Source organism: Salmo salar, chromosome 17 (assembly GCF_965601325.2).
Source record: "Salmo salar chromosome 17, fSalSal1, whole genome shotgun sequence".
Lineage (NCBI taxonomy): Eukaryota > Metazoa > Chordata > Actinopteri > Salmoniformes > Salmonidae > Salmo > Salmo salar.
Window position 1 is genome coordinate 26,719,855 of NC_138307.1, and position 60,948 is coordinate 26,780,802.

Genomic DNA, 60,948 nt, shown 5'->3' on the forward strand with positions numbered 1-60,948 from the left:
ACATCACGTTAGCTCCCTGATCTAATGTCAAGGCTCAGAGGGCTAACAGTCTTGTGAACCCTGTTAGAATGACGACGGGCCTTTATCTCATTGTCACCTTCATCATCTTCTTGTTCTCTCGGTTAAGCTCCATTTCCAGAGCAAAGACATCCCCAGCTGAGGGGCCTTCCTCGTCTCCTTTAGCTTCAACCTTCCTCTCCTCCTCTGAATCCTCCTCTTCCTCCTCCTCTTCTTCATAATCATCATCATCATCCTCCTCCTCAGTCTGTTCAGTCTCTGTTCCCTCCCCCATCATCGAGGCAAAGGCTTTCTGGACAGAGGGGCTGACGCCTTCCTCGGGATCCGCTGGCAAGGACAGAAGAGGTGGATAGTTGGCATACAACAATGACTTGACTGGAATTGCTTAAGAAAACATGAAGAGTGCCTAGGCTTTAGCTCAGCGGGCTAATACAAGATTGTGGGAAGCAGAAGATCCGTGTTCCGAAACCAAGCAGTCACACATGACTGAACAAGTGGAGACTCACACCTGCGGGCCGTTTTTTGGAACATTTTCTCGGGCTGCGGCCGTGGGAAGTGCTGGGGAGAGTGTCATCTGGTCCAATCTCTTCATCTTCCTCTGAACGTCCTTCGTTCGATACCTGAGAGAAGAGATCCGAGATGAGTTGCTTTCAACACAGGCCTTCGTGAAAGGCGTTCCAGTAGCATATATTATATCATTGCGAGCTCCAAAACTTGGACACAAGTTTGATCTTTTCAATGTTATTACAGCATGCAGAGTGGATGTCCCACTTACCTTCAATTTAGCTTTTCTTTCCTCTCTCCGTATTTCAAACTCCTCGAATGAAATCCTTCCCTCCAGGTAGTCAATGAGCTCTGAGCTGAACCCCGACATCTCACCGACTAACTAAAACGATTTATGGTGTTTAAATACACGTAAAACAACGATAATTCTCATTGTAAACATTTGATTTTGACAACACGAGTGGCACTGGCGACTGTTAATGACGTCTCTCAAAGCGACGGCAGGTCTTCTTCGACGCTTCAAAAGGTAGATTTGTAAATCGTTACACACCGCCACCTATCGATTAATGCATGAACCACAAAAATACAAAGAGAGACAAATACACACATAAAGTATCTGATAAAGATAATACATTGGTATATTATTCTTTGATGCTTTTGGTATGAGTCATTGTGAGTAAATTCGTTTTTGGTTGTTGTTGTGTTCAGACCGTTCATATTCCGGAACGGCAGGTGGCGCTGTTCTATACCATATCGTTAGAGAAATCCCAGCCCGTTCGCTTCTTCCATCGTCACCGATGTTATGGCGGACTACAACAAGCACAGCAGCAAGCGGCTCTCTGATGATGGAGGTGATACTAGTACATCTTTAGGGGCAATGTATCGCTGTCTTGTCGAAATAAGACTAGAAGTATAACGTTACATCGACCAGCTGTAACTAACAAAACATTCCCATGCTCATCGTGTCCGCTTGTGAACGGAGCTTCGGCCTGTCCCCATTCAGCTAGCTAGATAGCTAACTGGTTTTATTAGCTAGCTAGCTTTACACGAGATCGCTAGGTTAGCCACTGCAGCTACTTATGTATGATGGAGCAATGTTTACGATTGTTTTTCAAATACTTTTGTCTGTAAACACAACTGATATGGGCTTCACTTGGCATGCAGCCAGTTTCATAAGAAGACACATTTAGCTAGCTAAGACAGATAAATGCATAGGATGCAACATGCGTTGAACGTTACAAATCTGTAACATGATATGCAATAAACTATATGCTATGCATGCACATATGCTATGTGGTAAATTGCAATAGTGTTAAAATATCTAGCTAGGTTTATGACCAAAAGACCGACCATAACCGCAACAGTAGTGGGAGTGTTTGGTCCTTTCACACAGCGACTTCCAAACAGGTTCACCCATAGAATTAGGAATTCCTTTAATAGGATCTCTATGGGTTCACCCACCTACCGGTAACCCGGCAACCACTCCCAGGTAACAGTAGCTCATCCTTGGTTTCCCAGGCAACAGTTGCTCACCTTGGTAAGTTGTTTCGCCTCCAGCAGGACCGGAGGAGAAGGAAGGCAGTGTGAAAACTAAGACTGTCTCTTCCAGCACTGGAGGAGGGGGGAAACGCTCAGCCCAGGAGGTCAGCCCTGGCCCGGGGAAGGAGTCCACCTCGAGCCACCCGGTACCCCCAGCCCCCAAAGTCTCCAAGATAGGGTTTGGTCTGATCAGCCAGCCTATAAAGAAGCCTGCGCCCATCTCCATCAAGCTGGGTGCTAGTGTGAGTACCATTGGGGGGGGGGGGGGGGTTAGTGTGTGTGTGTGACATCTATCTCAGTGTGTGTGGTTGACAGACGTGTGTATCTCTCCATTTTAGAAACCCAAAGAGCCTGTACCTGTACCTGCCAAGAAACCAGCTCTGGCCTCGGTTTTCAATGTCGACTCTGATGATGTGAGTTAAGGCGTCAGCATGCTTCATTTCAGCTGGCGCCTAGCCAAACTCGGCTAGCCGAACCGAACGAGTGTGCTTGCATACTCTCTTAAAGTAACTTTGCTGGAAAAATGAGAAAAAAGCTGCAATAGTACTGTTTGTCCATTTTGAGACACCGTAGCCAGTATACGCTTCCTCAAAATAGTCAGAATAAATAAAAAAAGAACTCAAGAAATGTAATTAATTTAGAAGTTTTTGCTGAGGAGATTTTAGTCGCGTAAGTTTACATCTAACTAAGATGTTTCTTGCAATATCTTTCAAAGAAAAGTAATCTCTCATTGAATGACAGACTTTACTGAAGAATCCCTACTGTTGACCAATCAGAGACGAAGGGGCGTACACTTCCGCTCCGAATTTCAGCTTGCCTCTAGAATTTTTTTTTTGTGTTCCCGAAAAACCCTTCAACGAAATCCAAAACAAACAGAAATGTCTCAAAATGTTGTCACAATATATGCACAAACTGTTTTGGCTGGGAAGCATGCGGACGCCTTCACACACACACACACACACACACACACACACACACACACACACACACACACACACACACACACACACACAATATCCCAATAGATTAGTAGGTTGTGCAAAGAAACTGTCATATGCTGTGAAACATCAATGCTAATGCCTGTGCTGTAACCACAGAGCTGTAATAACAGCTGTTTTCTCCTCTGCTCTGACAGAGTGAGGAGGAGATGCCTGCAGAAGCCAAGATGAGGATGAAGAACATTGGCAGGTAAGAAGCACAACGTTTGAATTATTATCTCAAAATGTTTTTACAATATCTCGCAAATTTTATCTGAAATTCCAGGTTTTCTGACATAATACTCTGTTTATAAATCATTTAAATGTAATGTACCTATTCCTAGATCCTTGTCAAGTATTCTACCTAGTGTGCATCTCTGAAATGGCATCCTATTGCCTATTAGTTAACTAATATTGACCACTTTGGAGAGAGCACTGGCCAAAAGTAGGGCACTATATAGGGAATAGGTTAGTATTTTGGGTGGATTTGAACCAGGCGTGATGACCACACGTGTTTGCATGGGTCATTTGAGCGTGGACCTACTACTAATCAATGTGATGCTTTCATTTTGGTCAACGCACCAGTTCTGAGTGCAGTGGTTTCTAGAACCTTTAGGTCCACGACCACACATAACTCTCTATGTTCACCACAGGGAGACGCCCACGTCAGCAGGCCCCAACTCCTTCAACAAGGGGAAGCAGGGATTCTCCGACCACCAGAAGCTCTGGGAGAGGAAGCTCAAGTCTCAGACGGACACTGACCAATAGGGCTCCACCTCATTGGTTATTAGTCACAGTAGGACCAGTAGGGCTCGGCCTTACTGGGTTGCTAATGACAACAGTCAAACTGCACACCGTGTTTGCTTATGTGTGGAATGATGTCACCTTGATTGAGTGTGCTTTTTCTCTTCGTTTGTCTGTTGACGATGGTGTAAAAACAATGTACATACTGCTATGTAATGATGGTGACACATTTGTGCTATCAAGCATATTTTTTGTTTTAAACGTGCGTGAGTGTGTGTGTGTGTGTGTGTGCGTGTGTTTATATAGCGGACTGGAGTGGGTGTAGTTAAGAGCAATGAGGACACGTTTTGGGAAAGGGAACTTCAAGACAACTTAATAATAGTTTCTGACTCATCTAGGATATATCACTACTTTATAACTGTCCTAACTGGGTTTTCAACCCTGGCCTTTCCCTCTTTATGCACTGTCTGTCATGCCTTTACAGAGTGATCACAGACAGGAACTATTTATCCCGTGCCTGAGGTTGACATGTAGAAATATTCATATTAGGACAATAAACTTACATTCAATTCCAAAATGAAATGGATTTTTTTATGATATTTATGCAAAAAAAGCAATTGAACCACAATGCACAAACCAGTGTATCATATACATTCTTCATATGCATAAATAATGTAAAGCTTCATTGACAATCTTGATGATGTTACTGGGTATAAGAAGAGGAGCGGAGGACACTATTATCAAAGATTGTTATAACTTAACCAAGATAGACCACAGCCTGTCGTTTCAAAGGGGGAACGAATGAGTCGTAGTGGGCAGAACAAGCAGACGCTTCACGTTTATACATCTGGTGAAATATCGGTCTCATTGTTCTATCTGCAATTATACTCTTTCAAAATGGAAAGACGTGACGTAAGCATTTTTTCCTTCACATAAGGAAACTAATTCTTCGGCTATCAACAGCTGTCTTTAACTGTAGCTTATGCAAGTATGTTACATCCTTCGCTGTACTGTAGTTCGTTTGTAATATAAATAAGTAATATACCTCTTCTGGAGTGTATTAATGTTAAAGGAATTTCTGCTTGAGTGTAAATGATTAAATAATTCTACCCTGAATTTAGGGATAGGGTCTATATAGCCTGTAGAATAAGTAACTAAAGGGTTAAGCATAAATCTCAAGAGATTGACTAGGATAGGAGAGGAATGGAGGTCTGTGTGTTTATGTAAACATCAAGAACTGTTAAACTGTGGTTGACCTGACCTAGCTTGAACCCTCTAGGTTTCCCTAATCTCAGAGATATGAAACTGTCGGCTGGGTAAGAATTTACGATGTTGAGAGTTCTGGGGAAGAACAATTAACTCTCCTTAGTGTGTAATGGGTGTGCGTAGATGAGGAGCCTGGTATATAATAGATGTTTTGTGTATGAACTGCAGAGCGCCCTCCTGAATAAACTATTCTGATTCTTGTAAGCTGGTCCTCTGTCTGTGTTATTAAACCAGAATCTTACACATTCTGGATGGCAGACTGAGTATTTTAATTGAAGTTAACATTGAGAACATAATTCTCTTAACAAATTGGTCCTTTGAGCCGGATCCAAAAATCTGTCCCTGTCTTCCTAAGGTAACACGCCGAAAACCGTGCACGGGCGGGTCATAGACTCGTTAATTAAAGACCTGTCCCCTGAAATTGGAGTTCCATAACAGGCCGGTAAATATCTAAGGTCGACAGAGACGGTGACTGGATCCAACCTACATTGCTTTTCCCAGCCTACAAGACGAAGGTCAGTAAATCTTTATTCACGGATTTGGGGAATTGACGTCTAGGCTACATTCAGAGAAATATTTTAATGATTCTTGTGTGGTTTGGACATTGATCTCTAGATTTCATTGCGGATTCTAACCTGGTGACCTATCTTTAGAATGTTGTATAGAGAACCCTGATATAGGTAGTATTCTATGCAATTGGAAGATAGGAATTGGGAGTAGAAGCCACCTGGGAATAGTTAACCTGTCTGGGCTAGAGGGCAGTATTTTCACGGCCGGATGAAAAACGTACCCAATTTAAACAGATTTGGATAGAAAACACTCTGAAGTTTCTAAAACTGTTTGAATAGTGTCTGTGAGTATAACAGAACTCATATGGCAGGCAACAACCTGAGAAAAATCCAAGCAGGAAGTGAAAAGTCTGAGAATTGTAGTTCTTCTTTTGATTCTCTATCGAAGCTATAGTGTCTGTGGGGGACATTGCACTTCCTAAGGCTTCCATTGGCTGTCAACAGCCTTCAGAAAGTGGTTTGAGCATTTTCCTGTCACTGGGCAGATAATAGGAGCTCAGTTACTGAGTGGTCTGCCTGGCAACAAAGGGATTGGATATGCGCGGTCATGCGAGCACGCCGTTCCTTCTTTTTCTTGAATGAATATGCTATTGTCCGGTTGGAATATTATCGCAATTTTACGTAAAAAATACCATAAAGATTGATTTTAAACAGCGTTTGACATGCTTCTAAGTACGGTAATGGAACATTTTGACTTTTCGTCTCTCGTTCCGCGCTCGCGCATTATGCCTTTGGATAAGTGATCTGTACGCACGAACAAAACGGAGGTATTTGTACATAAATATGGATTATTTCGAACAAAAATAACATTTCTTGTGGAAGTAGCAGTCCTGGGAGTGCATTCGGATGAAGATCAGCAAAGGTAAGAGAATATTTCTAATACTAATTCTGAGTTTAGGTTGCCCCGAACTTGGCGGGTGTCTGAATAGCTCACCGTGATGGCTGAGCTATGTACTCAGAATATTGAAAAATGTGCTTTCTCCGTAAAGCTATTTTAAAATCTGACACAGTGGTTGCATCCAGGAGTAGTCTATCTATAATTTTTTTAATAATTGTTTTATATTTTGTCAACGTTTATGATGAGTATTTTTGTAAATTGATGTGCACATTCACTGGACGTTTTGGTGGGAATACATTTTCTGAACATCACGCGCCAATGTAAAATGCTGTTTTTGGATATAAATATGAACTTTATCGAACAAAACATGCATGTATTGTGTAACAATGTCCTAGGAGTGTCATCTGATGAAGATCGTCAAAGGTTAGTGCTTCATTTAGCTGTGTTTTGGGTTTTATTGACACGTCCTTGCTTGGAAAATGGCTGTGTGATTATTTTTGTCTTTGTACTCTCCTAACATAATCTAATGTTTTGCTTTCGCTGTAAAGCCTTTTTGAAATCGGACAATGTGGTTACATCAAGGAGAAGTGTATCTTTAAAATGGTGTAAAATAGTTGTATGTTTGAGAAAGTTGAATTATGACATTTTGTTGTTTTTGAATTTGCCGCCCTGATATTTCACTGGCTGTGTCCCGCTAGCGTCCCACCTTGTCCATAGAAGTCCTCAGTGACTTTGTCCGAAATGACATAGGGTATCTGCACTACCAGTGTAAACTAAAAGACCCTGGTGATCTGTCTTTAGAATGTTGTATAGAGAACCCTGATATAGGTAGTATTCTAGGCAATTGGAAGAGAGGAATTGGGCGTAGTAGAAGGAAGAGATACACACATAGAGAGTAGTAGCAACACATAGACACATTGGGAAATTTCCACCGGGGTAAGAAGATAATTACGTGTGAGATAGATATATGGATCAGTCAAAAGTCATAACAAACAACGGAAAAATGGGTTGTTAACCAGGGCCTTACAACCTCTGGGAAATAGCTTATTGTTGTATCCATGTGAGACGAGACCTAATAATCTATCAAAAGTCGCCAAAATAATTATTCTAAGATCCTAGAGGAAATTAATAATGTGACGACCCTCCCACTCTGTCTGCCGTATTTTCTCTCTTTGCTCTTGTTCCTTATTAGGATGCCGATGGGCGGAGTTGGAAGGGTCGTCAGCTAGATGGGAAACACCTGGGCTCGGGTGTGTCCCAGGATAAAGAGACCTCTTCCCCAGTCATTGGGGAGACTCTCTCCATGCAGACACCTTGTTGTTTTTGGTTGTGCTAGTTGTGGTAGCGAATAAATATATATTTTTGATATTCCTTGTCTCCACGTTGTCTCCCTTTTGTTGCGAACTCTGAGCCGGTTCGTAACAAGTGGGGGCTCATCCAGGATCTTGAACTTGTGTTTGAGAGAAACCTCCACGTTATGTTAAATTCTGTAGGTGCTTTGTTTGAGTTTGGTGCTCAGTACTGGTTGCCTTTGTTTGTTTGGTTTGTGTGCTGCGTTGGAGAGAGTACATTGGTTAGTTTCCAGGCCCTGCCCAGCCTGGAAAACTCTTGTTCTACTCGCTGTTGGGACATTGGTCTGAGGTGAGTGCAATCAGCTGTGTACCTCAGTGGGAGATTTGGATAGGGTAGTGAACCTTACCACCCGGAGCTATAGCCTTTTTCCCCTGATAGGCTTAGCAACGTGTTTCATTTTGGAATATGTTGGGTATTGTTATTTTTGTGTGGTGTCTGTGGACTGAGCAGTTGTCTCGGGGGCACATCTGTGGCTTGGTGGAATCTACCAGTGTGCTGGGGGGTTACTTCCTTGCCAGCGGGTTACAATGCATAATTACCCACCTCAAATCTGCATGAAGACTAGGGTTGAGTTTGATAGATAGATTGTGAGAAGCATAATAAAAACAATAGTAATTGAACGAACATGAGTGGTAAACTGGACTTGTAGGTTTTGGGGAAGCTCCATATCTCTTTTCTGTGGTGCCCGGTGTGATTGTATTTTCTCTTGTTGTGGTCTGGTGTGCTCAGCGGAATCGTTGGAGTGACTGAATCGTTGGAGTGACTGAATCGTTGGAGTGACTGAATCGTTGGAGTGACTGTGAATCGTTGGAGTGACTGTGAATCGTTGGAGTGACTGAACCGTTGGGAGATGTTGTTTGCGTTTGTAGCTGATACGGTCTCTTGTGTGCCCTATTCCTGAGTGTTATGTGACTGACCATTGTTTGGTTTTGTCATGTTCTAACTTTCCTGTCTGTTCCCTCCTGGTCTTGTGTTCTTTCCTCTTAAACGTTGCTTCCTGTGCGCAAAGGTTGCTGAGGTCTGGGGAGAAGGAGGTTGGCTGGGGCAAGTGGAAGGTGAACATATAACCCCTAGTCAATTTGGGACGCAGAGGGCGGTACGTTGTTCCGGGGCCCTTGTTGGTCCCCGGTTTTATGGGGGGGTGTGTGACGACTCTCCCACTCTGTCTGCCGTATTCTCTCTTTGTTCTTGTTTCCTTATTAGGATGCCGGTGAGTGGAGTTGGAAGGGTCGTCAGCTACATGGGAAACAACGGGGCCCGGCTGTGTCCCAGGATAAAGGCACCTCTTCCACATTCATTAATTGGAGACACTCTCTCCATGCAGACACCTTGTTGTTTTTGGTTGTGCTAGTTGTGGTATCTAATAAATATATATTTTTGATACTCCTTGTCTCCCTTTTGTTGCGAACTCTGAGCCGGTTCGTAACAAGTAGGTAAGGAATACACCTAGAACTAATTGAATCAGAGGTTTAAAAGAACACAGAGATAAATAGCAGTCCACAAAGATTGTGAGAAGCATAATAAAAACAATAGTAATTGAACGAACATGAGTGGTAAATCCTCTCAGACGGAGAGGACTCCCAAGTTCCCCAAAGAGACACAGAAAGGAGAACAGGATTTAGCAAACATATTGAGGAAAGTGGATAGAGACGCTTTAACTGTAACAAACCGGGTCATTTCGCTAGAGATTGAGGCACCGTGTAAACATTGTAACAAAACGGGACATGATAACCAAGATTGTAAAAAGGACAAAGAGAAAGTGGGGGTAACAGGGAGAGAAGAAAAATAATAGAACCAGATGATAGAAAGCCTTTTAATTGCGATAAGACAGGACATTTCGCCCGGGAGTGTAAGGCTCCCTGTAAACATTGTGACCGAGTATGACACAACCACCGAAATTGCAGCCCTAAGCAATAGCATTGGTGGTAGAATTCTCGCCTGCCATGCGGGAGGCCCAGGTTCGGATTCCAGCCCAGGCACCAGGGGACTAAAATTAAATTACGTTTTTGTTATGTTTTGACTGGAACGATACGGTTGTTAGTGTTTGTTTAAGATAGAAACAATGTTTTGATAGCTTGTTTAAATTGAAAGACTAATTCATTCAAAATAATAGCGAGGCGAATTCGATAAAGTACGTGGTTTGTGGTCTAAAAGGCCTGCTTAAAGGATATATAGAGAATGGAAGTTGTATTTGAATGACGGAATCAAGGAAAAGGCAGTTACCTAAATCTAATGAATTGTAAGGAGCGGATAGGTAATTGCGATAGAATTGTAACCACCGAAAGGTGTTTATTTTTATGCTAAAAGAGTTGAAAGAAGTATTTTATAAATTTGGCAAAATACATGGTATTTTTAAAGTCTTGGACATTTCATAAGAGTGAAGCTGAAAGAGAGGATAAATGTGTAACTTTGGTTTTAATCTTACGATAGAGGTAAGGCAGAAAGTTGTTTGAAAAGAGGTCATATTTTTCCCTACGGGTGAAAAGAGGAGAGTTGGTTGTGAGCGCTGGACTACATGTGGCTGGAAGCGATTCTGGTCTGAATAATGGAATTGTAAAAGTTGTGTGATAGATTCTGGTTATTGATTCGTGGTTTGATTGTTTAGTAACACCAGTGAATTGAACAGGAAGTGAATGGAAGCTAACATAATCTGTTTCCATTGCATGGAAAAAGGTCAAGTCAGTAAAGTGAATTGCAGGTTGAGTTAATTTTAATTTTACAGGGACGATGCACATTAAACACAGTTGTGTGTATAATGACAGGGTATTCCTAGCAAACAGAATGGGCCAGTTTGCAGACAAACTGAAGGAGTTTTAAGGTTGTAAAGCAAGCTTGGGTCCAATTAATCAAATGGTACATTAAATAGGGGAGTTTAATAGATTTGAAGTACAGGATTGTATCCAAGGGTAGTGTATGTTCAATTAAAGTACACATAACCATTGAGGAAGTTTAAAATGAATGATTTGAGGATGAACAGTGGAGTTATTATTAGGTTTTGTTTGTGGTCAACGTTTGGGTTTCTGAAGCGGTGTAGTATAAGGAATGATGACCAAATGTTCGTGGTTATTTTATGGAAAAAGGAGCGCTTAGTTGTCTCTCCTTGGAAAAATTCCTAGGGACAGGATATCTTAAAGGGGTATACACACATGGTATTTTGTACGTTTTATTTTCTGAGTTTTAATTAAACGCGTGAATTATTTTTATAAGGGAAGTTCCGGGAACCTGAGATACAATATGTAGATAAAGTTGGAAGATTTTTCGTTAATTTGTCTAATCTAGGAAGAAACCCTTCTGTGAAGGAGTGGTATGACTTTTGACCTCTATTATGGCTCTCCTGTGAGGTCTGATCAGCCGCATAGGAGGGCCATTTGGATAATGAAGAAAAAGGGTCACTTGTGATACTAACTTTAAGGAAATTTGTAGAATTGATAATTAGGATGGAATTTAAAGTTCTTAGACATATCTGTAATTTAAGCACATGAGACGGCAGTGTAAGATATTGAGGACAACAAGGCTGTGAAATTGATATAATAAGTATTATTATATTATGTTATTGAACAAGGTTATTGAGTTAGCAAGAATGAGTTTAATAATGGTAAACTTATTTTAAGTATTTAGGATATAATTTAAGTCTGAAGGACTAAGAACAAATGAGGAAAAGATTTTGGTTGTTCAACTTCTGGACATCAGACAGTGGAAAGACTGTCTGCTCAATTGGTTATGAAACAGGGGATGTCAGGAGAGTAGGCATGCATCCCAATCCTGAACTGCAGGTTATGTATAGATAACCTGTTGAATGATTCTGTTGAATGTGGTTGTCACCTCCACAGAAAGCCAAGGCCATAAAATGGATTACTCCCACCTTTGAAGACTTGGTAGAGGGGGATGTAATTAGAGAAAGTGATGCATAGTGCAATTCTCCAAGGTTTTGGCCAAGAGAGCAGCCCCAGTTGGGAATTCTGCCATAAGAGGAATGGTAACCACTTCTGGTAAACCTATTACACATGCTCAGTTGATTTTGAACTTATTAGATGATGTACTTTTACCAGAGAAGTTAGCTATTTGTAAGTGTGAGGTTCCTATTAAAGAGACGGATAAAATTAGCAATGGCAGATGAAGAAGCGAAAAAGGTAGGTCTTAGAACACAGACACCTACACAGCAATATTTGAAAGAGGAAGTAAATGTAGACAAAACCCTACTAAAAGATAGTCAGTCTAGAGCACCAGTAAAGGATATTTCTAAATGGGAAATGTTAGGAGTGGTCTATTAAGATGGGACTTGGTACAGGGATAAGTTTCCCATACTATCTAAGTCATTGTTCAGATATGCAGGAATATTGATGCATGGGCAAAGCCATGTATCAAAAGGGGGGATGGTAGAAATAATAAGAAAACACTTCGCAACATACAGAAGTACAAATTACTTTAAAAAAATTGTTTTGTTCCAAATGTGTAATTTGTGCACAGAATAATCATCAAGGTAGAGTAAGAGCACCACTGGGAGAATACCCCCCAGGTAGAATATCCATTCCAACTATTGGAAATGGACCTCATTGATATATTTTATAAACAATCCCGAAGTGAGGGAAAGTAGTAGTGTTTAGCAGTAATAGATAAGAATAGTAAATGGATAGAAGCGTTCCCAACTTACGTGGCAGACATGATTATGGTAGCTAAAATAATAGGTTAAGATATTATCCCTAGAGTTAGTTTACTAGGATCTATTTCTTTAAGTAATGGATTAGAATTTAGCTAATCAGGAAGAAAGAGCCTATAGAATGCCAGAGTTAGGGGGATTAGAACAGGTAGACATAGAAGTTGAAGATATACTAGCAGAACACACGAGAAGACTGTTTGTTAACCATACTCGTATGTCCAAGATTTTGTGTCCAACAGGTGAATTACAGGAGAAGGTGATTCACTCAATACAGCCTGGAGACTGGGTGTGGATCCAGTCCCTGAGGAGAAAAGACTGGAAACAGCCCCGTTGGGAAGGACCCTACCAGGTTCTGTTAACTACAGCCTTTGCATTAGAATAGCTGAGAGAGCCACTTGGGTCCACGTTACCCACTGCAAGAAGGTAGGAACACATACAAGCACTACTGATCACACACAGAGTTAGGAGAAGAACCGATTACCAATAGGGTTCGGGGGTTACCTCCTTAACTAAGATTCCCTAACCCGACCTGTCATCACTGTGTGTGCTCCTAGAGTGTGAGTATGGGGTGGTTCAGGGCAGATAGGCTACAGGCAGGAGAGGGTTGGAGGTTTTTGGGAATATGGGGGACCCTAAGCTGCATCATAGTACTAATAATATTTTTGATACATCCAGATCCACCATCAGTCAGCATAAATCGTACTGAATCTCTACCATTTCTGAGAAGCAAAAGACAAAATACTCAAAATAAGGACAGGCAAGGAAGAGTAACCTATAAAATAGGGGTTAGAGAAGGACAAAAACGCGAGATTTAAGATGAGGATACTAAATATGACTAACGGGAGGGGACACTGTTATAATGAGATAAATGATGACAACACTCCCTTATCCTCTTGGGGGTCGAGGGTAACCTAATCCCACTGACGGGATTGCTAGCAAGGCGGGAAATTCAAAACATCAAAAATCGAATAATTTCAATTTCTCAAATAATCAATTATTTTACACCATTTAAAAGATAAACATCTCCTTATCGAACCACATTGTCCGATTTTCAAAGAGGCTTTACGGCGAAAGCATAAAGTTAGATTATGTTAGGAGAGTACATAGCCAAAAAAGTACACACATCCATTTTCAATTCAAGGACAGGCGTCACCAAAAGCAGAAAACCAGCTAAAATTATGCACTAACCTTTGACAATCTTCATCAGATGACACTCCTAGGACATTATGTTAGACAATACATGCATTTTTGTTCTATCAAGTTCATATTTATATCCAAAAACAGCATTTTACATCGGCGCATGTCGTTGAGAAAATGTCTCCCCCAAAACTGCCAGTGAATTTACAAAAAAATACTCATTATAAAACGTGGTTAAAGTATTAAACTGTTATTCAAAGAATAACGGTTGCATTCTGAATGCAACCACATTGACAGATTTCAAAATAACTTTACTGGGAAAGCATACTTTGCAATAATCTGAGTACTCTGGTCAGAAAAATACACTAGGCTATACAGCTAGCCGCTATGTTGGAATAATCTAAAACCATCAATAACATTAGCAATATTCCCTTACCTTTAATAATCTTCATCAGAAGGCACTTCCAGGAATCTCAGGTCCACAACAAATGTTGTTTTTTTCAATGAAGTTCATAATTTATGTCCAAATAACTCCATGCTGTTCCGTGTTGTTAGCGCGTTCGGTAGGAGACTAAAATTGGGAGGGAAAAGTCACGACGAAAAGTCAAAAAAAAAAAATCTGGTAATGTGACTGTTTCTATTCACATGGCCTGATCAACTATAACCTAGATCAGTTTGTGCAGTATAGCTAACTCCTATGGTCATTGGCTGGCTCTACAGCACAAACTGGTCTGGGACCAGACTATTATGCGTCCTAAATGGCAGCCTTTCTCTATATAGTACCCTACTTTTTAGTAGTACACTAAATAGGGAATAGGGTACCATTTGAGATGCAGCCTAGAACTCACCTCCACCCGGCAGCAGGTCTCTCTCTAGCAGAAAGAGGCGGTAGCCCCACTGCCCCTCCAGAACCCTGGGCAGGAGCACCTCCAGTGGCTCCTCTCTTACTCCTCTTCCTCGTCCCCCTGCCTCCTCAGAGGAAGAGCTGGGCACGTAGGACACAAAGGCATCGTATTCCTTGTCATCTACAGAGTCAATACAGGGAAGGAGAGAGAATGGACCTAGAAGGTCTGGCAGTGGCTCTGTGTTCCGGCCCGTCGTCCGGTTATCCCGGCTAGTGGACCTAGGCAGTAACTTGGCAGACGTTAATAACGCACAACACTCAGGCAATACATCATTACATTTCCTCCCCAACCGAGCGGCGTTTTGGCTCTACTGCTTCCTAAGTGTCAAAGGAAATGAAATGAAAAATTGGAATAGAAACATGAAAGTATACCAAACGTGTCTACCACACCTTAATCATCTAATATGAACTATGTTAAATATATGTCCAAGGTCTAGGCTAAATGGCTCTATAATGGCATTGTCTCTAATGTCATGTCTAGGGTGATCCTACTTGCAGGTGGGTAGTTAAGGCACTTGGAAAACCTTGGCCCCTGAAGGCCAAAGCTTATATCGGGGACATTACTGGGCTGACCTAGCGAGTTTGGGAGAGGAGGCTGGGACTGGGCCCCCTAAGGGGGTTTCCGGATCCATTGCCAACTTTCCAAACATCGGGATCGCTTCCGTCCCACGGGTGATCCTAGTATAAGACCTCATTAGGTCTTCCATTGCACGTGTGCGCCTGTGTACGTAGTAGGTGCACACGCCAAGGGAAATAAGACCAAGGATCATAGTAACAGTCAGGATACTGTCCGGCACCGTCCAAGAGTGGGCGACAGACCAATCTTTTGGTCTGTAGTCAGTCGGGTCGACTAAAAGTGCCTCATCCAGTACGTTAAGATCAACAGTCATGGGTCCTTCGTACTGGATTTGGTATTGAATGGCTTGTGGTAACTCAAGGGAACGTTTAGCAAACGCGTCCGGCATTTCAATCTCTGTGTCTATCCTGTCATCGGGAAGTTGATATAGAGCGAGGTCGTCTATGTGAATAATCGCCCCCTCTGGTACCTTAACAAAAACAGTCTGGTTGGGGAGGTTCAATTGGGTGATGGAGTCATGGCGTTCGTAAGTCATAGTGGCGGACGCGAACGGTGTGTTGACCAACCATCGGTTCCCTACCACCTCCACTTGTGTGGTGGTGTCCCCATCCCTGGCTGTTAGTTTGGCTCTACAGCGTTCTTCGCTAGTGATAGCTTTAATACCACAAAGACGCTCAGTCTTATCCCTGACAAATGGTTTGCTAGGACAGAGGTAGTGGACATCTTTGGTTAGAGTACACATTAGCAGGTTAGGGGTGAGATAGAAATCTGGGTTGTTTTCCTGGTAAGCTACAACTGGGGGCGTGGCAATCTTTATGTGGGTACTGTCGCGCCAAAATCCTACATTGAGAACCGTTTTCAATCTATAGATATTCTCCAGTTCAACAACCGGCAGCGTCAGTAGAAAACCCACTTCATTACGATCAACATCAACTTCTATTGGGATGGCCGACCCCAGACTATAGGCCAAATGTGACTGTAACGGCCTTATCGTGGTTGAAGTAGCTGAGGTCAATATGTCGTGCACCATTGAGAGGGGCACTAGATATGAGGGGATTCTATTCATGGCCAAGTGGTCCATAGAAGAGCTAACTTCACGGAGAAAATCCTCCAGTAACAATCAAACCAATTGGACATGGGCATAGTCATGGTTCATGACCTCTGCTAGCTTTCCTACAAACAGGATAGTTTTGTTCAGGAGAGTAGCGTGTGTGTTGACCACCAGAATAGTGTCCTGGAGAGACTTTCCCACATGTTGCAACCTGAGGGCCTGTGCCTTCATCTGCTGCTGGATAAGTGGCATCTCTTCAGTAATCTCCCTAACATTCTTCTTGACTGTGGCTAGACTGACTGCGTTGACGGCAGTGGTACCTAGGGCAAAGATTGATCCTACGGCTGCCCCTATCGATAGTAGCGCCCCGACGAATCATTTTTCTCACCTGGGCTCAGCCAGTTCTGACTGGGTTACTGTGAACTTTTGGAGTTGGGCCAACATATGGGCAGTGTCTAGCTGGGCGTGCTTAATTGCCTGGCTGGTCCAGTCAGCCCCGGCCCAACTCAAATGCGCCACAGGTGGAATGTGTTGGCGGTACACATTCTCTGCATCTAGGCGGACATATACCCTCTGCGTGTGTACTCTGCAGTTAGTTATGAGGAGTCCTGGATCGTCACGGAGAACGATTCCCGTTGGGGGTCCATTCGTGATTACGTCTGCTGGGTTGGTTTTGACCAGGGCACAGAGTGTCAGGATCATCCAAAGGAACTCCATCCTACAGAAACGCATAATCAAAGATTGTTGGATTTTTCAGTTATTTGTAAACCAAAAAATATTTTGCCGACTATTTTTCTGGTTTTCTTATTTTGAAACAGTACAGCGCAGGGCGATATCAATAGTGACAACAGATGTATATCTGGTAGCTGGGAAGAGAATAAAATATGTTAGGTGCAACGTACTGATCTCCTGGGAGGGATCAGCTGAGGGTACTTAAGAATTTTCTTAGTACCTCTGGCTTTGCTAGGTTTTTATCTATTCGGTGCTGGCTAGCACCCCTTCTATTCCCATGGGGGGAGTGTACAACTTGATTTGGTTCCGGTGGACCCACTTTAATGTGGCGTTTTGTCGACCTTTGCTGATTTTGATCTGGTAAGCTACAGGTGATAGCTTCACCACAATCTCGTGTGGCCCCGTCCAGTGGGGCAGGAACTTTGTTGCGACGCCCGCGGGTTTGGTGTATATGTAGTACCACACCTTATCCCCGACCTCGAACACCTGGTGTGAGGCTTTTTTGTCGTAATAGGTCTTGTCACCTTCTGCACTTCTTTCCAACTGTCCTTGAGCATACGCAAAGGTAGTCTGGAGATGGTTCCGCAAGTTGGTCACGTATTGGTGAGCTGTGTAGGCGGTGGCTGCGGCGACATTTCCCGGTTGGTACAGGAGATGCAGTGGAAGTGTCATTTGCCGGCCCGTCATCATCTCGAAGAGTGTTATTCCCGTTGCGTGTGGCTCTGATCGCCATCAGTACCAATGGGAGTTTGAGGTCCCAATCTTTGTGGTTGGCTGCCACATATTTCCTCAAGATTCTGACGATTGTTTGGTTGCTCCTTTCTACCCCCCCCCCCCCCGAGCTCCTAGGGTGGTATGCGATGTGAAGTTTAGCTTTGACTCCCAGAAGCCTCCACAGTTCGGTCATTACAGCTGCCGAAAAGTGCGTTCCTCTGTCGCTGTCCATGGTTTCTCCTGGCAGGCCGAAACGACTGAAAACGTGGTTTAGCAAAAGAACGGCTGTGGTTTCCGCTGTGTCATTGGTCGCCGGCAGGCACTCCACCCACTTTGTGAATGCGCAAGTCACTGTGAGGAGATACTTGTTGCCTCTGGCCGACCTGGCAACTGGGCCGACCCAGTCGATCTGGATCGAGCTCCAGGGGTAAGACACACCCTTGCGTTGCAGGGGTGCTCTGTGAAGTGGCTTGGAGGGTTGAAACTGGCAGCAAACTAGGCACCCCCTCACGTATCGTGCCACGTCTTGTTCCATGTGAGGCCAGTAGGCCAACCTGTCGCAATGTTTCACATGTAGCCTGGACCCCCCTATGGCCTCCACATGGCTCGTCGTGGGCATGGGCTATCATTATCCCCCTCTGTGTTTTAGGAACCACCCACCTTCGAGCGGTGTCGGTTTCTGAAATATACACCAGTAGGTCATCTACAAGTGTGAGGTGCTCTTTAGTTGCTTACAGCGAACGCAAGTCATGTGAACCTGCCAAAGCCAGTTCGGACACTGAGTGGTTGACAGGATCTGACAGGAAAGCCATCAAAGTGGCGAGGGACTCATCTTGGTGTTGCATTGCTACCAGGTCGCCATTCATGAATGAATGCGTTAGCAACACATTATGTTCGTGCGAAGACATTTTCCGTGGTGCTACATGGCTACGCGTTACCGCAGACACCATAGCTTCTTCAGTGGTTTTTCTGTCTCGAGCATCAAACACCCAAGGGGTGCCGTGAATTGCACCGGATTTCGCCATGCTGTCGGCATGGTCGTTGCCAAGTTTGTCACGACCAGGTGATTTGGAGTGTCCCTTGACTTTCTTCCAATACACCTTTATGTCGTGTTTGGTGATGAGGTCATCACAAGCTAGAATGAGCTCTTTGTTTTTCACCTCTTTACCACTTGAAGTAGTCATTTGCTTTTGTTTCCAAAACGGCAAGTGGCATAAGAAGGTGAGTCTCGCGTAGTTTGAGTCGGTGCAGATCGCCAGTTCTGCCAATTCGTGTTTCACCGCCGTTTGCAGGGTGATCAGCACGCCAGCCACTTCTGCAAACTGGCTGGTCTTGTTGCCCAGCTGAAATTGAAGTGGTTTGCATGGAATGTTGTTGTGCCATACCAATCCCACGCCTGCTTGCAAGTGGTCTAGATGGCAGTAAGAACAGCCATCTACAAATGCCATCGGCATGTCGAGACACACGTTCTCTTCGAAATAGTGATGGTTCGAAGGCAATGGCGGAGCGATGTCACGCGGGGGTGGTCCGGAGTCGGTTTCATCGTCACCACCGCCAAAGCACTGCCCAAAGGCATGTTTTTTGCTTTTGCGTAGTTGATTACTACATTATGGCTCTGCAGCGTCATGAGCCAAGCCGCTATCCTGCTGTTGTGTACAGCACCCTCACGGATTCGTTGGCTTTTCAGAAAAGTCACAGGCTGGTGACCTGTTTCCATGATCACCTTTTGTCCGCCGACATAACTGGTGAAGTGTTTGATCACCCAGACTGTCGACAGCAGCGCCTTTTCGCAGTCTGAGTATTTGTGTTCAGCAGGGATGAGTGTTTTGCTCGCGTAAGCAACCACACGTTTGTCTTGGTCGTATTTTTGGTACAACCCAGCGCTAAGGCAGTGCTCTGAGAAACCGACTTCCAAAAATAATGTCTTGTCTTTGTTGGGTTATACCAGGCAGGGTGCCTCGCAAAGCAGGTTTTTCAAGGAAGCCACAGCTTCGTTGTGAGTGGCATCCCAAACGAATGGGGTGTCTTTCTGAAGAAGACGAGTCAACGGTTTTGACAAGTCGGCGTAGTTTTCGATGAATTGACGGGAGTAATTACATACTCCCAAGAAGCTGCGCACCTCGTGAAGGTTTGTAGGTGTTTTGATGTTGCGGACTGCTTGGATTCTGTTAGACTGTGGCAGGATGCCCTCGGCACCCACCAGAAGCCCAATGTAGTTTACCTTGGTCCTGCACCATTGTCCTTTCATGATGGCCAACTTAGCCCCTGCAGTCCCGAGTTGGGTGAGAACGTGGTCCATTTCATTGAGGTGATGTGACCAAGTCTCACTTCTCATGAGAACGTCGTCCACGTAAATGATCGTCCCCCTAGAGGCTGCGTCTGGCATTGCCTTGTGCAGGAAGATGTTGAACTCTGAGGGGGAGTTCGCATACCCGAATGGGCAACGATTGAACGTGAAGAGCTTGTTCGAGAAAGAGAAAGCCAACTTGTGTTGGTCACGCAGGTCGACTGTCATGGTCCAGAAACTATTTGCTACGTCGACGTTGGAGAAGTACTTGGCGTTTGCCACCTTTGGCAACTCTTGGTCGAGCTGTGTCATTGGCCAACGAGACAACGGAACCAGTTTGTTGAGTTGTCTATAGTCAATGGTAAGACGCCATTTACCCGTTGGTTTCAGAACGGGCCACACGGGAGCGCTGTACGTACTGTTACATTCCCTGATTATCCGTTTAGCTAATAAGGAATCGATAATCTCTTGTACCGCTGCGTATGCTGTGAGTGGGATTTTGTATTGTCTAACAAACGTGGGAGTTGCATTTAAAAAAATGCCATACAAAGAACATACAAAAAGACAAACAAATGGATAGCATACGATCATAGCATTTGTAGTCTAAAATGTATCTAACAAACATTTGTTTGTCTTTTTGTATGTTCTTTGTATGCCATTTTTTTTAAATATTTGAGTTAACCAATGATATTAGGCCATACTTGGCCATAATTACAAACACCTGTGTGTCTCTTGACACTATATAAATTACTCATCTCGCAATGTTTGTGATGATACCCTGATGAAGACAGCTTCGCTGTCGAAACGTTGGTTATTAAATTTTTTGCATCTGAGCTCTTAGAGTGTGCGGCTTTCCTTTATTTTCTTGTGTTCTACTCCGCTAGCCAGCACCTCGCCTTTATAGGTGTGCGTTTCTTTTTTCTAGATTGTTCTGTTACCCAGTTAACAGCACCCTATCGACTAAAAAGCTCTAATACGATGCCGAATGACAATTCTTTTCCTGACACTGGTCACAGACCCAAACAAGATTACTTTGAATATAGCCTAAAGGAGCGTGATAAAATTGTTTCGGAGTCCCTTTTTGACATGCCGGGAGGTAATTCTGACCTCTCGAAAGAACTGTTACATTTATCTAAGCGCCAGACGAGAACACATTTACATATAGTCACTCTTAGTGATTACGTGCGTCAAGGCATTATTCCACGGGGACTCAGGTGGCAAAAAGAGCCATCATTGGGACAGCGCACAGATTATTTCTGTGAGCGCTGGTGTGCCATCCTGAACAAGTGCTCTATTGATTTAATGACATTAATTGTTGACCAGTTGAAAAAGGATTTTAGTGAAATGGATAATACGATTAAAGACAAACGCACAGCTCTACAAATAGCTGTTAATGATGATGGCATATTCAATGAACTGATGAAAACTAACCAAGCGCTCCAGGACAAGCTGTCTACAGAAATAAAGGAACTTAAAATCAAGAAATTCAACCAAGACAAAAAAGACAAGGCCGAGGATAAAGTCTACTTCTGGAGAAACCCTGACAAAGGAGGTCCTACTCCTACCCATGGCAGACACAGGAGGGATGACACTTACTTTGATCCACCCCCGTCTGACCAACACTCTACAACCAGCGCCTCATCGGCTTCCAGTGGCAGTTTTTTATTCAACTAGAGACTGGGCCAACGGAAGGGTGCAGGTGGCCGCAGGCACGCGCATCGACGAGATGCCGCACCCGACGGGGTAAGAAGAAGCGACTATCAGAGGCAGAGGAGACTGTTCACACGGTCCCAGAACCCACGGGACTGAGTGTCTTTAACTTATCAAGCAAGATATTGAGCCCTGCCCATGTCTCTTTGCTTAATAAAGGGTTATCTTTTGTGCCTACAACACAGCGTAACGATTTTGACGTTAAGGTAGACATGTTCAAGTTTTTTAGAAACATCCGTTTAAGGGAATACTTTAGCTCCCCCAATCCTGACACTTCTATTGAACCAGTAGGTTACTTACCTGTACATACTCCGACTCCTTTTAGAAGCAAGAGTTATTTTATACCTCCAGCCAATCGCAATCACTCTATCGAGACATATTGTAGACTTGTTGAAAAAGATGTTGCTCATCTCCTTAAGAATAAACAGGACTTCAAATCTTTCCATAATTTATCTAAGGATGAAAAACAAGCTTTGCTTGATTTACAATCCGATATGTCAGTCCTTATTCGTCCTGCTGATAAGGGTGGGTCGGTTGTACTCATGGATAGGACAGCTTATGTAAATGAGTGTCATAGACAACTGCTTGACAATACCTTTTACAAGAAACTCAGAAGTGACCCTACTTCCCAATTTCAGAATACTATCTTTACTGTCCTAGATGGTTATTTAAATTCTGGTCAGATAACCAAAAAAGAATATGACTTTCTGGCCATTCAACACCCTAAAATTGCCACTTTCTATACTTTGCCGAAATTACACAAGAATGTTACAAACCCTCCACGGCGCCCTATTGTAGCGGGCATTGATGCAGTAACGGCCCCTATTGTAGCGGGCATTGATGCAGTAACGGCCCCTATTGTAGCGGGCATTGATGCAGTAACGGCCCCTCTATCTACTTTGTTGACTTTTTTTATTAGACCACTCGCAGAACAGCTCCCCTCCTTTGTAAAGGACACCAGCAGTATGATCTCTATCATTGAATCTCTTGATCCTCTCCCTGAGAACACCTTGTTAGTTACTTTTGATGTTGAGTCGTTATACACAAATATTCCACACGAGGGCGGTATTGAAACCATGGAACATTTTCTTCTGCAACGTGACCCTAATGAGCTACCTTCCAGTGCCTGCATTGTAACGTTGGCTGAAATAGTACTCACACATAACTATTTCATGTTTCTAAATGATTTCTTTATTCAGACGAAGGGTACTGCTATGGGATCCCCCATGGCTCCTAACTATGCTAATTTGTATGTGGGTTACATGGAGAAACAATCCATTTTCAACCCTCTCAAAAATGTTTTCTTGCCTAACATCATTATTTGGAAACGGTATATTGACGATATTTTTGTTCTTTGAAGGGGTGATGCAGAACTGCTTCAAGCGTTTTATGCTTTTCTTAACTCCTGTTCTGAACATTTGAGATTTACTATGCAATCTGATACACGTCAAATCAGTTTTCTTGATCTTCTGATCTTGTGTGAAGATAATGTTTTATACACTGATCTTTACAGGAAACCTACTGATCGTAACAGTTTTTTGAGTGCTGATAGTTGTCACCCACTTCCCTTGAAAAATAGTTTGCCCTACAGCCAATTCTGTCGAATCAAAAGAATTTGTAGTAAACAATCAGATTTCGACAGAAATATGGCTGAGACTCAGGATAAGTTCAAGGAGAGGGGGTACAACAATGATCAGATTAATATTGCCATTGAGAAAATTCAAAACAAAACGAGACATGACCTTTTCAAGGTCAGTCTCGCAAAAAGACGCATTCTTGCGTTCTCACTACCCGCTATTCTAAGTGCTCTGAACAAATTAAAGGAATCGTTCACAAACATTGGCACATTTTGAAATATGATGATAGTCTCGGTAATGTGTTTTCTGATCTTCCCCTGGTCGTATTCTCGCGGGGCAGAAATCTCAGAGACCAATTGGTACACTCTGATTTACCACCCCAAGATATTCCTGAACAACGCCTATTTGCGCCCATACTGGATGGAAATTACAAGTGTAATGGCTGTGCTCAATGCAATGGCACTTATAAATGTAGAATGGCACTTATAAATGTGCAAAAACTTGACTTACCCAGTTGCGGCCCACTTTTTGGAAGCAAACCATTCGATTTCGTCTCTGCGTTATATTGGCATCGAACATGTCACCCTCCCGAGGAGAGGGGGTGACCTTGATAATTTATTGTTAAAACGAGAGGCTGCCTGGATCTTTAATTTAAAGACCCTTGCTCCCTTCGGTCTCAACATAGACTTTGATCTGAAGCCATTCTTGTGATTATTGTGACTTTGCCATTGTAATTGTTTGTTAGATACATTTTAGACTACAAATGCTATGATCGTATGCTATCCATTTGTTTGTCTTTTTGTATGTTCTTTGTATGTCATTTTTTTAAATATTTGAGTTAACCAATGATATTAGGCCATACTTGGCCATGATTACAAACACCTGTGTGTCTCTTGACACTATATAAATGACTCATCTCGCAGTGTTTGTGATGATACCCTGATGAAGACAGCTTCGCTGTCGAAACGTTGGTTATTACATTTTTGCATCTGAGCTCTTAGAGTGTGCGGCTTTCCTTTATTTTCTAGTGTTCTACTCCGCTAGCCAGCACCTCGCCTTTATAGGTGTGCGTTTCTTTTTTCTAGATTGTTCCAACGATTTTACACCTAGTCATGAGGACTTATCCTTGTCCTCTTTCTCAAATTTCTTACGATGCAGTACATCTTTTATCAGAGCTTCTATATCATTTCGGTTAGCGTTTAGATCATTGTTGTACACTTTGTTGCCCTTGTTACGCTTGTTACCCTTGTGTCCTGACCCTTTGTGAGAGTTAGGTGGAGGGGCATGTCGGCTAGGTTGATCTCTACGGGACCTGTTAGATTGGGGACGTTCATCGTAGCTATTGTTACGGCGGTGGTTGTCGGGGTGGTGGTTACTTGGTAGCTTGATCGTCAACTTTTACCGCATATGTCCCTGATGCAGCCCCTTCTAATTCGAGTGATGGTTCCTGCCTAAGCTCGAAAGTCGAGGTGTCCGGGCTCTTAGCCCGGCTTGCTTTTGATGCTTCAAAAGCGGTGCTTGCCAGCTCTCGGAGCGTCGAGATTGGCAACCCGACGTGGACAGTAGGGCCCAAGTAGTTAATGAAGTTGGGAGACATGTTTGACAGAAACAGTTGTTTGAACGGTAATAGGTCTTCCATTCCTGTTTCAGTGAGCATGCCAAAGTAAGCTGAACGAAGCCGGTGATAGTAGGCTTGTGGGTGTTCATTTCGAGCTTGTCTGATATTGTTAGCCAACGAGCTATCGTGTTTGCGAGTCGCAGAACCACTGAATTCTATTTTCAAAACCGTGGCAAGTTTAGCATAGTCGTTTTGCACATGTTGCTCTTGTAGACGGATGAACCTTGTCACGTGTCTGTTGGACGTTTGCTTCAAAAGGTAGAGCCTGTCTGCATTCGTAGCGTTTGGGTAGCCATCCAAGGCGTCCTCCATGTCTGCTAAGAATGTCTCAGTGTAGTTTGGCTTTCCCGGAACGGGGTCGAAGAGGCGGAAGTTTTTGACGATTTTGTCAAGGCGATCCCTGCCAAGTGCGCGGGGAACATCTGCACTCTCCCGTTGGGAATTGTGGGCCGAGAGGCCAAGAGGAAAAGTCAAGCTGTGGTTGTGTTGGCGAGGAGGCCCCAATTCACTGTGGGCCGAATGGCCAAGAGAAAGAGGCTGAAATCTCCTGTCATCTACATTCCCTCGTTCTCTGAGCTCCGGATGTGAGCTAGGTTGCTTGGTTTGGTTGTCCCGCGATAGCGCGTGACTGTTCTGGAGTTCCTCCAGATGATACCTAAGGGTGGTGTTCTGCTGCATCGCAGAGTCCACCTGGGAGTTGAGGGTGTTTATTTTCTCGGCCTCATACTTATCTGTCATGGTTTGCAGGAAGAGGTCTCGAGTGTGGAGTGAGAGATCCAGTGATGCGATGTCCTCCTTTTGTTTAGAGGTCACATTTTCCAACTTTCTCACCTGGTCTTTCTCATCCTTCATTAAATCAGCGACTTCAATGAGTTCTGCTGTTTTGTCCTCCAACTTGGTCATTGTGTTCATTAACTGATCGTCTTTGGTCTGCAGCTTTTGGAATAGAGCATTATTGCTTTGAGTGGTTTCATTCACAACCGTTTGCAGGGCATCAATTTGCTCGCCCCGATTTCTAGCTAGCTCGTCAAATTCATCTAGTTTCGCGTGGACTTCATCGTATTTAGTTTTGGCTAAAACGAGTTGTTCTTTTAGAATACGGACTTGGTCAAGAGTTTGTTTGCGTTCTTTGTTATAAGTGTTAGACAGATCTTCCAATTTATCTGTTCTCACACACAGTTCCTCGGCTAGCAGTAGCTTATCTTTTTCGGCTTTCGATGCCAGCTCCCTGGTTCTCTCCACCTGTACCTTGAACTCCCCAGCTTCCTGCTCGTGCCTCTGCTGGGCACTGAGGTACTGGTGCACTGTCCATCTGCTGGTGGGCATAGTTGAGGGCTAAACTGGAGAGAGCCTTCACAAGGCCTCCGCCTGATGGTCTATTTTGAAGAGGGTCTGTCGCAATGTCTGCATTTTTCTCGCTTATGGCATTGAAATCTAACATTTTCTGCCCCTTGGCATAGTTAGGATTTGCATCGTTGCTGAGGTCCGCGATCAATCTTTCCGTGGGTGAAGGTCCACTGATTAGAGGGGAAATGGGTGGAAACCCATCTGATGGATTGCTCATTATTATGATTGTCAGTTATTTCAATTTACGTAATGTTTGGGTTTTTGAGTTGGAGGCTGCAAACACGATTTAACTCAGTTTGTAAATGTCAATGAATCATCAAGACTGGGTCAGTAATGTGAGTTGGTTATTACTGAACTTGCCAAAACAGGTTTAATTGATTAAATCGATTTTAATGATAAATCTAACCTGTATAGGCTATTTGGGAATTTTAATTGTAATTCACCTGAAAGAGTTGCTATCTCTAAGTTAACGTTGAAAAGTTTAACTATGTCTCATTGGTTAGAACACATTAGTTTGCGTATTATTCCAATAACCAACCTGGACAGGTAGTGTAGCAATTTAATGTATATTAAATTGAACGAGACAATGATATCCAATCAGTTGAGTCTGGTTAGATATCATACAGCATAACCTGAATTATAAAAAAAATTAATTACTGGTGATTCTTCACCACCGGAGGTCACTGTTAACACAAGCTAAAATCGACAGGGTACCAGTGAAGGTAGAATTTTACAATACTGTTAAAAAGTCTACCTAAACACCATTAAGCTGGTAAAACAGCTTTAATCTATTAATCAATTTGAATGATTAGTCAACCCCGTATAGGCTAAAGGAATTAGCTTTAATTAACCTGAAATAGTTGCTATATCTAAGTTAACGTGGAACAGTTTAACCATGTCTCATTGGTTATGACACATTCGTGTGCGTATTATTCCAATAACCAACCTGGACAGGTAGTGTAGCAATTTAATGTATATTAAATTGAATGAGACAATGATATCCAATCAGTTGAGACTGGTTTGATATCCTACAGCGTAACCTGAATTATTTCACGAAAAATGACTGGCGATTCTTCGCCAGAGGTTACGGATAGCACAAGCTGAGATCTCACAGGATTCCCGCCTGGCGCGGGAATTCACTATGAACAAAGAGGAAAACAAAAATGGCTGCTCCCCTTTGTTAGCTTAGCATCTGGCGCAATGCTTAGCTTTCCTTGCGCGGGGTTTCCACCTCGCCGCACAAGGGAAGTTCCCTCCAACAAGGGAACAGGTTTACTTGGTGACGTCTCACGTTCAACCCTTAACCTCTTCCCGTTACCAAACGCGAGAGGTAGAGAGATAATAACTTCGCTTCGGTCAAACGAATATATCTACTCTAATTTCCGTAATGGCTGGCTCATATGTCTTCTGCTCTAGGAATTGCTTATGACCGAGTCAGATCACTCCTGAAAGCGATCGACAGAAATAACACTACGTTAGGCCCAACTAGTATTATTTCTCAGAATGCCTGCATCGGCTGGTACATATGCCCTAGCTCGTAGCATTCAGTAGACCCCCCTTCACACTGGCTTTCGTCAGATATACAACAGGGGTCGTTCTCTTCCGACCAGTATCTGGGTGAAATGGAACGACACACACACCTCTCTCCCGCACTAGTCCTGCCTATAGCTATTAATGGAATGTATATATCTTGCTACACAATTGATATGGAATTTCCCAATAGTGCGGCCTAGTCCTATCTTAGACTCCTCACAGGGGGCGCCATATGTCGTGACGTTGTATTAGTTAATGTGACGACTGTTGCTCATCGAATGATTAACGGTTTATAATTGTGTGATTAAATGAATCAAGCAATGAATCAAGCAATTATTAACTCATTAACCTGGGGCACCATGGGAAAATTAGTTTTATTGAGTTTCTATTTCCCAAATTAACTCAAAGAATATCAGAATATCGATTTTACAACAGTCGCTAAATTAATCAACCTCTAGTCTCATGTCTGAACGTCGCATAATCCGGGAATCTGCACGAACCCGGGCTACACCAATGAGTTTACCACACCAATCTTAGTTGATTATTTATTTACTAGCAAGCTAAAATTATGATAAAAGATACACATACACAAAACACAGTCTAGGCTAATGATTAGGACTTAGTATAACGGGCCAACACACTATGGTGCGTGTTACCCAAAATGGGGGATTTCAAAAGAGAGAGAAACAAAGAAAGTACATGAGAGAAATATACATTTGGGTTCATTTGTCAGCTATGCTTATTTAAACCCTAGCCTTGCCCCGAACTGCCGCTCTTATGGGTCAGAATATAATGATGTAATTACGTGTTGGAGGTCTCAGGTGGGAAGCTCCGCGTGGGTCGTTTAGGCTTCTCAATGACGCACTTCTCCGACTCAACTCTCTGGTTGTCCTCACGATGTCAGTGTCCTTCTTGGCTTAGTGGTCTGATCCCTCGCCCTTGCTCTGAAAGGGGTCTTCTGAGGACAGACAGCTCTGTAGCTCAGAGCTCACAGCTTAGGAATGAAACAATGTAGATACCACGATTCAATGGAGAGTGGAGGCTAGGTGGTTCGGTTTGAATTCACCCGCTTAGACACAGCTACTCATCCGTAGCTTGTGTAGAAAAATATTTCTTTGTCTTCAAACTTTGTGTTGCGTTTTGGGGTTCGTTGACCATTCAGACCGTGGCTGCAGCCTGGGGTCACTTAGTCTGATATGTTAATTCTTCAGTCTCCTGTCTTATACCCTCGGGTCAGAAGTGGGCGTAACTGCCTTTAGGGCAATTCTCTGGGCGTACCAAGTTAAGGGACAAGGCCTAGATTTTACTCAAATCCACTTTTAGACACTAACTTCACATCTCATCTTTACCAAAACATTCTCTTTGATTTGGATATTTTCCACACAACGTGCAATGTATAAACATCAGGCATATACTGGGAAAACTCTTAAAGGTACAATGTTTTCATAATAACGTCATCTGTTAACCTTTAATAATAAAACAAAAATTACATACATTTCATATTCCATCTCTCGTCATGACCACCATTGTGGCTGACGGAAACCATTGTTCCAAAGTCCCTTTATTGCATGTTTAATGTTCTGAGGCCAGTTCTCCATAATGAGGACAAAGGAATTTCTCTGTGGCCTACGGTTTATCATGGGCGTGAGGGGTCATAAAACCCCCACATCTTCAGACCCCTAGATCTCTCCTCCTCTGTTGGGGGTTGAGAGAGACCCTGTAGGATTGTGGGCTCCTGTAACCCGACCTGATCAGGACAGTCATTACACTGTCTAAGAGTGTCTATGTGTCTGTCCCAGTCCCACTCTGGGCTGGCATGGCCTTGTGGAGGGATCTCCAGAACCGTGATCCAGAGTTGGAGCTAGTTATCATCCTTCCCTGGTCCTGGGGGGTCCAGTGCAGAGCAGGCAGGACTCTGATGGCCCTCCGAACCAGTGGGGGCAGCGGTGAGGCTGAAGCCACCAGGCCCAGGGTGTGAGACAGGGGTAGAGATAGAGGCCTGCTGCTGGTTGGGCTAGTGGTGCTGGGGCTAGGACTGGGGTTGGGGCTGGTGATTCTGGGGCTGGGGTTGGGGTTGGGGCTGGTGGTGCTAGGGCTAGGGTTGGGGCTGGTGGTGCTGGGGCTGGGGTTGCTGGGATTGGGGCTGGTGGTGCTGGGGATGCTGGGTTTGGGGCTGGTGGTGCTGGGGCTGGTGGTGCTGGGGCTGCTGGGGTTGGGGCTGGTCCAGATGAGGATGAGCCTGAGGTGTGGGTCTTGTTGTAAGGCTCTGATGCCTGTCTCCAGTTCAAACAGACAAGTACTGGCCAGGTAGTCAGGACTCAGGACACACACCAGTCGCCTGCTGCTGCGGATCGCACACACCACATCCTCTGCATACGCTAAAGCACAGAACACACACACCAGACATGCATGCACACACACACAAACACAAAACCACAAACACCACACAAGTGTCATGCTTGGCAGGGAGACATGACAGTTATGCAGACTGTCAAAATCTGACAGTAAAACAGTGACTCTGGGAACCACACATTCTTCAAAATACATTTCATTTGAAAGCTGCCATCTCTAGGCCAACTGTACATTCAATGGCAATGTTTTACAGTCTAATCTGGTAATGTGACTGTTTCTATTCACATGGCCTGCTCAACTATAACCTAGATCAGTTTGTGCAGTATAGCTAACTCCTATGGTCGTTGGCTGGCTCTACAGCACAAACTGGTCTGGGACCAGACTATTATGCGTCCTAAATGGCAGCCTTTCTCTATATAGTACCCTACTTTTTAATAGTACACTAAATAGGGAATAGGGTGCCATTTGAGATGCAGCCTAGAACTCACCTCCACCCGGCAGCAGGTCTCTCTCTAGCAGAAAGAGGCGGTAGCCCCACTGCCCCTCCAGAACCCTGGGCAGGAGCACCTCCAGTGGCTCCTCTCTTACTCCTCTTCCTCGTCCCCCCACCTCCTCAGAGGAAGAGCTGGGCACGTAGGACACAAAGGCATCGTATTCCTTGTCATCTACAGAGTCAATACAGGGAAGGAGAGAGAAGAGACATTCAGGTTACATGGTCAATACAGGGAAGGAGAGAGAAGAGACATTCAGGTTACATGGTCAATACAGGGAAGGAGAGAGAAGAGACATTCAGGTTACATGGTCAATACAGGGAAGGAGTGATGAGCTCTACAGCAGAGTCTCTCAACTCAATCGCTGGTTGAAAACTGTTTTCTGCCCCTCCCAAAAGATAGAATTTGTAGATAATTGGCCCTCTTTCTGGGACTCACCCACAAACAGGACCAAGCCTGGCCTGTTGAGGAGTGACGGACTCCATCCTAGCTGGAGGGGTGCTCTCATCTTATCTACGAACATAGACAGGGCTCTAACTCCTCTAGCTCCACAATGAAATAGGGTGCAGGCCAGGCAGCAGGCTGTTAGCCAGCCTGCCAGCTTAGTGGAGTCTGCCACTAGCACAGTCAGTGTAGTCAGCTCAGCTTCCCCCATTGAGACCGTGTCTGTGCCTCGATCTAGGTTGGGCAAAATTAAAAATGGCGGTGTTCGCTTTAGCAATCTCACTAGTATAAAGACCTCCTCCATTCCTGCCATTATTGAAAGAGATTGTGATACCTCACATCTCAAAATTGGGTTACTTAATGTTAGATCCCTCACTTCCAAGGCAGTTATAGTCAATGAACTAATCACTGATAATAATCTTGATGTGATTGGCCTGACTGAAACATGGCTTAAGCCTGATGAATTTACTGTGTTAAATGAGGCCTCACCCCCAGGTTACATTAGTGACCATACCCCCCGTGCATCCGGCAAAGGCGGAGGTGTTGCTAACATTTACGATAGCAAATTTCAATTTACAAAAAAAAAAACAACAATGACGTTTTCGTCTTTTGAGCTTCTAGTCATGAAATCTATGCAGCCTACTCACTCACTTTTTATAGCTACTGTTTATAGGCCTCCTGGGCCATATGCAGTGTTCCTCACTGAGTTCCCTGAATTCCTATCGGATCTTGTAGTCATAGCAGATAATATTCTAATTTTTGGTGACTTTAACATTCACATGGAAAAGTCCACAGACCCACTCCAAAAGGCTTTCGGAGCCATCATCGACTCAGTGGGTTTTGTCCAACATGTCTCTGGACCTACTCACTGCCACAGTCATACTCTGGACCTAGTTTTGTCCCATGGAATAAATGTTGTGGATCTAAATGTTTTTCCTCATAATCCTGGACTATCGGACCACCATTTTATTACGTTTGCAATTGCAACAAATAATCTGCTCAGACCCCAACCAAGGAGCATTAAAAGTCGTGCTATAAATTCTCAGACAACCCAAAGATTCCTTGATGCCCTTCCAGACTGCCTCTGCCTACCCAAGGACGTCAGAGGACAAAAATCAGTTAACCACCTAACCGAGGAACTCAATTTAACCTTGCGCAATACCCTAGATGCAGTTGCACCCCTAAAAACTAAAAACATCTGTCATAAGAAACTAGCTCCCTGGTATACAGAAAATACACGAGCTCTGAAGCAAGCTTCCAGAAAATTGGAACGGAAATGGCGCCACACCAAACTGGAAGTCTTCCGACTAGCTTGGAAAGACAGTACCGTGCAGTATCGAAGAGCCCTTACTGCTGCTCGATCATCCTATTTTTCCAACTTAATTGAGGAAAATAAGAACAATCCGAAATTTCTTTTTGATACTGTCGCAAAGCTAACTAAAAAGCAGCCTTCGCAAATGGAGGATGGCTTTCACTTCAGCAGTAATAAATTTATGAACTTCTTTGAGGAAAAGATCATGATCATTAGAAAGCAAATTACAGACTCCTCTTTAAATCTGGGTATTCCTCCAAAGCTCCATTGTCCTGAGTCTGCACAACTCTGCCAGGACCTAGGATCAAGGGAGATACTAAAGTGTTTTAGTACTATATCTCTTGACGCAATGATGAAAATAATCATGGCCTCCAAACCCTCAAGCTGCATACTGGACCCTATTCCAACTAAACTACTGAAAGAGCTGCTTCCTGTGCTTGGCCCTCCTATGTTGAACATAATAAACGGCTCTCTATCCACCGGATGTGTACCAAGCTCACTAAAAGTGGCAGTAATAAAGCCTCTCTTGAAAAAGCCGAATCTTGATCCAGAAATTATAAAAAACTATCGGCCTATATCGAATCTTCCATTCCTCTCCAAAATTTTTGAAAAAGCTGTTGCACAGCAACTGACTGCCTTCCTGAAGACAAACAATGTATACGAAACGCTTCAGTCTGGTTTTAGACCCCATCATAGCACTGAGACTGCACTTGTGAAGGTGGTAAATGACCTTTTAATGACGTCAGACCGAGGCTCTGCATCTGTCCTCGTGCTCCTAGATCTTAGTGCCGCTTTTGATACCATCGATCACCACATTCTTTTGGAGAGATTGGAAACCCAAATTGGTCTACATGGACAAGTTCTGGCCTGGTTTAGATCTTATCTGTCGGAAAGATATCAGTTTGTCTCTGTGAATGGTTTGTCCTCTGACAAATCAATTGTAAATTTCGGTGTTCCTCAAGGTTCCGTTTTAGGACCACTATTGTTTTCACTATATATTTTACCTCTTGGGGATGTCATTCGAAAACATAATGTTAAATTTCACTGCTATGCAGACGACACACAGCTGTACATTTCAATGAAACATGGTGAAGCCCCAAAATTGCCCTCGCTAGAAGCCTGTGTTTCAGACATAAAGAAGTGGATGGCTGCAAACTTTCTACTTTTAAACTCGGACAAAACAGAGATGCTTGTTCTAGGTCCCAAGAAACAAAGAGATCTTCTGTTGAATCTGACAATTAATCTGGATGGTTGTACAGTCGTCTCAAATAAAACTGTGAAGGACCTCGGCGTTACTCTGGACCCTGATCTCTCTTTTGAAGAACATATCAAGACTGTTTCAAGGACAGCTTTTTTCCATCTACGTAACATTGCAAAAATCAGAAATGTTCTGTCCAAAAATGACGCAGAAAAATTAATCCATGCTTTTGTTACTTCTAGGCTGGACTACTGCAATGCTCTACTTTCCGGCTACCCGGATAAAGCACTAAATAAACTTCAGTTAGTGCTAAATACGGCTGCTAGAATCCTGACTAGAACCAAAAAATTTGATCATATTACTCCAGTGTTAGCCTCCCTACACTGGCTTCCTGTTAAGGCAAGGGCTGATTTCAAGGTTTTACTGCTAACCTACAAAGCATTACATGGGCTTGCTCCTACCTATCTTTCCGATTTGGTCCTGCCGTACATACCTACACGTACGCTACGGTCACAAGACGCAGGCCTCCTAATTGTCCCTAGAATTTCTAAGCAAACGGCTGGAGGTAGGGCTTTCTCCTATAGAGCTCCATTTTTATGGAATGGTCTGCCTACCAATGTGAGAGACGCAGACTCAGTCTCAACCTTTAAGTCTTTACTGAAGACTTATCTCTTCAGTAGGTCCTATGATTAAGTATAGTCTGGCCCAGGAGTGTGAAGGTGAACGGAAAGGCTGGAGCAACGAACCGCCCTTGCTGTCTCTGCCTTGCCGGTTCCCCTCTTTCCACTGGGATTCTCTGCCTCTAACCCTTTTACAGAGGCTGAGTCACTGGCCTACTGGTGTTCTTCCATGCCGTCCATGGGAGGGGTGCGTCACTTGAGTGGGTTGAGTCACTGACGTGGTCTTCCTGTCTGGGTTGGCGCCCCCCCCCCCCCCCCCCCCCCCTTGGGTTGTGCCATGGCGGAGATCGTTGTGGGCTATACTCGGCCTTGTCTTAGGACGGTAAGTTGGTGGTTGGAGACATCCCTCTAGTGGTGTGGGGGCTGTGCTTTGGCAAAGTGGGTGGGGTTATATCCTGCCTGTTTGGCCCTGTCCGGGGGTATCATCGGATGGGGCCACAGTGTCTTCTGATCCCTCCTGTCTCAGCCTCCAGTATTTATGCTGCAGTAGTTTATGTGTCGGGGGGCTAGGGTCAGTCTGTTACATCTGGAGTATTTCTCTTGTCTTATCCGGTGTCCTGTGTGTATTTAAATATGCTCTCTCTAATTCTCTCTTTCTCTCTTTCTGTCTTTCTCTCGGAGGACCTGAGCCCTAGGACCATGCCTCAGGACTACCTGGTATGATGACTCCTTGCTGTCCCCAGTCCACCTGGCCGTGCTGCTGCTCCAGTTTCAACTGTTCTGCCTGCGGCTATGGAACCCTGACCTGTTCACCGGACGTGCTTGTTGCACCCTCGACAACTACTATGATTATTATTATTTGACCATGCTGGTCATTTATGAACATTTTAACATTTTAACATTTTGACCATGTTCTGTTTTAATATCCACCCTGCACAGCCAGAAGAGGACTGGCCACCCCTCATAGCCTGGTTCCTCTCTAGGTTTCTTCCTAGGTTTTTGGCCTTTCTAGGGAGTTTTTCCTAGGGAGTTTTTCCTAGCCACCGTGCTTCTTTCACATGCTTTGCTTGCTGTTTGGGGTTTTAGGCTGGGTTTCTGTACAGCACTTTGAGAATATCAGCTGATGTACGAAGGGCTATATAAAAATAAATTTGATTTGAAATTTGCAATTTGAAGGAGAGAGAAGAGACATTCAGGTTACATGGTCAATACAGGGAAGGAGAGAGAAGAGACATTCAGGTTACATGGTCAATACAGGGAAGGAGAGAGAAGAGACATTCAGGTTACATGGTCAATACAGGGAAGGAGAGAGAAGAGACATTCAGGTTACATGGTCAATACAGGGAAGGAGAGAGAAGAGACATTCAGGTTACATGGTCAATACAGGGAAGGAGAGAGAAGAGACATTCAGGTTACATGGTCAATACAGGGAAGGAGAGAGAAGAGACATTCAGGTTACATGGTCAATACAGGGAAGGAGAGAGAAGAGACATTCGGGTTACATGGTCAATACAGGGAAGGAGAGAGAAGAGACATTCAGGTTACATGGTCAATACAGGGAAGGAGAGAGAAGAGACATTCAGGTTACATGGTCAATACAGGGAAGGAGAGAGAAGAGACATTCAGGTTACATGGTCAATACAGGGAAGGAGAGAGAAGAGACATTCAGGTTACATGGTCAATACAGGGAAGGAGAGAGAAGAGACATTCAGGTTACATGGTCAATACAGGGAAGGAGAGAGAAGAGACATTCGGGTTACATGGTCAATACAGGGAAGGAGAGAGAAGAGACATTCAGGTTACATGGTCAATACAGGGAAGGAGAGAGAAGAGACATTCAGGTTACATGGTCAATACAGGGAAGGAGAGAGAAGAGACATTCAGGTTACATGGTTAATACAGTTTATTGATGAATCATTGAAAATAGGTGTTCTTTTTAAAATTTCAGGATACTTCCCGAATTGACTGATTTCAATTTGAACTGACCCCAACCCTTTTTTAAACACATAATACAACACATCGTACTGCAGTGATGACCTTTAGGACAGTGATGACAGTTAGGACAGTGATGACAGTTATGATGTAATTTCAAAGAACTGACAACAACTGGCTTTTTTTTCAGAACACCCAGCCATCTTTCTGTGTGGTTTGAGGTTGTAACAAGTCAAGTTGAAACAGTCATTTCCTGATTGCTAGATTTGAGGCTTGCCTAGAATCTAGATAGCTTTTATCTGACAGTGTGTGTTTTCATGTGTGTGTAAGAGTGGGAGTGGAGGAGATGGACACCATATATCAGCCATTAGATACTTGGTAAGAGTGGGAGGAGAAAACACCAAATTAAGATATCCTGTGATTTGTTTTCCTCATATCTTATCTTGTGTGTGTGTGTGTGTGTGTGTGTGTGTGTGTGTGTGTGTGTGTGTGTGTGTGTGTGTGTGTGTGTGTGTGTGTGTGTGTGTGTGTGTGTGTGTGTGTGTGTGTGTGTGTGTGTGTGTGTGTGTGTGTGTGTGTGTGTCTGTGAGAGATGTGTTGCTGACCTGTGGTGGTCTGTTTGTATGGCAGGTAGATTCTGTAGAGAATAGAGAGCTCTAGCCAGTAGACATGCACTGTAATGCCCAGCCCAGCTACAAACAGCAGAGACACCACCGGACACACTATCACCAGCACACGGGAAACTGAAACAACATTACAAAATACACATTAGAAACTGGGTGGTTTGAGTCCTGAATGCTGATTGGCTGACAGCCGTATACCACGGGTATGACAAAACATGTATTTTTACTGCTCTAATTACGTTGGTAACCAGTTTATAGTAGCAATAAGTCACCTCGGTGGTTTGTGGTATATTCCAATATACCACAGCTAAGGGCTGTATCCAGGCACTCCGCGTTGCGTCGTGCATAAGAACAGCCCATAGCCGTGGTATATTGGCCACATACCACACCCCCTCGGGCATTATTGATTAATTATAACACATAGGAGCGTTGTTGTCTCAGATAACAGTATGACAAGATAGGGTTATTAAGTAAAAATACATTGCTAGTGTTCTCTGAAAAATGGATCTGACTTGTGGTAGGCTAACCTTGGTACCCAGAACCAAATCAGATGTAATGAGATACTAGGGCTGCGTTCCAATTATCTCTACTTCCTCTAGATGTGGGAACTTGTTCATTACTCCCAACAAATTGAAAACCATTGGATTGGACCAGGCAGGTGCCAGAGGGAGTTGCCATAAAACTAGTAATTTCATTCAAAATCCATGAAGGGAAGTGAACAAGTGCACACTTGGGGAGAAAGCAGAGATGATTGAGACGCACCCCATCAGTATTCTTCTGGTACCTGCAGATTTCCTTATCAGCCTGATGGTGACGCTGCTGTTGCCTACAGAGTTCTGGGCCAGACAGGTGAAGGTGGAGTCCAGGTGTAGCTGGGTCACCTCCGGGATTTGAGCTGTCCTGGTGACCGTGAACTCAAACTCTTCAATACTCCTTTCCCTCACCTGCCTGGAGAGGAAACAGAAGGTGACCCTCTGGTCGGCTATGAAAAGCCAACTGACATTACTCCTGAGGTGCTGACCTGTTGCACCCTCGACAACTACTGTGATTATTATTATTTGACCATGCTGGTCATTTATGAACATTTTAACATCTTGGCCATGTTCTGTTACCCGGCACAGCCAGAAGAGGACTGGCCACCCCTCATAGCCTGGTTCCTCTCTAGGTTTCTTCCTAGTTTCTGGCCTTTCTAGGGAGTTTTTCCTAGCCACAGTGCTTCTACACCTGCATTGCTTGCTGTTTGGGGTTTTAGGCTGGGTTTCTGTACAGCACTTTGAGATATCAGCTGATGTAAGAAGGGCTATATAAATACATTTGATTTGATTTGGTTGTGGCCCAAATGGCATCCTGTTCCCTATAAAGTACACTGTGCACTATGTAGGGACTAGGGTGCCATTTTGGGACGTAGGCATAGCCTACAGTGATACACATTATTATTTTAATGATAGGTGGGTGCCTGACAAAAAACTGTTTCATGAATAAATCATTCATTCATTAATGTTAATGCTTAATATACAATAACACATGACGAGCATCAACAACAAAAATGAGATCCAGCTCACTGTGCCTCCATCTCCATCAGTTTCATCATGCCTTCATGGTTGCTATGGGAACTGATCCACCACTGGACCACTGGGTCAAAGGTTCTCTGGAACCCAAACTGCACCTGACAGCTCAGATTATGAGGCTCCCCTGGGGAATAGAGGGTTGATATAAGGACTAGGTTCCATCCCTATTACCTATATAGTGCACTACCCCATAGAGCTCTGGTCAAAATTAGTGCACTACCCATAGGGCTCTGGTCAAAAGTAGTGCACTACCCCATAGGGCTCTGGTCTAAAGTAGTGCACTATCCCATAGGGGTCTAAAGTAGTGCACTATATAGGGAATAGGTTGCCATTTAGGACGAAGCCATAAACTGGTGAAACACAGTGATCATAATCTATACACCTGCCATCATCAAATCAATCAATCATTCAACCTCAGGCTCTGCACTCACCCAGCTCCACACCCTCCTTGTTGCCATGGGGATAAGTAATCTGTGGAGGGTCTGTGGTGTCAGCTGCTGTGGAGGTAAAAGTGACATTTACTAGAATATGTGTGTACAGTATGTGTGCGTTCATGTGAACGAGCACATGTGGTGTTTGTGTGCGATTCGTAAGTGCGTGCATGTGATCGTGCTTGTGTGGTGTGTGTATGGGCGTGCGTTCATCTGAACACTCTTGTGTGGTGTGTGTATGGGCGTGCGTTCATCTGAACACTCTTGTGTGGTGTGTGTTGGAAGACAGAGCCTGCAGCGACAGTCCTCCCATACTTACGTATGACCGAGACGTTAACAGATCTCCTGACTGTCCAGGGGATCCCATTGTCTTCATAGGTGTAGTCACAGAAATACAGTGTAGCATCACTCACATAGACAGTACCCAGCAGAAGAGTATACCTGTCTACCACAGAGATAGTCCTCTTCTCCTGTATCTCACACACAGGCCTGGCATCCTGCAGAGAAACCCATGACGTAAAGCCATTACTTGTTTGCCTGTTTAGCCGTTTGTTCATTTCTTTGTACATTGGTCTATTTATTCCATGCATGTGTTGACCTGTCACAGGTGAGTAGGTGTGTAACCGGTCACACGGGTGTGTAAGGCTTGTACTTGTGTTTACTAAAGGTTAGGAGTTTGTGTAAAGTCTTAGATGCAGTGGAATGATAGCATAATTACATTCTGAAGAGAAACAAACATCAGGTAAAACCTGCCGTTCATCAATATATCACCCCCACCATCCATCCATCCATCCATCCATCCATCCATCCATCCATCATTCATCCATCCATCCATCCATCCATCCATCCAACCATCCATCATTCCTCCATCCAACCATCCATCCATCCATCCATCCATCATCCATCCATCCATCATTCATCCATCCAACCATCCATCCATCCATCCATCCATCCATCCATCCATCCACCATCCATCCATCATCCATCCATCCATAAATCTGCTGGAATAATCACCTTGTACCATGTGACCTCTGACCTCTGTGTCTGACATTTGATCCCAGGGCATGGGATCCTGCCACCTTTGCCCAGAACCAGAGTGACCCTGTTCTCCTCTGTGTCCCTGCACCCCAGGCTGGCCCTCTCCAGCACCTCCACATAGAAGTGGATCACCATACCACTGTGATATTAACAACACACATTCAAATTCACACATTGTGTTCTGGAAAGGTCAAATATAGGCAAACTATTTTTCAAAGTCAAACCCAGGCAAACTGTTCAAAGAAAGAACCGCATTTGTACTGTCTTTTTGAAGGCGTTTTGGTCCTGAAGAGAATTCATGTAATGACGTGGCATGTTTTGGAAAGTTAGACTACTTCACTTCATCCGTTCGTTCCACCAAAGCTTCTCTCACTTCTTCTGATCAAAGGGCAGGAAACAGAGAGAGGGGCCTACCCAAACAGAGTCAATACAGACTACCTACCCTGTGAAACAGAGAGAGGGGCCTACCCAAACAGAGTCAATACAGACTACCTACCCTGTGCAACAGAGAGAGGGGCCTACCCAAACAGAGTGAATACAGACTACCTACCCTGTGAAACAGAGAGAGGGGCCCACTCAAACAGAGTCAATACAGACTACCTACCCTGTGAAACAGAGAGAGGGGCCCACCCAAACAGTCAATACAGACTACCTACCCTGTGAAACAGAGAGAGGGGCCCACCCAAACAGAGTCAATACAGACTACCTACCCTGTGGACAGAGAGAGGGGCCTACCCAAACAGAGTCAATACAAACTACCTACCCTGTGAAACAGAGAGAGGGGCCTACCCAAACAGAGTCAATACAGACTACCTACCCTGTGACACAGAGAGAGGGGCCTACCCAAACAGAGTCAATACAGACTACCTACCCTGTGAAACAGAGAGAGGGGCCCACCCAAACAGAGTCAATACAGACTACCTACCCTGTGGAACAGAGAGAGGGGACTACCCAAACAGAGTCAATACAGACTACCTACCCTGTGAAACAGAGAGAGGGGCCTACCCAAACAGAGTCAATACAGACTACCTACCCTGTGAAACAGAGAGAGGGGCCTACCCAAACAGAGTCAATACAGACTACCTACCCTGTGAAACAGAGAGAGGGGCTCCCCCAAACAGAGTCAATACAGACTACCTACCCTGTGAAACAGAGAGAGGGGCCTACCCAAACAGAGTCAATACAGACTACCTACCCTGTGAAACAGAGAGAGGGGCCCACCCAAACAGAGTCAATACAGACTACCTACCCTGTGGAACAGAGAGAGGGGCCCACCCAAACAGAGTCAATACAGACTACCTACCCTGTGTGGCATGTGTACTTCCCAGAGTCCTTTGCGGTAACGGTAGAGAACCAGAGCGCGTTCCCCCGTCCTGTCACGGCCCCGTCATCTCTGAGGAAATCTCTGTCTCTATTGGTTTCCCCCTCGGCCCTCGACCAATCAGCTTCCTCAGAGCTGGCTGTGATGTTGTAGAGGCGCTGACAGAGACCGGTGGACTGTGGTTTGTTACATTGCATGACAAACCCCTCCCCAGAGAAAGCTTTGTAGCCGTACGTCTCTGGGCGTGGCTTCAAACCTACACGTGTCACACAAGAAAGACCTCTCATTCCACACAGATGTATGTATAATGTCATTAATACTGAAGGCATATGAAATGTCTATATGCACATGGAAAAATCTATAAATGTTAAAATCTATAAATGTTTTTTGAACAATTGTTTGATAATAAAGATAAGTACCTTCTTCCTTGTCCCAGCGACTTTCACAGAAGTATCTCTGCAGAAAACATGCGATGATTGCTAAAGCCAGTGGCGGTCCAGGGTGCATCACTCCGCACCACTTCATTCAGTCCAATATCAAATCCACCACTTCATTCATTCCAATATCAAACTCAGCACTTCATTCATTCCAATATCAAACTCAGCACTTCATTCATTCCAATATCAAACCCAGCACTTCATTCATTCCAATATCAAACTCAGCACTTCATTCATTCCAATATCAAACTCAGCACTTCATTCATTCCAATATCAAACTCAGCACTTCATTCATTCCAATATCAAACCCAGCACTGCGTGTCATAACTGTCACAAGGATCTGGGTTTCCTGGAAACAGAATCTCTTTCACCACTCTAAAACCAGACAAATAGCTGTCAGTCCTTTCCTAGTAAATGAAAAGGGACGCATCTGAACTAGTTTCCCTGCATTCCACTGCCCTGTTCTTCTTTAGCCACTAGTCTGTGCAGCTTGCCTCTTAGATGGTTGGAAACCAATCATATCTGATACTGGCTCCCCTCAGAGATGCACAATGTGAAAACATGACCACCAGTTTCCTATGTGTCAACGTCTATTTCCTGGTTAAATGCAGAGAGCTCTACTTCGCTAGAAGTTTCACACTATCTTCGAGTTTCTGTGCATCTGTGGGTGTGGGTAGCCGGAGTGTGAAATGTGTCTGTGTAAGTATGCAAGGCTGATCTGTGATGTAAGAGAAGACAGCTTTGTTGCAAGTAGAAAACATTTATTGAAGTACAGTGTCAATACATTAGTAACACTGAACAGTGGTGAGTCTATAGACCAATACATGCAAACAGAGTAGGGTGGACAGATATGTTCTGTAATGAATGATACAGGCTTTGGCACAGCCTCTCAAGACTTAGTTTGACATCTTTTGACAGAATCAGTGAGGCTATGTCCCATATAGTCCACTACTTTTGACCAGGTCCCATAGACCCTATGTACATTGTATGTCCAGGCTTAAATGCCAAAATAAAGGCTTAATAATTAATACTGTCTAGATAAAACAGAACTAAAACACCAAATAAGTTAACACAAAACAAGACAAATGTAATCAGTCGTCAATGACTTCATCAATACATGTCATAATCCCATCTACTCATTCTATGTGGATTATGAGCTAATTCTTCATCTATATATCCTGTCTGGACATTCTGTTTACTGTTGTTGTCAGCATAATTTCACCAGGTCAAATTCCTGGTTCATGTCAATGTACTTGGTGATTCTATTGTGATTCTTATCATAGCAGCCTCCTACATACAGCCCTATGAAATATCAGGGCCAAGGAATTAATGCATTTCCTCTCAATGTCACTTCTGTTTCATGTTTGTTGGGAGTGCACGTAAGTACATTGAGGTGTGACCTGCTGCTGTGCGTGGTCTTTCCTTGAATCTCTTAAAGCTTTTTTTTGGGGGGGGGGGGGGTCTGGCCCCCGACTGGTAACAGAGAGAAACAGGTAGAGCGAGAAAGACAATTCTTCTGTCCACTGGACAAGCAGAGTATGCCGTGGTAGTTTTGGATGGAAGTCAATGGGTCTTAAAGTAACTGTCCAGTGAAAATCTCACTTTTACAAGTTCATATTCCATTAACTCCTACCCAAATAATGTCCTATACTCGTATTGGTGGCCAATGCATACATTTGAGAAAACAAAAACACACAAAAACCCCACCCCAAACTTATATCTGAAATACACTTCTTGCTATTTCCTCATAGAACATGACGTAATGTTGGCTCATTGGCCGAGCTCGCCAATCAGCGGTCTAGTCGCATTAATATTTTTAATGACCGGTATACGCCCACACCATTCTGTTGCTGAGGTAAGCCCACACCATTCTGTCGCTGGGGTAAGCCCACACCATTCTGTCGCTGAGGTAAGCCCACACCATTCTGTTGCTGGGGTAAGCCCACACCATTCTGTTGCTGGGGTAAGCCCACACCATTCTGTTGCTGGGGTAAGTCCACACCATTCTGTTGCTGGGGTAAGCCCACACCATTCTGTTGCTGGGGTAAGCCCACACCATTCTGTTGCTGGGAAAGCCCACACCATTCTGTTGCTGAGGTAAGCCCACACCATTCTGTTTCTGGGGTAAGCCCACACCATTCTGTTGCTGGGAAAGCCCACACCATTCTGTTGCTGAGGTAAGCCCACACCATTCTGTTGCTGAAACTATTTCACTCTTATAGGTAAAAAATGGCACATTAATCACGTTAGATGCATTTATTTCACCCGGAGCAGGGTTGGGGTCAAGTTTATATTTTTTTTTTAATAATTGAAAATAGATGCCATTATTTCATTTGAGTTTACTTTGTGAATTGACTGAACCCAAACCCTGCCCTGGAGCCTATATAATCACAGAATGGTCCTCTCATCCTTCGGGGGGCGCCGTCTGGTCCTGGCAGGCATACGGTAGCGCAGCTCCTTCCAGAAGGGTGAGGAGAGGGGTTTGGAGTGGGAGCCTCTCCAGGTGACGGTGTGTCCTGACTGGGCCAGCAACCGCAGGGCCTCAGGGAGGGAGTCCAGCTCCAGATCCACCTAAAACATTTACAGAATAATGTAGTGAATTTTGGGGGGTAGCCCCGACCGGGACTTGAACGGAGGTCCACCAACTACCAACCCAACGCCTTAGTTGTTACACCAAGAGATCCGAACCCCTTGACAAGATCACTAGTTACAACTGTTCTGCCTGCAGCTATGGAACCCTGACCTGTTCACCGGACGTGCTACCTGTCCCAGACCTGCTGTCCCAGACCTGCTGGAACCCTGACCTGTTCACCGGACGTTCTACCTGTCCCAGACCTGCTGTTTTCAACTCTCTAGAGACAGCAGGAGCGGTAGAGATACTCTCAAAGATCGGCTATGAAAAAGCCAACTGACACTTACTCTTGTGTTACTGACTTGTTGCACCCTCGACAACTACTATGATTATTATTATTTGACCATGCTGGTCATTTATGAACATTTGAACATCTAGGCCATGTGCTGTTATAATCTCCACCCGGCACAGCCAGAAGAGGACTGGCCACCCCTCATAGCCTGGTTCCTCTCTAGGTTTCTTCCTAGGTTTTGGCCTTTCGAGGGAGTTTTTCCTAGCCACCGTGCTTCTACACCTGCATTGCTTGCTGTTTGGGGTTTTAGGCTGGGTTTCTGTACAGCACTTTGAGATATCAGCTGATGTAAGAAGGGCTATATAAATAAATTTGATTTGACTAGTTGTTGTGTTAAGGTTGCTACAATTACTAATTTAGCTGATATAGAGCTTTTCATTACAAAATAGAATCTCGAAAAAGCACTGAAAACAAACATGCACAACCAATTGCAAAAGTGGAAAAATACAAAGTGTTTCTAGTCAGCTTTGTAAAGGAAATGGAGTTGAAGCAGTTTGAAAAGAAGTTGAAGCAGTTTTAAAGGAAATGGAGTTGAAGCAGTTTGAAAAGGAAATGGAGTTGAAGCCGTTTGAAAAGGAAATGGAGTTGAAGCCGTTTGAAAAGGAAATGGAGTTGAAGCCGTATGAAAAGAAATGGAATTGAAGCCGTTTGAAAAGAAATGAAAAGAAATGGAATTGAAGCCGTTTGAAAAGAAATGGAATTGAAGTCGTTTTAAAAGAAATGGAATTGAAGCCGTTTTAAAGGAAATGGAGTTGGGGTAAGTCCAGTTTTAAAGGAAATGGAGTTGAAGCCGTTTGAAAAGGAAATGGAGTTGAAGCCGTTTGAAAAGGAAATGGAGTTGAAGCCGTTTGAAAAGGAAATGGAGTTGAAGCCGTTTGAAAAGGAAATGGAGTTGAAGCCATTTGAAAAGGAAATGGAGTTGAAGCCGTTTGAAAAGGAAATGGAGTTGAAGCCGTTTGAAAAGGAAATGGAGTTGAATCTGTTTGAAAAGGAAAAGGAGTTGAAGCAGTTTGAAAAGGAAATGGAGTTGAAGCCGTTTGAAAAGGAAATGGAGTTGAAGCCGTTTGAAAAGGAAATGGAGTTGAAGCCGTATGAAAAGAAATGGAATTGAAGCCGTTTGAAAAGAAATGAAAAGAAATGGAATTGAAGCCGTTTGAAAAGAAATGGAATTGAAGTCGTTTTAAAAGAAATGGAATTGAAGCCGTTTTAAAGGAAATGGAGTTGGGGTAAGTCCAGTTTTAAAGGAAATGGAGTTGAAGCCGTTTGAAAAGGAAATGGAGTTGAAGCCGTTTGAAAAGGAAATGGAGTTGAAGCCGTTTGAAAAGGAAATGGAGTTGAAGCCATTTGAAAAGGAAATGGAGTTGAAGCCATTTGAAAAGGAAATGGAGTTGAAGCCGTTTGAAAAGGAAATGGAGTTGAAGCCGTTTGAAAAGGAAATGGAGTTGAATCTGTTTGAAAAGGAAATGGAGTTGAAGCAGTTTGACAAGGAAATGGAGTTGAAGCAGTTTGAAAAGGAGTTGAAGCCGTTTGAAAAGGAAAAGGAGTTGAAGCAGTTTGAAAAGGAAAAGGAGTTGAAGCCGTTTAAAAGGAAATGGAGTTGAAGCAGTTTGAAAAGGAGTTGAAGCAGTTTGAAAAGGAAAATGAGTTGAAGCAGTTTAAAAGGAAATGGAGTTGAAGCAGTTTGAAAAGGAAATAGAGTTGAAGCAGTTTAAAAGGAAATGGAGTTAAAGCAGAAAGACAGCATGACATCAGCTCCAGGTCTATCTGTTTATTTAGTTTGAAAGAGAGCATGGCATCAGCTCCAGGTCTATCTGTTTATTTAGTTTGAAAGAGAGCATGGCATCAGCTCCAGGTCTATCTGTTTATTTAGTTTGAAAGAGAGCATGGCATCAGCTCCAGGTCTATCTGTTTATTTAGTTTGAAAGACAGCATGGCATCAGCTCCAGGTCTATCTGTTTATTTAGTTTGAAAGACAGCATGGCATCAGCTCCAGGTCTATCTGTTTATTTAGTTTGAAAGACAGCATGGCATCAGCTCCAGGTCTATCTGTTTATTTAGTTTGAAAGACAGCATGGCATCAGCTCCAGGTCTATCTGTTTATTTAGTTTGAAAGACAGCATGGCATCAGCTCCAGGTCTATCTGTTTATTTAGTTTGAAAGACAGCATGGCATCAGCTCCAGGTCTATCTGTTTATTTAGTTTGAAAGACAGCATGGCATCAGCTCCAGGTCTATCTGTTTATTTAGTTTGAAAGACAGCATGGCATCAGCTCCAGGTCTATCTGTTTATTTAGTTTGAAAGACAGCATGGCATCAGCTCCAGGTCTATCTGTTTATTTAGTTTGAAAGACAGCATGGCATCAGCTCCAGGTCTATCTGTTTATTTAGTTTGAAAGACAGCATGGCATCAGCTCCAGGTCTATCTGTTTATTTAGTTTGAAAGACAGCATGGCATCAGCTCCAGGTCTATCTGTTTATTTAGTTTGAAAGACAGCATGGCATCAGCTCCAGGTCTATCTGTTTATTTAGTTTGAAAGACAGCATGGCATCAGCTCCAGGTCTATCTGTTTATTTAGTTTGAAAGAGAGCATGGCATCAGCTCCAGGTCTATCTGTTTATTTAGTTTGAAAGACAGCATGGCATCAGCTCCAGGTCTATCTGTTTATTTAGTTTGAAAGACAGCATGGCATCAGCTCCAGGTCTATCTGTTTATTTAGTTTGAAAGAGAGCATGGCATCAGCTCCAGGTCTATCTGTTTATTTAGTTTGAAAGACAGCATGGCATCAGCTCCAGGTCTATCTGTTTATTTAGTTTGAAAGACAGCATGGCATCAGCTCCATGTCTATCTGTTTATTTAGTTTGAAAGAGAGCATGGCATCAGCTCCAGGTCTATCTGTTTATTTAGTTTGAAAGACAGCATGGCATCAGCTCCAGGTCTATCTGTTTATTTAATTTGAAAGACAGCATGGCATCAGCTCCAGGTCTATCTGTTTATTTAGTTTGAAAGAGAGCATGGCATCAGCTCCAGGTCTATCTGTTTATTTAGTTTGAAAGACAGCATGGCATCAGCTCCAGGTCTATCTGTTTATTTAGTTTGAAAGACAGCATGGCATCAGCTCCAGGTCTATCTGTTTATTTAGTTTGAAAGACAGCATGGCATCAGCTACAGGTCTACCTGTTAATTTGGGAAATTGATTTGACAAGGACAGCGCACATTCACCAACGGTATTGTCCCAAATGGCACCCTATTCCCTTTATAGTGCACTACTTTAGACCAGGGCCCATAACACTATATAGGGAATATGGTGCCATTTGGGACACACCCACAAAGCTAACTGTCGTCCATAGGCAGAACTCGTCCATAGGCATAACTACCTGGCTGTCTGGGGCTGACTCTGTCTGGATGAGGACCAGCCATGTCTGCCGTTCCACCAGTGCAGCATGGAGCCCAGTGAGCAGACTATACTGGCTGTCCTGCCCTGGGTTCAGCCCCAGGCTGCTGGGCACCAGGATCAGTCTCCGGCTCTGCTCTATACACCCCAGCACCGCCTCAGCCACCGCTGGAAACACAGAGCACATACTGTACTGATACAGATACAGGAACAGGAACGGGTACAGGAACAGATACAGGAATAGGTACAGAAACAGATACAGGAACAGGTACAGATACAGGAATGGGAACAGGTACGGGAACAGGTACAGGAACGGGAACAAAAATGGGAATGGGAACGGGAATGGTTACGGGTACAGGAACGGGAACAGGTACGGTAATGGATATGGGAACAGGTACAGGAACGGGTACAGGAACAGGAACCTGTACAGGAACAGTAACCTGAACAGGAATAAGAACATGAACAGGAACATGTAAAGGAACAGTAACCTGAACAGGAATAAGAACATGAACAGGAACATGTACAGGAACAGGTACAGGAACGGATACAGGTACAGGTAGAGGACCAGGTAGTGGAACAAGTAGAGGAACAGGAACGGATACAGGTACAGGTAGAGGAACAGGTAGAGGTAGAGGAACAGGAACAAGAACAGGTAGAGGAACAGGTAGAGGTAGAGGGACAGGTAGAGGAACAGGAACGGATACAGGTAGAGGTAGAGGAACAGGTACAGGAATGAGTACAGGAACAGGAACGGGTACAGGAACAGGAACAGGAACCTGTACAGGAACAGTAACCTGAACAGGAATAAGAACATGTAAAGGAACAGGAACATGTACAGGAACAGATATGGATACAGGAATAGGAACAAAAATGGTACGGGAATGGGTACGGGTACAGGAACAGATACAGGAACGGGAACAGGTACGGGAATGGATATGGGAACTGGTTCAGGTAGAGGAACAGGTACAGGAACAAGAACAGGTACAGGAACAAGAACAGGAACGGATACAGGAACAGGTACAAGAACAAGAACAGGAACAGGTACAGGAACAGGTACAGGAACAAGAACAGGAACAGATACAGGAACAGGCACAGGAACAAGAACGGATACAGGTACAGGAACAAGAACAAGAACAGGAACAGGAACAAGAACAGGGATGGATACAGGAACAAGAACAGGAACGGATACAGGTAGAGGAACAGGTAGAGGTAGTGGAACAAGTAGAGGTAGTGGAACAGGTAGAGGTAGAGGAACAGGTAGAGGTAGAGGAACAGGTAGAGGAACAGGTAGAGGAACAGGTAGAGGACCAGGTAGAGGTAGAGGAACAAGTAGAGGTAGAGAAACAGGTAGAGGAACAGGTACAGGTAGAGGAACAGGTAGAGGAACAGGTAGAGGTAGAGGAACAAGTAGAGGTAGAGAAACAGGTAGAGGAACAGGTACAGGTAGAGGAACAGGTACAGGAACAGGTACAGGTAGAGGAACAGGTAGAGGTAGAGAAACAGGTAGAGGAACAGGTAGTGGAACAGGTAGAGGAACAGGTAGAGGAACAGGTACAGAAACAGGTAGAGGTAGAGAAACAGGTAGAGGAACAGGTAGTGGAACAGGTAGAGGTAGAGGAACAGGTAGAGGTAGAGGAACAGGATAAGGTAGAGGAACAGGTACAGGTAGAGGAACAGGATAAGGTAGAGGAACAGGTACAGGAACAGGTAGAGGTAGAGGAACAAGTAGAGGAACAGGTAGAGGTAGAGGAACAGGTAGAGGAACAGGTACAGGTACAGGTAGAGGAACAGGTAGAAGAAGAGGAACAGGTAGAGGAAGAGGAACAGGTAGAGGTAGAGGAACAGGTAGAGGAACAGGTAGAGGTAGAGGAACAGGTACAGGTAGAGGAACAGGTAGAGGTAGAGAAACAGGTAGAGGTAGAGGAACAGGATAAGGTAGAGGAACAGGTACAGGAACGGATACAGTTCCAGGAACAGGAAATGGTACAGGAACAGGTACAGATAAAGGAACAGAAACAGGAACAGGTACAGGTTCAAGAACAGTGCATACAAACAAACACACACACACACACACACACCAGTATGAGGACAAATGTGAGGACAGTGGACTGACTCACCCTCCCCAGGGAGCACGTCACGGTCGTAGAGACACAGGCTGTAACCATACTCCTCTTCCAGCACCTCCTCCACCTGACGCCTGTCCTCCTCACTGACACCTGATTCTGTGTCACTCTTGTAACACAGCACATAGGCATCGTAACGCTTCCCATCTGAAACACACCATTCAGACAAGTTAGAACACAGGACATAGACAATGTAACACAGCACATAGGCATTATAACACAGCACATAGGCATTATAACACAGCACATAGGCATTATAACACAGCACATATGCATTATAACACAGCACATAGGCATTATAACACAGCACACATGCATTATAACACAGCACATAGGCATCGTAACGCTTCCCATCTGAAACACACCATTCAGACAAGTTAGAACACAGGACATAGACAATGTAACACAGCACATAGGCATTATAACACAGCAGATAGGCATTATAACACAGGACATAGGCATTATAACACAGTACATAGGCGTTGTTACACATCCCATCTGAAACTAACACAATTCATCCAAATCATGTGGTGAAACACGATCTACAACGAGATTGTTTGCATGGGACATTGGCATGTTAGGTGTTATTCTCACCAGAGACGTTGTGATGATGCCAACCCAGATCATCTCTGAGAAATAGAATGATGTCCACCTTCAGCTTGACATAGACAACAGTCACCACCACCACCGTCACGGCAAAGACCCCCAGTATACCCAGCACCAGGAAGTGGAACTGGGGTGGACCTAAAGGGTGACATGAAATCCCCCCCCCCCCCCCACACACACACACACACACACACACACACACACACACACACACACACACACACACACACACACACACACACACACACACACACCACACACACACACACACACACACACACACACACACACACACAAATAAACCTGATAATATCAAACAGCTGTTACTGTACAGCGGAAAGAGAAACTGGAGAGAAAAAAACCCACAGAAAATCATCCTAATTTCACACAGAAGTGATGATAATCTCTTCTTGAGAGCAGAATAGATAATAATCTCTTCTTGATTAAATGTCATGATAACCTAAGAGCAGAAGAGAGGGTTCTGTGAAATGACCAGTAGAGTTTGATAAAGGCAGACTCTGTAATATTTTTAATGATTGGAAAGCTAAGATGTCCCTTGGGGCGGCAGCGTAGCCTAGTGGTTAGAGTGTTGGACTAGTAACCGAAAGGTCGCAAGATCTGTCAGGGATTTCTTCGTCGGAGGACGATATGGCGAAATCATCATCGGAAAATGAGGACCAATATGCAGCAGAGTTGAGATGGTTCATTTTGAACTTTTAATAAATTCCAAAACGAACATACAAAATAACAAAAAACGAACGCACGATACACTGACAGTCCTGTTAGGTTTACACATACTAAACACGGAACAATCTCCCACAATCAAACAGACAAACACACCCAACTAATATAGGACTTCCAATCAAAGGCAACGCCACACAGCTGCCTTCAATTGGAAGTCCACCCCAATTAACCAAACATAGACATACAACTAACTACATCAACATAGAAATACGTGAATCTCAAACAGTGCCCAAAAACCCCGGAATACTAAATCAAGTGCCCTTACTACAAAAACACCACCCTGAACCACATAAAACAAATACCCTCTGCCACGTCCTGACCAAACTACAATACCAATTAACCCTTATACTGGCCAGGACGTGACAAGATCAAATCCTTGAGCTGACAAGGTACAAATCTGTCATTCTGCCCCTGAACAAGACAGTTAACCCACTGTTCCTAGGCCGTCATTGAAAATATGAATTTGTTCTTAACTGACTTGCCTAGTTAAATAAAGGTAAAATAAAAATTTAAGAGGCTGCTTGACTTACTCTTCTGTTGGAAGATGATGGAGACGTTGGAGTTCCTAGATGGAGACTCCACTTGACAGGTGTATCTGTTCCTCAGCTGCTCCTCTGACACCTGCCTGATCACCAGCGATGCCTGGTGATGGCCATTCTCTCTGGAGAAAACAGTCAAGTGTGTTGTGTTAAGTGATTTTAAATAGTATTTGAACCCAGGTCTGTTCTGTAGTGAGTGTACATGCTCACTCTGAAGTGTTAGAAAACACTGGTAGGGTCTCCTGGTTCTCCTCCACAAAAGATCTGTTTTCCATCCAATATAAGAGGTCAGATTCAGAGGACAGGACAGCCATGCAGACCACCACCACAGTGGATCCTGGAGAAAACACACAACATTCACTAACACTTCGCTAACTACCTCTCTCAAAGAGTGCAGTGTATAAAGTCAGACAATCTCAGCCACTCCCTGTCACCAAAGGAGTACCCCAAGGCTCAATCCTAGGCCCCACGCTCTTCTCAATTTACATCAACATCATAGCTCAGGCAGTAGGAAGCTCTCTCATCCATTTATATGCAGATGATACAGTCTTATACTCAGTTGGCCCCTCCCCGGATGTTGTGTTAAATGCTCTACAACAAAGCTTTCTTAGTGTCCAACAATCTTTCTCTACCCTTAACCTTGTTCTGAACACCTCCAAAACAAAGGTCATGTGGTTTGGTAAGAAGAAGGCCCCTCTCCCCACAGGTGTGATTACTACCTCCGAGGGTTTAGAGCTGGAGGTAGTTACCTCATACAAGTACTTGGGAGTATGGCTAGACGGTGCACTGTCCTTCTCTCAGCATATATCAAAGCTGCAGGCTAAAGTTAAATCTAGACATGGTTACCTCTATCGTAATCGCTCCTCTTTCACCCCAGCTGCCAAACTAACCCTGATTCAGATGACTACCCTACCCATACTAGATTACGGAGACATAATTTATAGATCGGCAGGTAAGGGTGCTCTCGAGCGGCTAGATGTTCTGTACCATTCGGCCATCAGATTTGCCACCAATGCTTCTTATAGGACACATCACTGCACTCTATACTCTGTAAACTGGTCATCTCTGTATACCAGTCGCAAGACCCACTGGTTGATGCTTATTTTTAAAACCCTCTTAGGCCTCACTTCCCCCTATCTGAGATATCTACTGCAGCCCTCATCCTCCATATACAACACCCGTTCTGCCAGTCACATTCTGTTAAAGGTCCCCAAAGCACACACATCCCTGGGTCGCTTGTCTTCTCAGTTCACTGCAGCTAGCGACTGTAACGAGCTGCAACAAACACTCAAACTGGACTGTTTAATCTCAATCTCTTCATTCAAAGACTCAATCATGGACACTCTTACTGACAGTTGTGGCTGTTTAGCGTGATGTATTGTTGTGTCTACCTTTGTGCTGTTGTCTGTGCCCAATAATGTTTGTACCATGTTTTGTGCTGCTACGATGTTGTGTTGCTACCATGTTGTTGTCATGTTGTGTTGCTACCATGCTGTGTTGTCATGTGTTGCTGCCTTGCTATGTTGTTGTCTTTAGGTCTCTCTTTATGTAGTGTTGTGTTGTCATGATGCGTGTTTTGTCCTAAATTTATATTTTATTTTTATTTTTAATCCCAGCCCCCTTCCCTGCAGAAGTCCTTTTGCCTTTTGTTAGGCCGCCATTGTAAATAAGAAATTGTTCTTAACTGACTTGCCTAGTTAAATAAATAAAATAAAATACTTAGGGCAGGGATGGGGGTGGAGGCCACAAGTCATCTGAACTCATCATGAGGGGCCGCAGAAGATGTTGCTGTTTTAAAGCTAGTTTGCTACAATTCTACACATTTAGCAGAAGATTTAGCAATTTTATTACTCATTTCATGCACTTTTTTGTTTTAGAGTTAATTTTGTGCAATTTTACAAATTTTGCAAGCTAATGTCCTACAATACTACACATTTTTCCATAGCATGATTACTACGTTTAGATAAGATAGCTGGCCACTAGCCTAACCTACCAATATAAAATATGATAGCTGGCCACTAGCCTAACCTACCAATATAAAATATGATAGCTGGCCACTAGCCTAACCTACCAATATAAAATATGATAACTGGCCACTAGCCTAACCTACCAATATAAAATATGATAGCTGGACACTAGCCTAACCTACCAATATAAAATATGATAGCTGGCCACTAGCCTAACCTACCAATATAAAATATGATAGCTGGCCACTAGCCTAACCTACCAATATAAAATATGATAGCTGGCCACTAGCCTAACCTACCAATATAAAATATGATAGCTGGCCACTAGCCTAACCTACCAATATAAAATATGATAGCTGGCCACTAGCCTAACCTACCAATATAAAATATGATAGCTGGCCACTAGCCTAACCTACCAATATAAAATATGATAGCTGACATGGCTAATTGAGTGACTGACATAACAATAGAAAAATCAATTTAGAAATTGCACCTTGTGTATTCTGCTGTTCTACCTCGCAACAGTAAGTTGAGAAGTTGAGACCACGTGACAATTCAGACACTAATTGACACCCATACAGATAAGTAGAGAGGAACTCACCCATTTCTACATTAATAACCTCCCCATTCTGAGGTTTGATGATCTTTGGCATAACCTGGGAACTTCCTGTACAATACAATAATATCACTGTAGTCAAAACACAAATATCACTGTAGTTAAAACACAAATATCACTGTAGTTACTAAAACACAAATATCACTGTAGTCAAAACAGAAATATCACTGTAGCTGAAACAGAAATATCACTGTAGCTAATACCAAATATCACTATGGTTAAAACAGAAATATCACTGTAGCTGAAACAGAAATATCACTGTAGCAGAAACAGAAATATCACTGTAGCTAATACCAAATATCACTATGGTTAAAACAGAAATATCACTGTAGGTGAAACAGAAATATCACTGTAGCTGAAACAGAAATATCACTGTAGCTAATACCAAATATCACTATGGTTAAAACAGAAATATCACTGTAGCTGAAACAGAAATATCACTGTAGCTGAAACAGAAATATCACTGTAGCTAATACCAAATATCACTATGGTTAAAACAGAAATATCACTGTAGCTGAAACAGAAATATCACTGTAGCTAATACCAAATATCACTATAGTTAAAACAGAAATATCACTGTAGCTGACACAGAAATATCACTGTAGCTAATACCAAATATCACTATAGTTAAAACATAAATATCACTGTAGCTGAAACAGAAATATCACTGTAGCTAATACCAAATATCACTATAGTTAAAACATAAATATCACTGTAGCTGAAACAGAAATATCACTGTAGCTAATACCAAATATCACTATGGTTAAAACAGAAATATCACTGTAGCTGAAACAGAAATATCACTGTAGCTAATACCAAATATCACTATGGTTAAAACAGAAATATCACTGTAGTCAAAACAGAAATATCACTGTAGCTGAAACAGAAATATCACTGTAGCTGAAACAGAAATATCACTGTAGCTAATACCAAATATCACTATGGTTAAAACAGAAATATCACTGTAGCTGAAACAGAAATATCACTGTAGCTGAAACAGAAATATCACTGTAGCTAATACCAAATATCACTATGGTTAAAACAGAAATATCACTGTAGCAGAAACATAAATATCACTGTAGCTAATACCAAATATCACTATAGTTAAAACATAAATATCACTGTAGCTGACACAGAAATACCACTGTAGCTGACGCAGAAATATCACTGTAGCTAATACCAAATATCACTATAGTTAAAACATAAATATCACTGTAGCTGAAACAGAAATATCACTGTAGCTAATACCAAATATCACTATAGTTAAAACATAAATATCACTGTAGCTGAAACAGAAATATCACTGTAGCTAATACCAAATATCATTATAGTTAAAACATAAATATCACTGTAGCTGAAACAGAAATATCACTGTAGCTAATACCAAATATCACTATAGTTAAAACAGAAATATCACTGTAGCTGAAACACAAACATGAATGTAGTTAAAAGGAAACTCTTTCTATAAATTGTTTTAATCAGAATAAAGCATCAATATGGACAAAAGTTACAGATCCTTGTTCTTGCATTATAGCTTTCCGCTATAGCCTAGGTTCAGATCCACCAAACATGAAATACATCTTAACTGACAAATACATTTCAAGGTATCTTTGCAAAAGGTCAGAAGCTCCAAAACTATACAGCAGGGTTGGGGTCAATTCCAGTCGATTCAGGAAGTACACTGAAATTCTAATTCTCTTCAATTCTTTTCAATTAATAAACATTTCAAATTGGAATTGGATTTACTTTCTGACTTGACTGGAATTGAAATGTAATTAATCCCAACCCTGATATCCAGTACTGTCCAGTAACTTCTTACCTTCTTTAACGGTCCGCTCCATGGATCTGGACAAGGTAAACACCTGTCCATCATGGAGGTTTGAGTTGTATGTGTAGTATGAAGTGCAGGTATAGTAACCACTGTCATTTTCAGAAGCACTCATCAGGTATCCATTGCCAAAGTCAGAGGGTAACTCTGTGTCACAGTTCTACAATGCATTAATCAAGACACAGGTAAGACACATATAATACACAGGCAATAGCAGGTAATAAACAGGCAATAATAAGCAATAAACAGGCAATAACAGGTAATAAACTGGCAATAACAGGTAAGACACATAATACACAGGCAATAAAAGGCAATAACAGGCAATAACTTGTAATAACAGGTAATAAACTGGCAATAACAGGTAAGACACATATAATACACAGGGAGTTTTTCCTAGCCACCATGCTTCTACATGTGCATTGCTTGCTTCCTGGGGTTTTAGACTGGGTTTCTGTATAAGCACTTTGTCACAAAGTACACTGAAAGTCACACTGATGTAAAAAGGACTTTACAAATAAATGTGATTAATAAACAGGTAATCAACTGGTAATAAATAGGTAATACAACGCCAGTGTCTATTGATGCTAATCACAAAACTGAGAGTTGTTTTTGCTGCACCATCCATGACTGGTGAACTAAAACGTTGATGCTGGTCCCTATGCTAGCTAGGACACCCACTCAGGCTAGGGGAAAAACATGAAATAACAGGAAATACCCTGTGGCTTTTGGTCTAGTGGAAAAAAAATCACAATCAACAGAGTATTCAATAGTACCTTGCCAACTGCTAGAGGGAAAACACACCTCTTCAAGCAGATGTCTTTAGTTTTAGCCAAAGGCAAGTAAGAAGAACTAGTGGAAACTCAACATCACTGGATATTTACTACTACTTACTTTGTCAACTGCTGGGGGATGGGGGGCAAAGAAAAGAAGAAGTCATACCTTGTACCACGTATAATTATGTTTTGTGAAGTTTTGTGGGATGCTGTCTGACGTGCAGGTTAACTTTTCACAGGACTGTCTCAGATAGCAAGTGGATACATACACATCCATATCTGTGTAACACTGGCCAGAGAACACTGTGATGTTAAACCACGCTGTTCTCAGGGGCTGGCCACTGGCATCGCTGCAACAGTCCAGACAGAGATATGACCATTAATCAACCAATCAATCAATCAAACCATCAACCATTCAATCAGTCAATGAATCAATGCATCAACAGAATGACGCATAAAATACATCAGAGGGAAGGAGAAGACAGTTGAAGAACAAAAGTATGATTGATAAAATGGACAATAAAAGGCCAACTAGATTTGTAAGAGACAGACACTTACAGTAGAGAGCAGGAGTAGGACCCTGTTGGTTGGGACAGACACTTACAGTAGAGAGCAGGAGTAGGATCCCTGTTGGTTGGGACAGACACTTACAGTAGAGAGCAGGAGTAGGACCCTGTTGGTTGGGACAGACACTTACAGTAGAGAGCAGGAGTAGGAAACCTGTTGGTTGGGACAGACACTTACAGTAGAGAGCAGGAGTAGGATCCCTGTTGGTTGGGACAGACACTTACAGTAGAGAGCAGGAGTAGGATCCCTGTTGGTTGGGACAGACACTTACAGTAGAGAGCAGGAGTAGGATCCCTGTTGGTTGGGACAGACACTTACAGTAGAGAGCAGGAGTAGGATCCCTGTTGGTTGGGACAGACACTTACAGTAGAGAGCAGGAGTAGGATGCCTGTTGGTTGGGACAGACACTTACAGTAGAGAGCAGGAGTAGGATCCCTGTTGGTTGGGACAGACACTTACAGTAGAGAGCAGGAGTAGGATCCCTGTTGGTTGGGACAGACACTTACAGTAGAGAGCAGGAGTAGGATCCCTGTTGGTTGGGACAGACACTTACAGTAGAGAGCAGGAGTAGGACCCTGTTGGTTGGGCCAAGATACTTACAGTAGAGAGCAGGAGTAGGATCCCTGTTGGTTGGGACAGACACTTACAGTAGAGAGCAGGAGTAGGAAACCTGTTGGTTGGGACAGACACTTACAGTAGAGAGCAGGAGTAGGATCCCTGTTGGTTGGGACAGACACTTACAGTAGAGAGCAGGAGTAGGATCCCTGTTGGTTGGGACAGACACTTACAGTAGAGAGCAGGAGTAGGACCCTGTTGGTTGGGACAGACACTTACAGTAGAGAGCAGGAGTAGGATCCCTGTTGGTTGGGACAGACACTTACAGTAGAGAGCAGGAGTAGGACCCTGTTGGTTGGGACAGACACTTACAGTAGAGAGCAGGAGTAGGATCCCTGTTGGTTGGGACAGACACTTACAGTAGAGAGCAGGAGTAGGACCCTGTTGGTTGGGACAGACACTTACAGTAGAGAGCAGGAGTAGGATCCCTGTTGGTTGGGACAGACACTTACAGTAGAGAGCAGGAGTAGGACCCTGTTGGTTGGGACAGACACTTACAGTAGAGAGCAGGAGTAGGATCCCTGTTGGTTGGGACAGACACTTACAGTAGAGAGCAGGAGTAGGATCCCTGTTGGTTGGGACAGACACTTACAGTAGAGAGCAGGAGTAGGATCCCTGTTGGTTGGGACAGACACTTACAGTAGAGAGCAGGAGTAGGATCCCTGTTGGTTGGGACAGACACTTACAGTAGAGAGCAGGAGTAGGATCCCTGTTGGTTGGGACAGACACTTACAGTAGAGAGCAGGAGTAGGATCCCTATTGGTTGGGAGAGACACTTACAGTAGAGAGCAGGAGTAGGACCCTGTTGGTTGGGACAGACACTAACAGTAGAGAGCAGGAGTAGGATCCCTATTGGTTGGGACAGACACTTACAGTAGAGAGCAGGAGTAGGATCCCTATTGGTTGGGAGAGACACTTACAGTAGAGAGCAGGAGTAGGACCCTGTTGGTTGGGACAGACACTTACAGTAGAGAGCAGGAGTAGGATCCCTGTTGGTTGGGACAGACACTTACAGTAGAGAGCAGGAGTAGGATCCCTATTGGTTGGGAGAGACACTTACAGTAGAGAGCAGGAGTAGGACCCCTGTTGGTTGGGAGAGACCCTCAGGATGACGAGAGTGTCTTCAGACCTCCACACCGCAGGCTCCTGAAGCTCCCCAGGCCCAGAGTGGTTGCTCCATGCCAGGGTCAGGTTGCCCTCCCTGTGCCCTGCCATGGTGGTCCGCAGTGGGCACTGGAGCACTGCCATCTCTCCCTCCCGGACATGAACAGGAGGTTGGACACACGACTTACATGGAGATGGAGGAGAGTCACATGACATACAGCCTCCTCTGACCAGCTCTGTGGGAAGAACATCCAAGATAGACCGTCTCAGTGGAGGATGGAGGGCACCCTATTCCCTAACAGACCTTTGGCACTACTTTTGACCAGGGTCCATGGCACCCTATTCCCTATATAGTGCACTACATTTGACCAGTATCCATGGCACCCTATTCCCTATATAGTGCACTACTTTAGATCAGGGCTCCCCGTTGGGCTATGGTCAAGAGTAGTGCACTATGTAGGGTAGCATTTTATGCGGTACAAATAAACATTTTACACCGACCTTAAAATTGTTATAGGGTGCTCAATAGGACAACAATTAGCGATGAAAGGTTTGTTGTATGAATGGTCTTTTTGGTTGGTTATCAGCAGTTTCTAGGGCAGGATACTCATCATGTGTTATTTCTAAAACATGTTGTAACCTGCTCATTCTAACAGACCTTTGGTTGCAGAGAGGATGAGGAACGTAAACAGTGGGGTCATCTTCATCATGTTCTTAATTCACACACAGACAAACACACAAACACACACAGACAAAACACACAAACACACACAGAGAGAAAGTCAGTGGGGGAAAAGCCCCCTGAACCACAAGTCATAACAAATATATTGAAAAAAATGACAGCAGAGAAACTTTGAACTTTTCATGAAAGTGAAATATAAACAGGTACTACCAGATCAACATAATAGTACTATGTTATAGCAGGCTGCATGACTATAGATAGAATAAGAATAACCTACAATACAACAACATGCAGTAAAGGAATGAATAACTTACTCAGCTGTGAGTGTGGAGGTAAATTACAAGATGATATAGTGTATTTTCGCAGACCATTAACAGAAACTGAGGAAATGCTTTCTGTTCTAGGCTACTTCCCTTTAAACTTCAGGATAGCAGTTTCGTTCTCGGTAGGAACTGGAATTTCCATATTAATATATTATATTTCACATGGCTCCTCCTATAATCTATAGTCAAATTGACCGAGTGTGCTACCCACTGATGAAGATTTAGCCCACTGACTAGAAGATGTCAAAGTGAAACTTTGTGATTCTAGTGCCATTGCAGGTGCTATATGCAGATGTCACAAGGCGTGACATAATACTTGTGATTTCCCAGAAATCCTGGTGTATCTAAGATATTGGCGCACCTTCTTTCTGTGTGTGGGGAGAGCAGACCGCGACACTAGCTAGGTGTACGTCCGATTGGCGAAAGATTTTCATGATAATATTGAAAAAAATCAGCATAAAGAAAATATGCGCACTTCCCCACCAGTGGTGTTTCCGCTAAACTGACTTGTTTAGCATAAAAATCAGCATGTGATGACGTAGTGCACACAAAATGTTGTTTTTCCTTCAAATTTGAAGGTCCCGAATAAAATCTAGAGTTCAATCTGTTTGCATCGCATTTTCAACTCTACCAATAGTTTCTCCAAAAACTTGCATAAAATAGCAAATGTGACTACTCCGTTCTTGGCATAAGCGCTCTAGTCAACAGTTTGCAGATAAAGTGCGGG

General features: G+C 43.6%; 4 protein-coding genes across 8 annotated transcripts in view; 1 reads left to right on the forward strand and 3 right to left on the reverse strand.

The window, feature by feature from the left end:
* Positions 1 to 1,025, reverse strand: part of LOC106594521 (general transcription factor IIIC, polypeptide 3) — a 20,965-nt gene extending 19,940 nt beyond the window's left edge. For both annotated transcript variants that reach the window (XR_014381146.1, XM_082963713.1), the window contains exons 1-3: positions 794 to 1,025; positions 527 to 638; positions 98 to 345 (exon numbers count right to left, since the gene is read on the reverse strand). Coding sequence is in view for 1 of the 2 variants with exons in the window: in XM_082963713.1 (XP_082819839.1) it covers positions 98 to 345; positions 527 to 638; positions 794 to 892 (459 nt within the window). In the remaining variant the exon portion in view is untranslated. The remainder of the gene's footprint in view (positions 1 to 97; positions 346 to 526; positions 639 to 793) is intronic.
* Positions 1,026 to 1,265: 240 nt separating this feature from the next.
* Positions 1,266 to 5,252, forward strand: pcnp (PEST proteolytic signal containing nuclear protein). Of its 3 annotated transcripts, none has more exons than XM_045698478.2 (5): positions 1,270 to 1,373; positions 2,083 to 2,303; positions 2,400 to 2,474; positions 3,197 to 3,249; positions 3,692 to 5,252. In XM_045698478.2, the coding sequence occupies exons 1-5, from the start codon at positions 1,325 to 1,327 to the stop codon at positions 3,804 to 3,806; spliced, it is 513 nt and encodes a 170-aa protein (XP_045554434.1). In that variant the 5' UTR covers positions 1,270 to 1,324; the 3' UTR covers positions 3,807 to 5,252.
* A 22,931-nt stretch (positions 5,253 to 28,183) lies between these two features.
* On the reverse strand, positions 28,184 to 41,998 carry LOC106575893 (interleukin-18 receptor accessory protein). 2 transcript variants are annotated; one of them, XM_045699483.2, is made up of 10 exons: positions 41,402 to 41,998; positions 40,965 to 41,238; positions 39,638 to 39,800; positions 38,943 to 39,120; positions 38,624 to 38,686; positions 38,187 to 38,316; positions 37,409 to 37,572; positions 36,607 to 36,744; positions 30,493 to 30,669; positions 28,184 to 30,030 (listed from the first exon to the last, which is right to left on the reverse strand). In XM_045699483.2, the coding sequence occupies exons 1-10, from the start codon at positions 41,505 to 41,507 to the stop codon at positions 29,435 to 29,437; spliced, it is 1,989 nt and encodes a 662-aa protein (XP_045555439.2). In that variant the 5' UTR covers positions 41,508 to 41,998; the 3' UTR covers positions 28,184 to 29,434. The 2 variants fall into 2 exon arrangements, with proteins under 2 accessions (XP_045555439.2, XP_045555438.2); XM_045699482.2 differs by having other exon boundaries at positions 38,624 to 38,689.
* A 161-nt stretch (positions 41,999 to 42,159) lies between these two features.
* LOC106595009 (interleukin-18 receptor 1) lies at positions 42,160 to 60,703 on the reverse strand. The gene is made up of 12 exons (XM_045699485.2): positions 60,213 to 60,703; positions 59,875 to 59,929; positions 59,173 to 59,452; positions 57,097 to 57,280; positions 56,149 to 56,317; positions 54,315 to 54,380; positions 51,957 to 52,083; positions 51,738 to 51,868; positions 50,452 to 50,601; positions 49,852 to 50,004; positions 47,718 to 47,902; positions 42,160 to 43,990 (listed from the first exon to the last, which is right to left on the reverse strand). Exons 2-12 carry the CDS (start codon positions 59,924 to 59,926, stop codon positions 43,808 to 43,810), a joined length of 1,680 nt encoding a protein of 559 aa, XP_045555441.1. The 5' UTR covers positions 59,927 to 59,929; positions 60,213 to 60,703; the 3' UTR covers positions 42,160 to 43,807.
* Between the last annotated feature and the right edge of the window lie 245 nt (positions 60,704 to 60,948).

Excerpts from the sequence above, each read along its gene's own strand:
- pcnp (XM_045698478.2), top strand. The coding sequence starts at position 1,325 with ATGGCGGACTACAACAAGCACAGCAGCAAGCGGCTCTCTGATGATGGA. Across the intron at positions 1,374-2,082 it reads GCGGCTCTCTGATGATGGAG|GACCGGAGGAGAAGGAAGGC; the intron begins GTGATACTAGTA and ends CGCCTCCAGCAG. Across the intron at positions 2,304-2,399 it reads CCATCAAGCTGGGTGCTAGT|AAACCCAAAGAGCCTGTACC; the intron begins GTGAGTACCATT and ends TCTCCATTTTAG.
- LOC106575893 (XM_045699482.2), bottom strand. The coding sequence starts at position 41,507 with ATGAAGTGGTGCGGAGTGATGCACCCTGGACCGCCACTGGCTTTAGCA. Across the intron at positions 39,121-39,637 it reads CAGAGGTCACATGGTACAAG|GATGCCAGGCCTGTGTGTGA; the intron begins GTGATTATTCCA and ends GTTTCTCTGCAG. Across the intron at positions 38,317-38,623 it reads CAAGGAGGGTGTGGAGCTGG|GGGAGCCTCATAATCTGAGC; the intron begins GTGAGTGCAGAG and ends TCTATTCCCCAG.
- LOC106595009 (XM_045699485.2), bottom strand. The coding sequence starts at position 59,926 with ATGATGAAGATGACCCCACTGTTTACGTTCCTCATCCTCTCTGCAACC. Across the intron at positions 50,602-51,737 it reads CATCATCTTCCAACAGAAGA|GTCCACCCCAGTTCCACTTC; the intron begins GTAAGTCAAGCA and ends GTCACCCTTTAG. Across the intron at positions 47,903-49,851 it reads TGACGTGCTCCCTGGGGAGG|CGGTGGCTGAGGCGGTGCTG; the intron begins GTGAGTCAGTCC and ends CTGTGTTTCCAG.